Source organism: Rhinolophus ferrumequinum, chromosome 21, assembly GCF_004115265.2.
Source record: "Rhinolophus ferrumequinum isolate MPI-CBG mRhiFer1 chromosome 21, mRhiFer1_v1.p, whole genome shotgun sequence".
NCBI lineage: Eukaryota > Metazoa > Chordata > Mammalia > Chiroptera > Rhinolophidae > Rhinolophus > Rhinolophus ferrumequinum.
In genome coordinates this window covers 34,316,785-34,387,528 of record NC_046304.1, presented here as the reverse complement: position 1 = coordinate 34,387,528, position 70,744 = coordinate 34,316,785, and the positions used below count along the sequence as shown (strand labels likewise).

The window sequence follows — 70,744 nt, the reverse complement described above, 5'->3', positions numbered from 1 at the left end:
CCACAGTATATTTTCCTGACATAGAAAGTTGTCTTTTATGTCTGTCTTCATCAGGCATTTAAAAATCCAACTTTATCTTGATCCTAATGAAAAAAGAGTGAAATGACAATAAAAAATTAAAAATCACAGCTGAATATTGTGCAATGGTTATAGCAGTCTTTTATCTAAAGCAGAACAGGAAGTGACTGTAATACCAAATACTTTGAAGAGTTTTTTTCCCCCTCTCCTTCAGCATCCCATGAATTAAGCATATGTTCTGGGCAGCACACAGCGCCACACAAGATAATACCAATAAAAGTGGAAACAGAAACCAGACACCTCTCCAAGCCCTCAGGGATCCTTCTCACCACTGGGGAGAACAGTTGTCCCTGCAGCCTCCAAATCCTACTTGCTATCTTTTAAAGTGTAAAAGTAAATTACAAAATAGATCTCAAAAGAATCTTTTACTGAAAATTAAAATAATGTTTACATTATATATAAAGCACCCCACTTCTATTTCACATAAAATGTTAGATGAGTCAGCTATTTATATGTTAACTTTAACACTGTTTGCAAACCTCTTCTACCTTATTTTTATTAAATTCTATTCACTAGGAAAATTCAAAGCGTGAGTAGGACTACAGTAGAAAACCCTTTACTTAGCAACCATTAGCACTGGGGTGGGAGAGAAGGGCCAGGCTCTTTTTTTTTCCCCCTCATTACTAGCTGTCAAATATTTACTTTTGGTCTCTCTGAACCAAAGATAATACCCTAGCAAGGGGTGAACCCATCCAGTTTGGATTGGTCCCCAGCCCTTCCTCACTTCCTCCACCTATTTTCTGAATTGTTCTTTTTCTCCGTAAATGGAAGTAGAGTTGTGTGAGTGGGAGAGAAGTATTAAAATATTAAAAATAAAATGCACAAATCTTAAATGCTCAGTTTAACGAATTTTTCACATATATACATCAAAACATGGAATATTTCAAGCACCCGAAAAGGCCCTCTTTTGTTCCTTCCCAATTCCCCCTGTGAGGGGGAATTTTTAACCTAAAAAATCTGAAACATTCTATTCTAGGGAGATTCAGCTCTCATCTGCTTATCAAACACACTTAGGAGCATAACAATGTTCTCTTTCTCGCTTATGAATTATTTTTAAAAGTAAACATGGAAACAATCGAAATGACCAATAATTAGAGAAATGCTTTTCAAATTATGGCACACCTGGAGGATTGGACATTATCCAATCATTAAAATCATGCTTTAGAAGAATATTTAATGACACTGAGAGAAGTTCATAATATAATAGTTGAGTAAAAGGCAAAATACAAAAATTTCATGCAGAATCTCAATTTGAAAATTATGCACCATGCAATAAAAATAACTGAAGAAAATACAACAAAAGATTATCTTTGGTCAATTTTGTGAGGTAGACTATGGGGTGGTTTTTATTTCCCTTTTTAGAATATTTTTTTAATATTTTTGAAATTTTTGACTATGAGAACGTGCTACTTTTCTAATGGGGGGGTTCTTTTTAAATATGAGGATAGCCTAAACGACCAACATTAAAGACACGGTTTTCTAAATTATAACAACTCCTTTCATTGCATATTATGCATTTTTAAATGGCATTTAGAATACAATGACTTGGGAAATTGCTATGACACAGTAAATGTATAGTGTTTTTAAAACCAGAATGGGATGCATATACATAACTAAGATGGAGAAAGGAGAGACAAAAGTAACTAATAACAGTAGTTGCAAGTTGTAAAACATGAGTATTGGAATAAAGAATGAAAAAAAAATTTTTTAAAGGTTTGTTTGTTAAAAGTTTTTAAAGTGTGTATGTCGTTAAAGCCCAATATTCTATTTTCTGTGATCTGGATACTTTTTTTTCCATTTTGAGGGTTTTTTAAGAGCAGGAATGTTGTGGGTAATTATTTCAATGTGTTTAGTCTGAAGCTTTTGGATAGCGGTGTAGTTGTGGCCTCTTTGAATCAGATTCTGCAGAAATTGATTCGCTGCTGAATAAACACTGTAAATTCTTAACCTTCCCAAATGCCAGGACTGCAAAACTAAGTGCCAAAGACTTAAAGACCACTTCTGGGAACCTCACTCCATGAGACCTTCGCGTTTATTTTTCCAGATAAACGGCTTTGTTTCTGATCTAGTATTTCTCCTCTGCAGAGCTGAGTGGAGAAGAGGGCCGGGATGTGAGAATGGAACTACAGACTAAAACCGAAAATTCCCTCTCACAACTTCTGTCTCCTCACTCCCACCACCACCAACCCCAACACACAAAAACCCGATTGCTTTGGACCTTCCTGGTCCAGATGAGGAGGGTGGCCCCACTTGCTCTTAAAGATATGGGCCAGGTCCATGAACTTGACCCAGGCGCCACGCCTCTTTTTCCCAAAGGTCAGATAAAGGGAGAGGGGTTGGCTGGGTTCTTCCCAGGGCCCCGAAGGCTTGGGAAATCAAGGTTGGGGAGGAGGATATGATAATACACCCCTTTGGTCCAAGTCCTGCGGCAGGTGAAAGCCCAATTGGGGGGGTGGGGGTGGGAGGCGGATGGAACCTGGAGGGCATTATCCCTACGACTCCCTCAGGACTCTTTGTAGGTTTGCCCTTGAGGATCTACCTCTGGGAATTCTATCCGGCTCCAAATAAGGAGGCCGTGAGCTTTTCGTTCGTCCGCAGGGATCTGGTGCCTTAGCCGGTGGCAGAGCCGCCGGGGCTCCTGGCTGGAACAGAGGCCTCGGCGCGGAGCGGACCCTGCACGGGATCTTGGATAATTCCCGCGTTCCCCCCCCCCCCGTCCGCCCTGGAAGCCTAGTGCCCCTTAGACTGGGCTTATGGAGCCAGGAGTAGCCACGGGATTGAGTTTTTGATCTTCCCTTGCTCCAGGATCCTGGATTCTTAGAAGGAGAGGAGAAAACAAAAGCAAAAACACTAATACGGTCTGAACCGGCCGCTCTGCGCAGCCTCGCCTGGGCCCGCGGCTGGGAAGGACTCGCCGCCAGGTTCCCCCGCTCGCTGCTCCTCAGACCAGAATTTCCTGCGCCAACGGGTGGCTGGGGTAGGGCGCTCCATTTACCAATTGTAAGTTTCCAGATTCTGAGGAGACCCAGGGCTCCGCGGGGCTCGTCCGCCATCCTCTGGGATTACCCCACCGAGCGAGGAACGCTTTTAAACTACTGAGGCGACTTCCTCAGCATGACCTACCCGAATCTTCTCCAATAATCCATCTGCTTTAGCTATTATTCGTTTGCTCTTTGTGCATTTGGTTATCCTGGTTATTTAAAAAAAAATAGGAGATTGTGCTACCTAAAAGATAAGAAACATGAATAAAAATGAGTGAAAATGAAAAAGTTACATTATGTCGTTTCTGACCAAACTATTAGTCTAACTTGCCGTATGGCCTCAATAATCGGTTTTATAAGACAGACCCGGCGAGTTTTCCGGGAAAGCAAGCATCAGACGCTCATCGACACAACAATGCAGGCTTGGGTAGGAGAGGCCCTGCCTCTCGCGTTCCGGATCCTTCCACAATTCTCCTGTGCGCCTTTTCCCTCCACCCCCTCTGCGTCCCCGTCCAGTTCCCCAGTTCCCAGAAAGGTGAAGGAATGTTTACGGCCTGACTCAAGTTCAATGACAAAAACCCTGCCTGGGGGGGAGGGGCAACGAACTTCAACCAACAACCAAGCAAAGAGCCGGCTCAGGTCTCAGGCGGGGGCAACAGGCTGGGCCCACCTTGGACCGGGAGCCGAGGGTCCGCGGGAGGAGGACCGAACCCACTCTCCCAGAGCTGGCGTCTCCCGGTCACCAGCCTGAGGCCTGCGGTGTGTGACCCCTGGTGCAACGCCAACTTTCAGCGCGTGCCCGCCTGGGTGAGAATGGGACAGTCACAGTCTGAACCGGCCACAGGCTGTCTGATCACAGAGCAAGCTTCGCCCAGGGTTCAAGACCCAGTGAGAATGTTTCTGCCCTCTTTCCTGCCAGCTCTGGCCCAACCAGAGCGGGGAAGTAGTCCGCCTTCCTCCTCGACCTGCGTTTTCTTGCTCCCACTCCCGAGTTTCGCCCATATTTTCCCTCCCAGATTTGATATTCTAAGCATTTTTTTAGGTCCTTCTCCAACAGCCTCTCCTGGGAAGCCTCTCCAGCTGCCAATGGGGGGTGGGGTGGGGAGGAGATCTTTCTCACTCCCTGTTCCCCATTTGTTCCATCTCATAATATCGGTCATGGAATAGAATCCCCTGCCTTCAGGGCACATCTGAGGAAGGTGCAGACGCAAGATCTGGGTGCAGCAAGAGCCAGGACTGGGTGGTGGTATTTCCATTGTCTCTCCTCCAACCTCCCATCCCCAATGGAAGGTTTTGCATGCAAAATGAGTAGTGGATTGAATAGAATTTTCACTTGTGTTTAATCCCGTGTTTGTACTTATGTAAATCTGCCACGGGCACCCAGACCGAGCTGGGTCTAGGTAGTTTGAGTGCAACTGTGTGACATCAGGGGAGGGCTCCAGATGGAAACAGCTGTTTGTCAGTGTCTGGAGGGACCTTTTGAGAAGTACTTTGGGGCTGGGGAAGAGGTTGTGTTCCTATTCTCTTCCTATTCTTTGGTGTAGACCCAGGAGCTTAGACGTTAAGATCTTTGGGGACTGGCTCTGCCACTGCCCCCTGAGTGACACCAATCAAGTAACTCACCCTCTCTTAATCTAACTCTTAAAAAATTTTACCGGTCGGGCACGCGGCGAGGAGGGGCTGGAACTATTTTTTATAAAATGCTCTCTTAGTTGTGGGTTTTGTCAGTGTGGGGCAGTAGCTCTGAGGGAGCATGGGCAGGAGCCAGTTGCGGGGGCTGGGGGGGTGCAGTTAGGTGAGTCCTGACTATGTCTATAGATTACCTTGCCCACCCCAGGGCCAACGAACGAGTTAGCAGTGTGACTAAGGACGCGGGTGTATGGCCGCATGCTGCTTCTGTGCCAGGCTCTGAACCCCTGTGCATATCTGCCAGCAGTGGGCGTCCCCTCCAGTTGCTCCTCAGATCCTGGCCATTACCAAGTTTCTGAAGAGGCGCAGGAACGGGGAAAAGAAGGCAGCGATTTGGAGACTAAGGTGCACTAATTTATTTCTTTAAAGGGCCAGAGCCTTTCCCTTAAGTGTGAATTAGGAAATTATCATTGTTAACCATTCCAACCATACATTACAAGGAATTTGCGAAAAGTAGGCGTTTTGTAAAGTATTACTATATTTTTAAACAATAACAATATTAATTGTGTCTCTGCTAGGACTCCGTCCAGTGGGAGACAAACAAGGTCTTGTGGGGGGGCCCGTGCGGCTGGCGCTTGCTCCCTCCCACCGGCTAGCCTCTCCCCAGCGGAGGCCCCTCTTGTCCCGCGTGCTGCGAAGCGCTTTCTTTGTCCTTTCCTGCCCTAGCGGCTGCCAGGTCTCTATAGAAAACCAGGAGGGGGCCCGCTGGGCAGTCTCTACGAGAGCCTGACGCCCACCCAACCCTGCCGGCCCAGACAACGGAGCCCCCCCACCACCACTTTCCTGGGAGGACGCCTCCACAGCCCCTTGAACGGGTCCCAGAGTAAGGGAGCGGTGACGCCCTTAGCTTATGGATCAGCTATTTTACCTTATTAAGGAGAAACGCACTCTTGAAGGTAGTGAAAATGGGCCGGTCTCTGGTCAGAGAAATGGGCTCGTAACACTCTTGTTCTCTCTGCAAAGGCTAGGGCCGGCATTCAGTTTGCCTCAAAGCCGCGCTCGGCAGGGCCGGCCTGAGGGTTTCAGCCTCCCAATGGCGCAGGACTCTGCTCGTACACCTTAAGCTAGAAGAGGAACGACTGGAGCGCTTCACTGGGTACCCCCCTCCCAGGAGTCTGGGGCGGGGCTCAGGGAGAGGGCGCACAGCCGGAGGCTCCCCACCTCCAGGCTGAGAGTCGGGCGAAGGCTGGAGTGTCTCCTCCCCAGTGCAGATCAAGGCCTCCTCGCCTCTCTCCCCCTCCCTCCCGCCAACCTCGGCGTCTCCAGACTCTCCCCCAGTCGCTCCGGCCCTTCCCTGGCCGCTTGGCCTTCTCCCCCCTTCTCTTCTCTTGCTTTTCCCATAGAGCTTTTAGGAGAGTGAGGGCAGGGGCGGCGGAGACCACCAGCCTGAAAGTTCAAGTTCAATGGCAAAGTCCCTGACCCTCACCCACTCTGGGGGCCTGCTAGACGCTGCCTTTCCTTTCCTACCATTCTGGGGGCGATTCAACTTTTGCTGCCCGCCATCCCGCTCTCATTTGGGGAGGCAGTTTAGGAGAGGAGGGCCAGTGGTGGAACTCATTTTTTCTCCGTCTGCTCCGACCACTCTCACCCCACTTTCGACACAGAAGTAACTGGTAGCTGAGAGAGGCAGAATGGCTGGTGTCCCTACTGGCTGTTTCTAAATCTCCAGGCCCAGGCCAGCGCTGGGGAGCCCGGCGGGGTGTCCCACTCAATGAGAGGCCTGGGGCTGAACCAGTGCTTTCTCCCGGCTTTCCCAGAGAGGGGCTATTTAGGTGGCTGATATATATATATTTCTTCCCTAAACCACAGAACCTCCTCCTTTCGCCCGCTCTGCAGCAGTTGCCTCCGCGCTTTATTGTAAGTTAACGGTAACAGGTTCTTTTACTTCACGATTATAGACTCGGGGGCGAGAGCACAGAGTCCCACGCACCCACAGGGAACCTAATTGAAGTGCAGCACTTAGACTTTGAAAAAAACTTTAATGAAGGTAAGGAGGTGAGGGCAGTTTGCTCCGCGTTGGAGGAGGGGAGTCGGCGTCTCCCGGAGAACTTGGGGGGCTTGATCAGGGCCTTTTTCCTGCCTCAGGGACAGCTTCCGGTCCTGGACCGACTCCGAGTAGGGGGGTGACCAGGGGGCGGTGGGGAGGACACGGCGGTGCAAACACTTGGCCAGCCTCGGCCTCGCGAGTTCCAGCGCGGCCGGAAGAATTTGCCAGTATGAGGAAAGAACCCAGAACTGAAGCCTCGGGTGAGCTCTCTGAAGGGCTCCTGCGGGAACCAAGATTCGAAAAGCGCTTCCGGAGGGCGCGTCTACGCATTTCACCACTACCCCTTAATTCTCTGCAGGCCTGATAAAATCCTGGTTTGGAAGTGGAAGTGATTTGGTTCCTGAAGCCAGCATAGACGCGACTCTCGATCCTGTTTCCACGTTTGCTGAGACTCTGCTGGAGGAGCCGTTTGGCTCGGGGGAAGGGAGAGTGCAGCTCCGAGTAAAATTACGCCTCGTTGGTGAAAAAACGCGTGGTGGATTTTCCAGAGTGTATTTGTGCGCCTCTGTGTGTATTTGTCCATGAGAATGTTGTCTGAACGCAACTTGTGAGCATTGCGTTCACATGTTTCAGCCTAAGTAATTTTAGCAAAATCCACGCTCTCCCGTGGTGTAAAAGTGCCCCATTTAAAGGCGAACAGCTGTAGGCAAGTAAAGGTAGATGTATTGGTTTGTTGTAATTTAGACACAAATTAGTAAAGGTTTTTGAATGATGGTCTCTGGTAGGAGGGGGTTATAATCCGCCTCGGCAGTAAAATTAGTGTTTGGAAAGAGATTAAAAGAAAAAGGTTTAATACAAAACGATATTACATATAGCGGGGGGGGGTTTGCCAAAAATGTATGCACATGACTTGTATTCATCTTTGTTATCGGTATATATTGAGCATTACGATTTTAATACAGGTTTTTCCTTTCTTAAAATGTGTATACTTTTTTGGAACCCTCTGTGTGTGTGTGTTTGCACAGGGTTCTTACAAGTAAATCATTCCGAAAAAACGGGGGGGGGGCTGCAAATTGTCTGGCGAGAGATAAATATAATCCGTGAAACGAAGAACTGGACTGAGGGCAGATGGCGCCGCGGCCTTGCTCCCAGAGCCCTGACTGTCCTGTTCTTTCTCTATTCGAGGTGGCTCGTGCTGCCCTCCTGGGCCTCTCGGCGCCTGGACTAACACATATACTGATACCCTGACCCAATTCCAGGCGAGTCTGGGTCTGGCGCTCTCACACGCAGCCCCAAATTCTGCAACCCTGAGGCCCGAGGCCCCAGGCGCCACGAAGCCCAGAGGCTAACGCCTGCAGGTTACAGCGAAGCCCACTGGCAGGTTTCCCTGAAATGGCGGGCCTCTGCCAGAAGGGGGCGCCCTTGCCTTTTTAATAGTCCACATTGCTAGAGAAATAAACCTGTAAAATTCCCAATCTTTTGTTCCTTCTGAAATTATTGCGAGTGAATAATAGAGGAACCCCGAAACTTTAGGTCCCTGATCGCGGAGAAGTTCAGAGTTTCGAGGCATTGATTCATTCAGGCCTCTACCTAGGCCATCCGGGTTAATACAAGTGACAACCTCTCTCGTGGCCTTTTCCCTCCGCATGTGGGGACCCCGCAGCGTGGTGCTCCCGGTCATTTCTCCCACAGCCTACTCGCCCACCTTTCTGCGCTGAAATCTCGCCATTCTGAAGCGGTGAGGGAGGGTTTTGCACGCACTATCCTGAAGAAACTGATGTTAAAAGCTACTTGCTTGGATACTTCGCTTCAAGCGGAACGTGGGAGGCAGAAAGTAACCTCCTCTGAGCCAGGCGCGTTACCGAGGAGCTTAAACTGGACCACCGGGCTTGGAAGGATTTTTTTAAACCACGAAATTGACATTGACCACCCCGCAGCACACACAATCTAAGGAGACTCAGGGAGGGAGGGTGACCGCCCGCCTTCGGGGGCCTTTCCCTCAGCCCCTGTTCCCTTTTGGTAAACAGATTTAGAAGAGTCTGAGTCGTCGCTCCCAAACTCTTTCCCGTGAGAGGAGCCAGGTCTGGGATCCCACCCGACCGCAGGCTGGAAATACCTTGATCTCTGGGCCGCAGCGGCCATCCTGGAGTTTCCTGGAGAAAGGAAAAACCCCAGAAACACAAGCCGGCTCCGAGAGGGAACCACCACCGAGACTCTGGCCGCAGACCCCTACCCTCCAGTTGCTGAGTGGCTCGGAACGTGACTCCATCGGGTCCTCTCCACTTCATCCCTGTGTTCTCGATCGCGGGGAGTGTGTCTACCGGGACCCCAGCCCAGGCTGCAGGAAGATCCTGCACAAACCTGCTGGCTTTGCTGCGCGGCGAATGGAAGTCCTACCAGTCTAGGTACACGACATCAGGGAGCCGGCACAGAGGGAGAGACTCCAGGTCAGGGTCCAGGGCTCCATGAACAGCCGGTCTGCCCTAGGTCTCCGTAATTCCGCACTGTGGGTCTCTGTCTACTTGGCCCAGGACAACAGAGTTGGCGCCAACGTGCCCTCCACCCACCCAAAATTCAGGGTACGTGGACTGAACCAGCGCTAAGTGAAAAGTAAATGAAGTCTGTGGCCATTGTCGCCTGAGCCGCATGGGGCTCCCCCCGCCCCCGTAAGCCTGGATCTTTGGGCTTCCACCACCCCCGCGGTTCTTTCATCCGCATCTCATCTCGCGGGCCTGAGACTCACAAGCTCCTTTAAGTGTCACCAGGAGGCAAGCAGAGGAGCAACGGGTGGTGAAGGGGCTGTTTTCTGGGGTTTTCTCTCCTACCTGGCTATACCAGCGTGTTTCAGACACACTTGCCAGTAAGGTAGGGTTCTACTCTCTCATTCTGTAATCGTGTGTGCCTGGGAGGGGCCACGTGTAGAAGGCCACAAATATCTATTTCATGTGGCTCCCAGATGTCCAATGAACCATGACCTGCTTAGGTCGGAACCACCAGGAATGTCGGGGGACAACTTAGAAAGTTTTCGGGAGAAAGTGAGAAGTGGTGAATTAAACAGGCACTTTCTCAAATTCCATTTCTCTAGAAGGAAGGAGGACCGACCTGGAAGGGCATCTGGCTGACTTCGCTTTCACACAAGAACAGAATCTAAGAGTTAGGGGTAAGAACATCCGAGGCCAGTGGTTACACCCTTATGGGGTGGGCAGGGAGGGAGGGAGATGCATTGTCCATGCTGCCCAGCTGTCATCTTAGAAAAATGCTAAACAGACAAGTCTCTGCCTTATCTCCTCTCCTCTACTGGAGCTGGGATGAAGGATGGGCTTTGGAAACAGAAGAGGATCCAGAGGAAGCTCCCCTGCCACCGTCCATCTCCTTCCAAGTTTATTCAGGATCAGTTCATTCCATGAAAGCAGTTTCTATAGCGCTCTACGGAGCTCTAGATAGAAAATATGAGACTGATTATCATGGCGCCTAGTACTGGATATGGTGATTACCACCACTGCCGGGATGAATGATTATGACTGGGGCAAATCTTTTGGGTAGTGTCACTTTGGGGGACTGGGCTGTAACTCGGCTCTCACTGGCTCTCTGGGACATATGGGGTACTCAGGCTGTCCCTGAAGAACAACAGCACAGGAGCCATGGCCTGAAAAGAGTGTTACCTCTGGAGGCCCCTGCCTGTCCCTGGCAGGCTCCTTGTCTCCTAGGATACCCCCACATTCCCCCACCTCCCCAACCAGGGAGCTCCCTCACAGAGTAGTGCTGGTCTTGACCTTGGCAAGGACCTTCTTCTCCTTGACCCTGCGGTTCTGAAACCAGATGGTTATCTGGCGCTCTGAGAGGCTGGTGGCCGCGGAGATCTTGCGCCTCTTGTCCTTGGTGATGAACTTGTTATCTGAATACTCGCGCTCCAGCTCATGCAACTGCCCCTTGCTGTAGGGAATGCGCTTCTTGCGGCCTCGGTGGAAGGTGCAGCTGTCTGGAGGGTGCTGAGCGCTTGAGTCTTCGCAGCAGAGGAGAGAGAGAAAGATACACTCAGACCCCTGCCCAGGCCCAGACCCAGGCCCCACAAACTAAGTCATCCTGTAGCTGCACCCAGGTCACCCTACAAGCGCAGGTGTGCTCCTGCTCCCCCAAAGCACCCAGGGACACCTCAGCTTCCAGCTGGTTCTCTAATCACCGCTCAGCCTTGGAAAGACCAGGCTCCTGTAAGCCACCCGCACTCATCACTGCCCTCACACCTGCAAGTCTGCAAACACCCATCACACACAGCCAGGCCTTTGCCCACAGTCACATAGATTCACCCTCACATGCATTTTCAGACTCTTGGTCACTTATATAGATTCTACAGGTAAATTTTGTACAACAGGGAACATGTTTCTGACCCCATTCCCAACACACACTAAGTTATGGCTGCAGGAAATCCAAATTTTCCTTTGGAAACTGAAAAACTCAAGAGAAAATGAGGGGTTGTATTCTTTACAGAACATCCAACATCTCTGTTCTCACCCCCCCACCCTCCCCCCACTCACTGAATTAAGAGTTACTTAGCCTTTTTGTAGAATTAAACTGGGATTTGCTGGGTAAGAAAACCCTGAGCCCCATCGAACAGCAAAGAGAGCCAAAGATTCAGATATATTGAAGGCTGGCTGCAAGGCCTCTGAGGGAGGTGAAGGGGCCTGGTGGCCCTCTGGCTACAGACAGTACCCAGCTTCCGCCCCTCACACTGACCCTCCAGGGTCTCCACCCAGGCTCTCCAACCCTCCCTCAGAGTCCTAGTAGCCAAAGAGGAGCACCAAGCTCTTCTTCATCAGCTCGAGGTCTGCTTCCGCTTTCTCCCAGGCAAGTGCCAGCTGGGCCTGCAAGCCCACGCTTACAGCCAAGGGGACCCAGAGCAATGAGGCAGGTTACCTGCAAATGCAGCCTTCCAGAAGGGACCCGGTGGGTTCTGTTCTCCCTGGCAACACATCTGGCTGTTCCAGCCACCGGTGAGGGCCCAGGGCTGGTAATTGTCCACAGGCAGCAGGGCGTCGTGGCGAGGCTCCCCGGGGGCACCCAGACTCTGCACCACCGACACATCTAGATAACTGGCCACAGGCTGGTAAGGTCCCGGATACCCCGGATAGAAGGCAAACTCAGTGGGGCGGCTGGGGTACTCCTCCCCGGCCGCGGGAGTCTCCGTGGGGTAAGCAGCCAGGGTGGCCGCCTGGGCACAGGGTTTCAGCGAGCTCCGCGACACTCGGCAGGAGTAGTACCCGCCTCCAAAGTAGCCGTAAGGCATCGGGGCTGGGGACGCCCCCTGGGGCACCCCGGGGCATGGGTGGCACTGCTTTGGCAGTTCCGCAGAGCCTGGCAGATCCAGCCCATAGTTGACAGCGGGCAACAGCGTAGGCGCCGCCGCGGGGTGGCTGGTCATTGGGGAGTGGGCGACTAGATTCCGACCCCCTCCTGCTCCCAGCAAGCCTTCGATATCCTTGGCCCCGTCCAAGGTGGCATAATTGCCGGGCTCCATGGGGCCGAAGGTCGGCTCATGGGGTGCTGAGGATGGGGATGCCGGGGGCACTCAGCTCGTTCTCCCCACCCAGGCCCCCGGAATCCAAAGCGTTTTAAATCACTCCCAGCTCGCAAGGCGCCTGCATTCGCTCGGCCTGGCGGTTTTGACGCAAGAGACGCAGGTGCCCGGACACGCGCGCTGATTGGCTGCAGCCTGCGAGAGAGAAGCTAATAAAATGTTCATGGCAGAAAATGCGAAAATACTTTACCCCGGCGCTGCGCTCTCCCTCTTTCTCTTTCTCCCCCTGGGACCCTCCCTGTCTCTCCCTCCCTGTTGCGCGCTCTCTCTGTCTCTCTCTCCCACCCTAGCTCTCTCTCTCTCTCTCTCTCTTTCTCTCTCTCTCTCATTTGAAAACAAGAGAGAAGAGAGGAGGTGTCCTTTCTCTGCTTTCCAGTTTGAAGCGACCCAGCACAGCGTCCTGGGGCGGGGAGAAGTGGGAGGCGGAGGGAGGGAGAGGGGACACGGAACCCGCCCCCACCTCCGTCGCCTCCTCTCCCTCCCTGGCTCCGTCTCCTGTGCTTTGGCAGGTTTAACGAGAGAATAAAAAGCTCTCCCTATAAAGTGTCCATCTCGTGGGGGGAAGGGGAGTCGGGGGTGGGGCTGGGAGGCCGCTCTGGGCCTGAAAGGGGAACCTGGGAGTGAGTACGTCTGAGCCGAGAAGACAGGGAAATGGGGATTAAAGGGTATTTCTGGGACCCTTCGCTTTGGGTTCTGGGTACTAGCATCCCAGTTCACCCCAAATGCCCCTCCCATCCCGGAAGCGCTGTAATAAGCTGCTCCCAACCCAGGGAAATGCCTGGGACGCCCCTTCCCCAGGGACTCCAGGTACCACCGCCCAGGCGGAATCGGGGTGGGGCGCGGGAAGAGGGAGTGAGACAGAGCTCCAAAGAAGGAAACGTGAGACGTGGAGCCTGCGACACGCAACGCTCAGACCTGAAGGGGGAACGGAGCTTCTAGACCTGGCCTGTGAAAGGCGGTCTGGATTTCTGTTTCAGGGTGGGGAAAGAGATAGGGAACGACGACACATGTGACATATATTCAGAAAGAGGCAGAGACAGACAGAAAGACAAGACCCAGGGATGGCAGCACAAAGAGGGAAAGAGAAGCTGAAGGAGGGGATGGGAGAGGGTCTTTCTTATATGCTTAAATACCAATCAGGAAGTGGAGTCCTCCTCCCCTTTCTGGGATCTAAGGAGTTTCCAGGAAGCCAAGGCTGGCTAACTGGCCATGAACTAGTTGTGGGGGTTCTGGACCCCAAGAACATAGGAGCCTGGCCTGTGTAAAGATGCCCAGACTCTCTGCCCTGAAGTCTTTCTTCCTCCTATGTTCCAAGAGGCCCAGGAAACTCCCCTGGCACTGGCACGCTTCCACTCAAGCTGAGTGAAGAGAAAGCCCAGGACCCCTGTCTGCTTCCTTCAGGCTTTAAATTTCCTTAGAAGGAATAGGGGATGTAAGAGGGAGCCCCAACCACTGGAGAAATTTTTTGAGGCACTTCTGCTTGGGGCCTATTGTGCAGTGCAATGCAGAAGACTCAGACCGCTTTGTTTCACAAATCTGTCTTTAGAGGTTTTCTGTTTCCTTCATTACCCCTCCTAAATCAAATCCTTCTGAGTCACTTTTTGCTAGACGCCCTAGTTTTCCCAGAGAAAACAGGAACTATTTCATTCTACATCGGGGTCATGGCAATTATATAGAACAGACCACTCTGAGCTCTAGGTGGGCTCAGCCATGCCCACTCACCAACCTAACCTAACTTGAGCCAACTTTCAGGGAAAAGGCCCACGCAAATCGGAGTTGAAGGCTGTAGTGAAGATTATAGATCAACCTCAATGAACATTGCTTATAATTGAAGACACCAAGCACGAAATCCTCATTAGATTTTGCGTATTTGAAAACCATGAGAGAAAGGGAGATGTCCTCTTCGGTGGTTCCAGGTGCTTTTGCTATAGCATCTTTGCCATAACATTTTTGCTGCAAACATTTTCACAACAACTAATTGACCATAAGGCAATTTTACCATAAAGAAAGATAGAATCACAAAAATAAAAGAGGGACATTAAAAAGAACATAAGATTGAAAAGCCTTTATTGTGAAATACAAAATATTTGAATATATTTAAAATGTGTGTAGATTTATGGCAATACTGCACAAGTAACTGATTTTATTTTGTGCATTATACCCACGCGCTTGTCTTTGTTCTATGGGAAGTGTGGGGTTACAATCTCTGTGCGCTCAGCCCCTCTTTCTCCTCCCAATTTACAGGCATACCTCGGAGATATTTGGGTTTGTTCCAAACCACTGTTATAAAGCGAATATCGCAATAAAACGAGTCCACACGAATTTTTTGGTTTCCCTGTGCATATAAAAGTTGTATTTATACTATACTGTAAGTCTAGTTAAGTATAAAGGGCTATAGCAGTATGTCTAAAGAATGCACATGCCTTAATTTAAAAATTCTTTATTGATAAAAAATACTAACCATCATCTGAGCGTTCAGTGAGTTGTAATCTTTTTGCTGATGGAGGGTCTTACCTTCAATTTCTAAAAGAATGCAATTATCTGTGAAGTGCAATAGGATGAGATATGCCTGTACTGTATTTCAAATAAGAAACCAACTCCTTGGGCAAATCATCATCCTCTTAAAGAAATGCTAACTATTTTAAGACCACCATCACATCTACTTGTCACTGTATAGACCCTTATAAGGTCTACCTTGTTTCCCCAAAAATAAGACCTAGCCAGACCATCAGCTCTAATGCATCTTTTGGAGCAAAAATTAATATAAGACCTGGTCTTAATTTAGTATAAGACCGGGTCTTAATATAATATAATATAATACCAGGTCTTATGTTAATTTTTAATTAATTATATAAATTACTATAAGATCCGGTCTTATTTTACTATAAGACCCAGTCTTATAATATAATACCGGGTCTTCTATTAATTTTGCTCCAAAAGACACATTAGAACTGATGATCTGGCTAGGTAGGTCTTATTTTCGGGGAAACAGGGTAGCTAAGATTTATATATAATATAAAAATGAAAGTAACTGTGAGAACTTCATCAATGGAGAAATGAAACCAAACTAACAACTAGTTTAAATATATGAAGTCTGCGAAGGCGGTTGATTGATTTGTCAGTGGAGAAATGAAACCAAACAAAAAAATCAAATTGTCAACCGCTTATTTTATCTTTTTTACAGCAAAATTGCCTTATGGCCAATTAGTTCTGCATAAAATGTTTATGGCAAAAATGCATGTGGCAAAGGTGTCTACGGCAAAGACGCTTTCAGTGAAAATACCTGAAATGCTCTTCAATGCTTCCCAGTTTCTTAGCATAGCTTCTTGTTTGTCCAATGATGAAAGGCAGAAATACCATGATTTTTACCTAAAGACTTAAATTTTTTCACCGTTTTTTTTATTTGGTAGATGATAGTACAGGCATGACTAAATCCCTAAATTAAAAAAAGAATCATAATCAAACCCTATGATCCAGCAATTCCACTGCCTGGGCATATAACCAACAGAATGAATATTATGCCCATCAAAAGGCAGGTACTAGAATGCCCCAAAAGCAGCTTTATTCATTATAGCTCAAAAATAGAAACAACATAAAGGTCTTTCAATAGTAAAGGGGTAACTAATCATGCTATAATTCTAAAATGGAGTACTACAGCAGCAATAAAAAAACGACTGCTACACACATCATGAATGAATCACAGTGATATGTGGGTGAAAGAAGCAAACACAGAAAAGTACCTTTTGTATGACTCTATTTCTATGTAGTTCAAGAACAGGCAAAATTAATCTACGGTAAAAGGGGTCAGAAGAGATGACCCTGGGGAGGTTCTCCTGACTGGGAGGTGATGGTGAGGAACCTTCTTGGGTGCTAGAAATGTTCTCAATCTTAGTCTGCAGGCTAGTTACATGGATATGTTCACTTTGAACATGCAAGCTGTATACTTGCTATTTCTGCACTTTCCTGTACGTCAGTCTCATTCTCTATTTTAGAAGGAAAAATAATAAGTAAAAATATTTAAAGATTTATAGTAATATTGCCTGCCACTGTGCTTGTTGGATATGTGGTGTTCTTATCCATGTCCATGGAAACACGCAGCTAAGTGCACATGATGCTGCATCACTGTGGAAGGAGAAGAGGACGAATTCAAACCTGTCCTGGAAAGCTCACCAGCTGTGCTGGAGACCCCTAGGTAAACAGATACATTTCAATACAATAAATACTATGGGTGTTTGTTTTACTCCACAATTTATTTAGCATCTACTAATCCCAGGAAACCGTTCTAAAATGTCATATTTAATGACATGAGCGTGTGCTCCCATTTCCTGTACAATGTATATGTATGAGCATCGGTCTGTGACCTATGGTGGCTACCAACTGAAGTCCGATAAAGTGGGATTAAGTCTCCCTATCTGTAAAAATTATCTATCTCCTTATAGGGACAATAATTCCTACTTTACAGAAATGTAAAGATTAAATGAGATTTTGCATATGATAGTATTTTAAAAACTGAATAAATATGAGTTCTATTTATGTTTCTGCATGTGTATCTAATGAATTACAACCACCTGTTTTATTTAAAAAGAAAAGGACAGTTGCCCTAAAGAGTACTGGTCACTTCTCACTTGCCTCTCTTAGCCCTGTGTAAGCCTGAGGTTCCCACATGGAAAAACCGAGGCTCCCCAAACCTCCCTTGGGCTCTACATGAGTTCAAGGCTGAGGTCTCAGGACACCCGAGGCATCCCCACCTCCCAGCCTGCCAGGGCTGAGCCAGCCCTTCCCCAGACCCAGAGACTCCTTTGTGTCCTGCTGGGAGCCTCCAGGCAGACCCTCCCGGACCCCTTAGCCTCCCCCTACTCCCAGCCCCTTTTACTGAGCCAGCCAAATGCGCTGAAAGCCTCAGCTGCTCCTTTACATACCCGCCAGACACCTCCAGGCAGGTCAAGGCCAAGTTGAAAGTTAAGAGTCTGTTTACCTCCTGGAGCCTATTCAGCGCGGCCCCATAGACCGCCTGTGACCTTTACAGCCAGGCCTTTGAGCGCGGCCGCCTCGCCCCCGGGGGGTCCGGCCACGGGGACTTGGCAGGTGGGTGTCAACTCCAGCCCGCGCCGGGGCTCCGGCCCGCCAACGAGGGGGAGGGGGCAAGAAGTGCCCCCTCTCCCCACTGGCTGCATTTGTTAAATTACGCTTTACTTTTTCTAAAGCAAAGTGAGCGCCCGGTGACTTCGTTCTCCCACCTGGAACAAAGCGTACATCGTCGCGACGACCGCGGCCCTCAGGTTGGTAGTGATGAATAATGAGAATTTATTTGCAGGGGCAACGCTTCTTTTTCTGGAAAGGTCGGGACCCCGCTTCCCCTCCAGACTGCGCGGGCCTGACTAAACTGCTTTGAGTGGCTTCCTTCTCTGGGTTTATGAAAATGGCCTAACTGGGATGCGTTCTTTCCTTTCTTTGTCTTCTCTTCTACCCTTTCTTTCCATCTGTATGTTCTTTCATTTGTCTTCAGTCTCTTGGTAGCTTTCTTTTCTTTTTTATATTTGTATTTTTCTTTCTGCATTTCTTTCCATCAATTTTAGTTATCTTGCTTTTTGAGCATTCTTTCTTGTTTCTGTCTCTTTATCTTTATTGCTTACTTTCTCTTCCCTCCCACCATGTTTACTACCCCCCCTTTGTCCCTCTCTGTCACTTACACTATTTTTTCTTTGTTGCTTTTTCGTTCTCCTCATTTTATGTTTTCATTTTCTCTTTTTCCCTTTCTTCCTCCTTTTCTGTCTTTCCCTCTCATCTATTTCTTTAATTTCTTTCTATTTCTCTCTTATCTCTGTTTTACTTTTCCTACCTTCTTCCCCTGAAAACACACACTCTTTTTTCCTTTCTGGCCCTCTCCATTTTCCATTGTTCTTCTCCGAAGTCTGGAAAAGGCTTGCTGCTTGCCGGGTGGCAGCTGTCTGCAGTGCAGGCGGAAGCTGGCCCTTGGCAGAGGGCAGCCTTGCAGGATAGCCTGGAGTGGAGTTGCCCACCCGCAGAGCTCTGCCAGCACTAGAACTGAGAGGCCTGGTTGGGGACTAGAGGCGCCAGGGCTCTTCTCCCTAAAATGAAGTCAGACAGGGCCTCTCTTGGCCTTAGAGGGAAATCTTTTGGACAAAGTGAAGGCAGAGTCTGGGAGCTAAAGAACCAGAGAGTGGAGGCCTGACTGGTCTGGAGGAGGCCATTATCCTCTCCCCTGTCCCTCCCCACCCAGGCAGTGCTGCAACAGCCTTGGGATTAGGACTCTCAGGATAGACCCAAGCTTCAGAGGCTGACACTATGGAGCCAGCTATGAAATTAGAGCAGATTGTAGACTCCACCACAGAATGTGTGGATCTGAGGAACAATCAAAAGACGGTCTGCTAAGGGGAGAGGCTACTTCCAACCACAGAGCACTGACAGCACCTAAAAATAGGAGGAGCTCTTAGCCAAGCCCAGGAACTATGAGTGGAGTGGAATCTGGAGCTCAGTGAGGGAGCAGGGAAGGAAGGGGACAAAATTGAGGGTCGCTGAACAGAGACCAAGGGCCCCTGGTCTCTGGTCCTATAGCTCTGGGCAGGCAAATCAGTTGCTCCTTGTATGCCGTGGTGTGCGATGTGCTGAGTCGGAAGGCCCACTAGCCCCAGAGTCCACAGCCCCTTCTTTGGACCCTGGGCTTTGCTGGGGAGACTGACCTCAGTCATCCACCCTAGTACCCAACCCAGAGAAGCCCAGCCTGGATCAGGCTCCGACCATTAGGAATTCTGGGCCTAGAGGGCTGCTCTGCAGAGTGTAAGTCTTGCTGAGAGGCCTGAACCCTTCCAGTGGCCCAGAACTTGCCATCTTGTGGCCCACCTCCCTCTTCTTTGTCTCTTCCCTACCCCATAGCAAAAGCTTTTCCCTTCTCTTCCCACTGAGTTATCTATTCGAAGAAACAAAGTTGGGAGAGGAGAAAGGCAGACATCTCTCTCATTCTCTCTCTCTCTCTCTCTCTCCTCTCTCTCTCTCTCTCTCTCACACACACACACACACACACACACACACACAATGGAGCAAATAAAAATGGCCCATGATCCATGCCCACTAAGGAAGGCCTGCCCTGTTCATGGCGCTCATGGGTTCCTGTCTTTGAAGGAGCATAAGCAAGATGGTAGGGAAGGTGCTACAAAGAACTACCTCCTTAGGACTTAATAGAGACTTGAAAATAACCCATCTGCCTTTAAGAGTGTTTGGCTGTGTGTTCACGTGCACATGCACGCACACACACCAGCTGCCTCTCTGAATTTCAGCCCCAGCCTGAGATGAACATTAGGTAGTTCCTGGTTGCTACCTGGGGACTCTGACCTGGAAGAAAGTCCATCTTAGCCAGCCTCCCAAGGTTCTGGGCTAGCCACTTACCCCAGATCCCAACACCTTATGAGACTGGAGGAGTCTGGAGGATCGTCTGCAGCCTGTCTACACTGACTCTAAATGTCCAGAGCTAATATTGGACCATACACATGGAACCCCTTCAGCAAAGTGAAATTTAGGATTGAAGCAGAGCCCTGGGCTCATAATTTGTCTTGGCTCTCGACCTCTTGGGCTTAAACTAGTATTTCTTCCCCTTTTGCCACCTTCAGAGATTTTCTAAAAGTTCTGAGAGGGCAGATGAAATGGCCTTCACTTTAAATTGGAAAATCCCCACCAAAATTAAAAAATATATATATTTGGTCTCTGTAGAGTGTACAGTTTTATCCATGACTGGAGGGGATTGTAGCTGCTATTGGCCCTGGATGCAAGACATCTTTCCCCAGAGACATTAAGATCTTTGCTCTCCCCTCACGTTGCTTATATAGCCATTATATGGCCGGGGTGGGGCTTGGGAGGAGAGTCCCATCTTGGAGGCTGCTATGTAGAAACTAACAACAGAGGCTAAGGAAGTAGAAGCTTAGAAAGATAGAAAAGTTTTCACCTATGAAATAATTAGATTGCCTCTGATTGAGTGCTATGTGGGGTTCCCCAAATCTCCCCCCTTTTTTTGAAGAATAGAAAGCCCAAATTCCCTACTTTCCCAAACCAGTCAGTTGGTGTTTGGGGTTGGAAGGATCCTTAGGGATCATTCAGTTCTAGCCACTCTGTCCTCAAGTGGTTGGATGTCAAATGCGTAGAGGAAAGAAGCTGTCTTGCCCGGGTCAGAATAAATGGCCTCAGGAAACCAGTGGCCAATTCTGTGGTTTCAGGCCGCTCCCAGCTACCACAGTGAGAGCAGGAGGAGGGATTAAGAATACAGAAGGTAGATAGCTTATGGCAGCTGGATGCAATGTTAGAACTTCCAGTGATGCCCAAACTGTCTTTCTCCATGCTTGCTCCAGGGGGATCCCCAAAATCAGGCAGACTGTGACATGAATGTGTAGAAGCTTCAAGTCTACCAGGTCCCATGGAGTCAAAGCTTAGTCACAAGGGCACGCCCTTCGAGGCTGAGGGACTTGACTGCTTGTCTGGCTGTTACAACTCCACTAAGCAAGGCCAGGGTCTCCCCAGTTTCTTACCCCTAAGATCAATCTGGAAACGTTCTCTAGGAACCCGACTCAGCCCCAGAGGCCCAGATGGGAAGCAGTCCCCATAGCTCCATCCCTCCAACCCCTCAATAACCCTGGAATCTGCCATAGGCCCAGCCCAGATCTCCAGCTGCATGTGTATATGAAAGTGAGTGTGTGTGTGTGTGTGTGTGTGTGTGTGTGTGTGTGTGATGCAAACGGGATTTAGGGATGCTCTCTGGCCTCATCTGCCCACTGCTCATCCCATCTGCATGGTTTTTCTAGCCTCGAGAATCATCTGTCCCATGGGCGCAGGCCAAGCCTTGGACCAGGGGAGGCACAGATGGACGGAAGACCAGCCCTCATCCTGGGGCCTTTCGTGGCCTGAAATCTGTTCATGTTAGGCGGGCGAGGCAGCTCCCTGCAGGTAGGAGAATTCATAGGAAGCAAGGGGAACCCAGTAACTCTCCATCAAGATGAGGGGTGGCCTAAGGACATTCTCCCTTTTATCTAAAAGCCTTCCTTCCCTGTGTGTAAACACCTGGCCGGCAGATGTTTCAGTAACGCAATGGATGCCATAAGGCGTGAGGTGTACCGTTGCGGCTCTTGGATGGCAAGGAGGCCCCGTGGGCGGGTGAGGTTTCTAACCTCAGCGCAGCTGGAGAGCATGGGAGCCTCCTCCCAGACCCTCTTTCCACCCACCCAGAGATTTCCTCAAGGCCAGCAGGTGCACCCTGCCCTCCAGGGATTCCCTCACCTCAAGGCGGAGGTTCTACCTCAAGGCGGAGGTTCTACCTCAAGGCGGAAATTCCCGCTGGACCAAAACCCAGTTTCCTGCGTCTGCGGGGCGGCGCGCTCGCGTCTGTTCACCCGGGTTGAGGACGCGCGCTCTCTGGACGTCACTTTGCCCTGCAGCGAGAGCCTGCAGACCCCTGCATCCCTGTCCCTTTGTTCCTCGGGCGTTTGGGGACAGCCCCTTCAGACTCCTCATCATCGTAACCGATGTGCTGGGGACTGTAAGTGCCCTGTAGGTACCTTTCATTTCATACAGTAGAACGTGGGAGAGGGCAATTGTTACTCAGGTTTTCTAGGTAAGAAAACTGAAGTTTAGGAGATTAATTTGTCCAACTTATAGAGGCTCACGAATAAATGAATGGATCCTGGACTCCAACATGGGTCTTTAAGGCACCAAATCCAGGCTCGGGCCATTTCACTTTCTCTTCCCTATTCTAACACCAACTCTTTCCAATATTTAAAATAGAAATAAATCTCATTAAAAAGTACAAACTGATACTAAAATAAAACTAAGATAGATGGGAAGTTATTAAAGAGAAAAATAAAGGGATTTGGGGAAAATAAAATATTGACTCCAAAGTAAAGGAACCTTGTAACTCACTGAAGTGACCCCCATAATTTCTAAAACTATAAAGGTGGGAACTAAGCTCAGCCCCCTTGTCCCCACCCCACTCCCACCGCCCTGTTTCACTTCAAAGCTGAATCTATATGGGCAACAAGGGAGCTATGCCTGGAAATTTTCACCTATAGCTGAATTGACTGAGGCTCGAACTGCTCAGCGTCTGACAGCTCTGTGGCCCACACCTACAGCACTGCAGAGAGGAAAAACCTGGTGGTGCCAAAACACTTCATAATTCTGTCGTCTCCCTGGGGAAAAGTGGGTGTTTTGTAGCTTGAAATATCTGAACTTGATTCCATGGAGGTTCTCAAAGGCTCACCCGTGAAACTGACAGTGAAAATTAGTGTGGGTGTGGGTGTGTGTGGGGGGGCGGTTTCTGGGATATGGATCCACAGCTTTATTAATGTGTTTTCTAATCGCATATTTTATACATGCAGACAAATAAACAGTAGAAAGAATAAATTTCACATACACAGAAGACTATAATAACCCTTTATCCCATCATTCAGCCTCAATAATTATCAACTCATAGCCAATCTTATTTCATATTTTTTCCTGAAGTATTTTAAATCAAATCCCAGACATCATTTCATTCAATTATACTTTGGTTTGAATCTTTAACAGATAAAGATGTCTTTCTTTTTCTTTTCTTTCTTTTCTTTCATTTTTAACACAATCTCCGTATGATTATCATAAGTAACAAAATTAACAATAATTTTTAACGCTATGCATGTTTCAATTTCTTCAGTTGTCTCAAAATTGCCTTTTTACAATTAATTTGTTCAAATTATGATCTAAACGAAGTCCATACATTACATTTGGTTGATATGTCTCTTAACTTTTTATAACCTATAATAGTTCCCTCCTTTCCTTTTTTTTTCCATGTCATTTATTTATTTAAAAACCTGGGTCAACACAATTCTCAAGGGCATTGGTCCTCCTCAGAAAAGATTACTGCTGTGTTGGACAAATCAACTTATTCTTACAGGTTCCTGCCTCACTGTCCACTGCAGCCAGTTGTGGGTAGGAGAGCTGCACTGTTCCCTCTGTTCCTTCTCAAAGAAAGTGGAACTGGGCCAGGCAGGGCCCCTCCCCCCCACTACTTCCTGACTCCCTTTGGTTCCCTTGTTGCTCTTGGAATGGAGGACCTCCCTTGCTCCCTTTCCCACTCCTAGGTAGCCAAGAATGGGATCCTCTGATCCAAAGATCCAATGAGTCTTTGGGTTATTCAAGTTTCAGAGAATGTCAAAGACTGAATACAGAGCTCCAGATCTAGAGGCCAGATTGCTGCCATTGGGACAAAACTGTCTAACTCCTTCCTTGGAGATGCCCCCAGAAGCCTCCACACTTCCCAAGGGAACCAAAGATCTTGGTTTGTTTCTGAGATGGGGTAGCCAGACTAGCTTTGCCATCTCTAACTCCTTCCTGCCCCATCACTGGCATGAGGAGCTTGAACTTCTGTCCTTGCTGTGGCCCATTGTACCAGCTGTGTGTCCCTGGGTTGGCCATCTACTCTCTCTGGCATGTAGTCTCTTCATCTGTAAAATAGAAGTGATTATCTCTGTCCAACCTTCCACACAGGGCTGCGCGAAGACAAAGATGAGGGAACTGAAGACTCTGTACAGAGTATATGTATGTAACTAACAGGTTGTTTCTTTCATAGTTGGTGGTGTCTGAGAAGAAGGTGAGAATTTATGCTGGGGGAAGAGGAACCAGCCTACAACCTGTCTGGCCTCCTGTCTATGGAGAAGTCCCGCCCTGCACAACAACCCTCACCCCACCCCCCAAAAAAAAAACTGAGAAGAGACCGAGCTTGGTGGTGCTGGGGCAGAGAAATTGTGGCCTCCCATTGTGGAGAAGCATACCAGGACACTCACTCTTCTTTCCCAGGAGCTGCTAAGGAGCCTCGAACCAGGATTTTGTCTCGTTCCTAAACCCCTTGCCCCCTCCCTACTGCCCTTACCCCTTCCCTCTTTCCAGGACTCCCAGCTTTGGTGCATCAACTACCCCAAAGCCCCAGTTTGTCTCCAAGAGGAACTCCAGGAAACACTGGCCGGGCCCTGGGTACAGAAGCTGAAGGGAGTCCAATCAGGCAGCAGTAAATTAACTCTACCTTTCCAAGCTGAAGCCCCCCTCCTCCCAGGACTTTGGTCTCTGGGACCTGGTGAGAGGGAGTTTCCATGAACCAGTACAGAATGCAGTAAAGACATCATTGAAGAGTCCTCACATTTGTTATTTCCCAACTACACCTAGCTCATAAAAAGCTGGTGAATGTAATAAATTCTTCCTTGAGAACATGGTTTTAATTAATTATTGGATTATTCAAGGTGACTCATGTGTGAAATGCAATTTGCCCTTTAAACTGAATTGCAGGTAATCCATCCTGAGTAACGGGCTGTTTGTGATCCTCTCCGGGAGACTTGCACAAAACTTCAAAGGTCTTGGGGTGAAATATAAGTGTGACTTTAGCTTAAAGAAAGCTCACTCAGTCAGCTGGGGTACTAAGAGATTGAGTCTTGTTTTCTCAACTGCTGATTTGATAGGTTTTCTTTCTTAGTAAATCTGGTGTTTTATACACACACACACATACCTTTATATATTTTAGTCATTTGTTTTTCAATATCTGCAAAGGACATGTAAAGTCATCTCAATGCAGAATAGAAATTTATGCTGAATTTTGCTTCAGCTCCTTCTCCTGCTGGGGCCTCTGAAATTCAGTCTTAGAATCCAAGATTCATGTTTACCTCACATCATGAGGTCTGCTGTGCAGCATGGAATAGCTCTCGTCTGGGCTTTACACTCCTTTCTGTCTAACCAAAAACCCTTTACTCCAGGCCCCACATCCACAAAACAGGACCCGTCTCAGAAAGAGTACAGGATCCCTGCAGATCCATTAGCCCTACAGGACTGGTCCACAGCATCAGGGAGCCTTCATTTTTAAAAACCTTTTTGAGATGGTGGGGCTGGGGACCTGAAGCTGTTTGTTTAAAGAGAATCTGGAGATACAGTGGGGGGTGGGTAGGCTGGGTGCTCTGGGCAGTGACATCTGTTTGCCAGGGCTCCTTTCTTAGCCCAAGGTAGTGCAGAGTATGGGGTTGGATGGGATAGTGGGAGAGGGGCAGGGATCCAAGGCTGACTTTGAGCCCCACCCACCCAGAAGTTAACCAGAGAAGGGGTGGAACACTGAGCATGTGTCTGGGCTCCTGCTCCAAAGAGGAGTGTGGGTCTTTGGGGGAAGAAAGGAAGGGGAGAGTTAAGGAAGAATAGCAAGCAGGATAGCTTGTTTTCTCTTAGTCTTTGTCTGGCCCCTGAGTTGGATGTGGAAGGCTCTAACAAGGGGCCCTGTACTGAGCCATTTCCCAGCTAAGAAAGGCCTGCCTGCTCCAGCTTTTCCCCCTGGTTTTCTTTTCCCTTTGGTTTTCTTTAATTTCCTTCCTTGATTTGGATGCCAGAATTTATTTATTTAGTAAAAGGGAAGCTAGATTCCAAACACCCCTCAGTTCCCTTTGGACCCCAGAACTCTGTCCTAGCTGGTCCCCACCATCCTCCAGGTCCTTCCAAATGATGGGTAAAGTCTGTGTCCGCTGGAGTTTCAGCCTGGAATATCCCCCATCCCCACCCCACTCATGGCCAAGACAAGAAGACTCCAAACTGAAACAAAATAAAATCCTCTCTTCTCTCTCTGGCCTACTCGAATTTTCAGATTCAGAAGGAAAGAAATTTTAATGTCATTTCAGAGTGTGTGGGAATTTAATAAACACAGACAATAGCAGATCACCCTCCCCATGAAGACAAACTTTCCTGCTCCATAAGGCATCTGAAACACTTCCCACAAGCACTGCCTTCAAAAAGACAGGCTGACAGAACAACAGACAGCAGTTTCATCTTTACACACAGACACTCTGGCCTAGCATTTGAGCGAGCCAATTAACCAGTGACAAGTTAATTCCTTCACCAGATCTGAAGGACTGAATCCAGAGGAAACCCCCACCCCCAGAGAAAGGGATGCAGTCTGACAGAAGGACAGATGGGAGCATACATAGAGAAAAGAAGAAGGATGGAAATTGGAGTTAAAGAAATTAGGGAATTTGATGCATGCAGAGCAGAGGGAAGTCCTTGCCAGCTGGACAGGAGGGCAGCAGGGGTTGGGATCACCCAGAACCTGTGTTGACACAGATACAGATCACCCAGCTTAGCACCCGCCCAAGTTGGCTTTCTAGGATTCCAAAATAACCAGCTAGCTCAGTCAATTCCAGGAGAAATCAGCCAGAGGCACTGTTTGGCTTTCCTTTGACTAAATAATAGTGGATTGGCTGGAATCTTTACTTGCCCTGAGTTGTTGACTCTGCGAATAGTTGGTCAGGCCCCCTTTGCCCTTATCTAGGAGTAGACCCCCACTATGGGAGAAAAAATCTCTTCCTCTGCTGATTAGATATTGAGGAGAGAGTGTTCTGGTTTGGTGCTTATAAACAAAACAACCTAGAGTGATCCTGAAGTTTTATCAACTCTAACCTTTTCTCCTTGATCAGGTTACAGGCCAGAAGTAGAACCAGAAAAGAGACCTGCCCACTATTTTAAAGTCCCCAAATCCAATGCATTTTAACTTTTATTATTAGTCTTATTCTTGGACATCTCCTCTTGTTTGGTGTGACAGAACCACAACCACATTTACACAAAGAAAGCTGGAGCTTTGAGGCAAATACTCAGATTCCAAGCCACCCCCATCCCACCTCCCCCATTTTAACCACACTAGTCAAATGGGGGAAGGGGGAGGAGGAGAGGTGACAGAGGAATAAGATTCCAAGGGCCCTGCTGGGCCGACAAGGATCTTTCCTTCATTTAACAGTTTCTTTGGAGGGGACTGACAATGGGTAGCAGAATCCCCAGGAAGGAAGGGAGAGAAAGTCGGGAAGGGAGGAAATTGCTGGTTTGGGGGTAAATCCAGTCAGTTTATAATTCCTGTGGTTTGAATCATGTCAGCCTCTGAGGGGCTGCTCTTTGAGGAGGCTCCAGGAGCCTGGGACGGTGGTTGATTAGCTGACTCTCAAGTCAGAGTTCTCCTCTCCAGAGCTCCTTGAAGGGTTTCTGGAAGGTGGGATTTCCCTGTCCTCCAGCACCCCTCTCTAGCCCAGATGTTCCTCACCCCCAATTTGGGCCACCTTTACCTATCTGCACCCCTTCACACAATCCATCCTTCAGAGTTGCCAAGGATCCTGCTGAAGAAAAAGTCATCCCCAGAGCCTCCTTCTTGGCCGGATTCCAAAAAATCGCTTTAATCTTTCTTTGCCTCAGTTTCCCTATACTTTTAGCGAGAGAGACTTGGAAGATAGCTGAGGGACCGGAGAAGGCCGGAAAGAAAGGATTTGGGTAAAGCTGTGGGAAGGGGGCACGGGTTGGATTCTCGCTGGTTGCTCCATGGCCATGACAGCAAGTGCCCAGATCGCTCCAACGGAAACGGGTGGGAGCAGCAGACCCCCAGGCTCCCGGCGCTGCCGCTGCTGCTCTCACCCCACATTTTCTCCCAGGGGGCCTCCAGCTCAGTGCTGGAAGTATGAGAAGCTCAGGCTCACCGGCTGCCTCACCAAATCCTGGGACACCCAGCACAGTGGGCCGATTCGTTGGGAATAATGAGCGGGAGCCTGCGCAACCGGTTGAGATTGCCGGAGCCGGGCCCCTGAGCTCATGGAGCGTCCGGCAGCGGGGGGCTCCTGGGTCCAGGCCCTCAACTCGCTCCTAGGCGTGAGGAGGCCACACAGGGGCTCAGAGGGAGGCATTTCCCTCAAGGAGCATGTATTCCCGTGAGGGGTAGGGCGCGAGGTGTGCTACCGGTGCCGGGCTCCATCCCCAGAGCCCCCGGGTTCCTCCGGAGGCAAACCCTAGAGCAGCCCCAGCGAGTCCCAGCCAAGTGGCGGCCGGAAACAGCATCCCCCTAGGGCCGGCTCTGCGGGGTCTGGCGGAAAAGGCCAAGATCCACACAGCCAAGCCGACCCGGAGAAATGCCCGCGCGTGTCAACCTGAAAATGAACGGTTAGAGTCTGACTTAAATTTTGATCTGGATGGTGCAAATAATTTCCCCTTTTTCACTCTTCAGCCGATCTCAGCTGCATAGACCTGGATTGGAAGCTAAAAGCGTTCTTATTCTCCCCACCCCTCAATAAATCGTTTTACCCGGACTACCGACGTCGTTCTCATGGAGTTAAACTTCGCAAACTTGCTTTAGAAAAAACACTTGGTTTTTATTTTTTAAAAACGAATTAAGTCAATGGTCTGATTTTGATGAGTTCTAATTATCTGGGGAAAGTCTACATTTTCGTTGTTTAAAGGTTGTGTAGATCAGACCCGAAGAAGCAGAAATGTGGTTTTAAATTTTTGCTTTCAAAATTTTTCATAATAAGCTTATTATTGCCTATATAATAAAAATAAACACTATGAAGATAATTTACATATTTTAACCTATCTTTAAAAAATAAGTAATGTATGCTGGAGGAAGAACTCAAAAGTTACAAAAGGGCATACATTCAAAAGTACGTCCTTCCTACTGCCTCTTACCTCTATTCTCCTTCCCAGAAACGACCTCTGTGCCGAGTCCTCTGTAGCCTTACAAACACAGCCTTTGACAAAATGGCAGCCTCCCCTACCGTACACATTGTTTCGTATTTTGCCTTTTATTAAAAAAAAACACACGTTGGTGGTTTATATTGTTACTAATGCCTCCTTCTTAATGACTCCATTTTATTGTATTGCTGTGCCATAATTTATTTAACCAGACGACTCTTGAGAGATATTTAGATTGATTCCAAATTTCTCTTTGTTTTTCTGCTATTGCACAAAATATACACTACTCTATATGTACAGAAGGTGCCAAAAAATGCATACACATTTTAAGAAAGGAAAAATCTGTCTTGCAATTGTAGTGCTCAATATATATCAATAACAAAAGATGACTACAAATTATGTGTATTTTTTTGGTATTCCTGGTATATGCAAATATATCTGTACGGTATATTCTTAGAAATGGACGATACTGAAGACCTTGTGAATTTTTTTTTATTAAGAAGGGCACAATTCACAGTGGCCCATGCGGGGATCAAACTCCACAACTTTGGTATTACTATTAGCACCAGCTTAACCAACTAAGCTAACCGGGAACCTCAGCCTTGCGCATTTTTAATGTTCGTAGAGGTTGAGCCTGTTTTCATAGTGTTAAAAGCAACTTGTATGCCCCCTTTCAGAGAACTGTCTGTTTGTGTCCTCCTATTTTCTGTGTTGTTGCTGCTGTGGTTGTTGATCTAATTTCTTACTAATTTGTTTTTATAATATTTTATAAAACATGAGGTTGTGGTTTTGTTTTGTCAGTAAGGTTGTATATGTGAGGGAGGATTTAACATCTATCCATCTATATGTATTGGAATTTTCTCCACAATTTTTCCTGAAGTGGAGGACACAATGTAGGCGATGGGGTGTAGATTTCAGACTGTTGCCCACTTGGATTCTCCATGTTTATTGGAAAGTGGGGAGAGATGTGTTTTTTTCTTAATCATTTCCTCATCTTCTCTGACTCTCCTTTAGACTAGAAGACACAGAAAAATCCCACGTTGGACTGTGATGGAACCGGCTTGGGTGCTGCAGAACTGAAACCTCAGTCCCAGTGCCCCCAAGCCTTCCTAGCTCTTCTGCCTCAGCCCAGGGCAAACCCCTTCTCAGGTCAGCAGGCTCTCACCCAAGAACTTATAAAACGCAAGAGAATGGGGGTGGGGTCTAAGATAGGGCCCCTCCAGGCACCAGGCAGATGGGCTTTTGGAGATCCTGCCCTTCCACCCTGGAAGGAAACTGACGGTCTGTCCTCTCCGCCTCCAGTTCCCAGAGACCTGATAGAAAGAAAGCAGCCCCGCTGGCTACTCTTAGGACATAGTGATCGCCCCGCGCTTATTTGTGTCCTCAGAGGACGAGGGTACTTGGGAGTGGGGCCGGGGGTGGGGGGGATGAGGGCTGGAGTTGGGGCAAGGAGTCAGAAGAATCTAAGGGTCCTCAGAAGCCCCCTCTCACTCTCCCGGAGGCGCCTTTCAGGGAGGGATCCCTGAGCTCAGCCCACCGTCCTCTGTCCTGCCGCCCAAAACTCCAGGCAGGGGCTCCTTGGCCCCAGGCTTGGTGGCAAACGCAGCCCCTGTAAACCGCACGGGTTTTTCGGCTGGCGTGCAAAATAAACCATCCTTAGCTCTTAAGGAATTCTTTGGCAGACAGAAGGTTTGCGTCCATTTATCGTTCCTGAAATACCAGTCAAGATCTGGGCAAAAAATATAGGCAGACCCTTAGAGGGAAGGTCAAGAGGGAATTCTGGCCCTGCAGAGTTCCATGTTAGAATCCAGGTCCACCCAAGCGAGGAGAGGACACCGCTAACATTTACTGAGCATTTACTTCGTGTCAGGAACTTGCTAACAACTTAGAGGCGACTTCAATCTCGTCAAATGCCTCAGGGCAGTGTTTAAGGTTTGAAAAATGAGATCTATACTTTCCCCAAGGTTATTATTATTATTATTATTATTATTATTATTATTATTATTAAGTTTTATCCCCTCAGAACTATTGGAAATGAGGTCTGGATTTGGCAAATCGAATTTTAAAGGTTTTTTTTTAAATTATTCAGATAATAACTAACCTATTTCTTTTTTGTCAAAAGACCTCTCTCCCAGGAGAAGCCTGAGGAGCTTGCTTACCTGAATCCTGACTAAACAATATTTAACTTTTTGGTCCTATTATTGTTAGTTTGGATGAGTAAATGTTCCAATTTATCCGAAATATTGCTTGAATTAATGTAAACTACACATTTGGGCTTAAGACCCCAGCTCCTGTCTAGAAAGGAAGGTGGCCCCTCAACGAAGGAAGAGCTCCCCACCCCAATCCAGGGATCATTTTGCCCTCCTCGGTGCATGTCACTTCCCCAAACCCACACCCTGCCACTTTGGCCAGAGCGCGTCTCCCAAGGGTCTTCTCTAGGAACCTTCTCTTAGGAGAAAAGGTGGGGAAAACAGCACTAGGGAAGGATTTGAGGGCAGAACCCTTGTTGCTGGTGGCAGTGGGGGTGCCTGAAGAAAGCAGCTGCAATGAGAATGACCAGCTTTCTAATGTTGGGGCTCCCTCCACCCTGGACAGGTGGTCTGTGAACCTGGGGCCATGATCCACCAGGCTTTGTCCACACTCACGACATGGGGTGGGGACAGGGAAGCCTCGTCATCCCAATCTTTCCCAGGAGCGGGTTGTTTGGGGGTAGACACTGTCTCCTATCAGTCTGATCCCTTTTTTAATGTGTGCCAGCAAAGTTCTAAAAAGCAACAGGAAATAAGAAACTGAGAACATTATTTGTTTGTGCAGTCCCAGTGGACAATCTAACCCTTCTCCTTCCCCCCACATTCAAGGTTGAGCTGAGAAGGATTTTAAGCTTCAATTTCTGAAATCATTGTTGACATTCTGACACCGACTTCCCCTTTCTCTCTTAAATTTTTTTACTGTTTCCTGGAGCTCTTCTAAGGTAGAGTCTAGGTAGGCAAGGTAAGTGGTGGTGTGGTGGAGGATGAGGGAACATTATTTTAGACCAACGTGGTGTCACAGAACATTGGTTCCTGTCCAGAAGCACGGGAGGAGATGTGAGGCAAAAGGCCGAATGTGTGGTGCTCTGAGTCCAGCACCTGGGAGAAGTAGACACAGAGCCAGTCGACCCCTTCCCGGGTCGGGGAAAGGACAGACAGAGAAGTCTAGAAAGGCGAAGAAATTAACGATGTTTGGCTGTCTGAGGGCTTATCAGTGTGTTGGGGTCAGGCGGGGGCCGAAGCGACTCGCTCAAGCGGAAGTGCTGGGGTGGGGCTGCTCAGGTGAGGAGGGGCTGCCTGGGGGCTAGCCCTCCCCACTGACCCTACGTGGGACCACGTGGAGGCTGGGCTTCCGGGACGTGCCTTTTGGGAGTCTCCGGGGGAAGGAAGGGGGTAGCTGGTGAAATATTAACACCTATGGGCTCTGAAGGCGGGAGAATCATTAGGTGGAGGACGTGGAGAAGGCTGCCACCCCTTCTAACCGCATCCTGGGAGTCACTTCCAAAGCCTTTGAACCCCCAACCCATCGCCGGTGAGACAGTGCAAGTTCTTGGCGCCAGGCTCCTCCTCCCCAAGAGTGAAAAGAAGTCGCTGAGCCGGGTTTGGGGGTGGAGGGGTAGTGAGTAAAAATCTTTAGCTATTTGACAAGGGATGACGTTTCAGGTAAGTTAGGAAAGTCTTAAAGTGAATTGGGGTCGCGGTGGAGCAGATTATGGAGTCCCCCTCCCCACAGCCCTCAATATTGATCTGACAGCGACTCGGGGTGAGGCCCCTCGGAGTTTCTCCCAAGGCCTGGCCTGCGCCTTGGAGAGGAAGGGTCGGGTCGCAGGACGACTGCCGGGGAGGCGGGGGAGTCCGGAGGCAGTTATTGGCCGGATGGGGTTTCCAAGCCTGGATCTCCTCACACTCGGCTGAGCTCGGGGCCGCTGGTGGGAGTCAGGCTCGGATGCCTCCCAGCGGTGAATGAAGCTTCCGACCTCAGCGCCATCCTGGCCTCGCTCCAGAGGGTAAACAACCTCTGCTCTTTGGAAACTGGTGGGACAGGAAAGACGAGGGGGTACCAGGGAAGACGGAGGGAGGAAAGGAGGGAAGGGGAGGGGAGGTCTGAAATCCTGTCTCTCTCCTGCCAGGAATCCATGGTGGCCTTCCTTGGGGACAGCCACTCCGCATCCTCGAGCATCCTATGAGGCACTATTTCTCTCCCTCTGGATGAAGAAAGGCATCACTCGGGCCTTGGAAAAGCGGCTTTGGAAATATTTCCAGCCCTGGGGGGTGGGAGGAGCAGGAAAGAGCTGGGAGGTACCAGCCTGATTCTCATTCCCTCGGAATCACCTGGAGGACATCCCTCTGAAGGGACACTGGGCCTCTGTGAAGGGTTAAGGGCGCATGCAGGATAAGAGTGGAAACTCTTGCTCCTTAAGGAGGGAATTGGTCACTCAATTTTATTAACATGTCACTGTGGTTATCAATTTTAATGTTGAAGATGATGTGGAGTTTTGACTCCCAATTCAAAGCTATTCTTGGGCCCTGGGACTAGTAGAGAGCAGCGGTGAGGTGAAAGGGATCCAGCGTAGACCCAGATCCCACCCCCACCAGCTGCAGGCCCCAGCAAGGGTCTTCATCTCCCTGAGCGGCATCTCCTCACCTATAAAAGACCGATGCTAATAGCTACAGAGGTGATGCTGGGATCAAATCAACACAGTGACAGCAAAAGTGTCCCACTAGTCTCATCTCCTCTCAGACCTTGCTAAGGCATGTGTCCCAGAGAAATCCTTGGCCATTTGCCCTCTGCCCAGCTCCAGTCAAGTGACTAGAGCAACTGAGCGACTCTGAGAAGCGGTAGATGATAGTAAATCGTAGCTGGAAACGCTCCTAACAGCTTGCATTTTCAGCACCCCATTTACTTCAAAGATGACAATAATTCAGGTGAGCGACCTGGCTGAAAGCTTCTTCTGGTTTTAGGATATCAGAAGACCTTCCTTGGAGCTGGTGCCAGGACCAGCTATGTCCTGGACATGGCTGAGCCTCAGTTCCCTGCTCTGGAATACTAGGCTAATCGCCAGTCCCACCCTGACTTCCTTGGGGAGTCCTGATGGGAGCAGTGACAGAATGGAGGTGACCACACTGGAACGCGCGGCTGTTACCTGCCTGGCCTTACACTGTTCTCCACACTGAAAACGAATTCGGAGTGCGCAGTTCAAGTGCAAACAACCATAGTCCGGGAAGGGCCTCGTCGGAGGTCGGCCTTTGGAGTCATTACTGTGTTCAGTCTTGCTTGTCACACGTATTGGTTTACTCCGCCTCTCAGGCCTAGTTATTTCATCTGGAAATGGGAATGGCAGTCCCCTCATCGGGTAGTTTGGGGGACAATAAATCTCATAAAGCGCTTTGCCCCAGTGCTGGCACATGATAGCGCTGAATAGACAGCAGTGAAGCGTATTCTTAAATCCGTCCGGGAGGAAGCCTATTTCAGGCTCCCTGGGGAATCGACTTTATCTTCGTGGTTTTGGGGTATCCGAACGAACAGGAGCCGCTAGGGCGAAGCGGAGAGCGGAGGGAGCGGGGAGCGCCTGGTAACCGGCTGTCGTGCCCAGCCCTAAGGATTTATACAGGGAGCTCGGGTGCAACTCCTCCGATCGCTGTCCTACTTCTTCCAGCCCGGGGCAGATTCTCCTCAGACCCCGCTGGGGCGAAAGCCCGGCTTCTCTGCGGGTACCCTTTGGCTTCTCGTCGTGCCTGATCCCTAGTCCTGGCGCCGCCGGGGCGGGTGGCGCTCGGATGGGACAGCGCGTGCGAGGCGCGGTGTCCGGGAAGCAAGCCGGGAGTAGCGGTCGATCTGTGAATTTTCTTCACCAAGGAGCGCGGGGCTCAGCGCTTGGAGCCAGTCCTACTCCTCCGGTCTCTTGGTACAGCAACACGGGCCTCGTTGGTGGGGAACGAGGTTTTCTTTTCCGCTCTTCCTAATCTCCAATTCCGGGCACATTCGCCCCAGGGATGCACCTTTCCTGCTGGCACATTCTCCAACAGAACCACCAAACCAGCCTCGCAGAGGCCGCATTTTCTCTTGGGGACTACTTCGCCACTCTGCCCTCTAAGTCCTCTCTCCAGGGACGGGAAAATCACGCCCTCTGCCTCCACTTTGCCCTGGCCCCTTCTGATGAATAGCGGTTCCCAGAAGCAGAGCAAATCAAAATGCCAGAGGAAAAGGACTAGCTATAGGGTCCACAGAGTCCAGTGAAGGAGTCCTCTTTTCTTCTCCTGTCTCTTCCCCCCAGCCCCCACCCCCAACAGGGACGTTGGAGAAAAATCAGGAGATTTCAAATAACCAGGAAAACTGCTGAGGAATGGGGACCCAGGAGGGTACAGCCAATCCAACCGCTAGCTTCCTTCCCTCAGTAGCAGCCCAGTCCCTCCATCAGACATGAATATAGCTACTGTGCACCTCTTTAAATTTCCCAACCAGGCAGCAAAGGATATGAATATTCATAGGTACGTTAGGCGCTAGAGACACCAAGAGGGGCAAGTAGTAAGAGGGTCTTCTCAAGCTATGTCCAAATACTACCAAATTATAACATGAAAACGAGAGAACTTGATTCAGATTTTTCATGTTTATATAAGGGGGGCTGTTGAAATGTGCGAGTAATTGAAAATATTTGTAATCATATTCATTTCACTGGGCCTCTCTTGTGTTTGTGGATGTGACAGACAGAATCAGGGATGTCAACTAGCTATTTTTCCTAAAAACAAAAATAATCCCCCCTACCTTTGAGCCTCAGCTTCTCAGTTACGAAATGGAAATAACGCAAGATGGGTTTACTGTGGGAGTTCTGCCCATGAAGGGAATGAGAGAATTCACACGGGAGAGTTTGGGGTGGAGAGCTAGGAAGTTGGAGGGAATGAGAAGTGCAGCAGACACTGAATCAGAGGCCCTGAAACTAAGTTCTGGCTCTATGTCTTTCATGGCCCCTAGCCTCAGTTTTCTCATCTGCAAGATGGGGATAATATTGACCTCACAGGACTGCTGTGAATAAACAAAGTAATACACATGAAGTGCTTTATCATTATCAAACTTTCCTTGGCCTGTGCCAAACTGAAAGGGGACCATAGCAAGGAAGGCCGCCCAGGAAAGCGTGTGAGCATCCTCAGGGCTACTTGATGCCCTGAACATGTGGGCTCAGCTAGCTCAGTCTCAACCTGGAAGTGAGAGTCCATTGCAGTAGGCCTGCCTCAGCCCCTATTTGCTTTGGCCACGGTGTGATGGCCCTGAGTTTGCCAACAGGATTTCAGTGTTTGCTCTCCCACCTGGCATAATTGCTGAGGCAGCTGGCATTCTGCTCCAGACCATCATACCCACCAATGTTGCTCACAGCAGGAGGGGTCTGTCTCAGCGCTGCCTGCTGCAGCTTCCTGCTGCTCCCACCCCTTTCTCGGATGGGCGGGGTCCCTTTGTATTATCATTCCTAAGACTCAGGCTTGGGAAAGCAGGGTGGTGAAGGGACCCCACAGTCTTTGCCTGTAAAATGGCTGCCCATGAAGTACATTCTCAAGAATTAAGAGGAACCAGACACCAACCCTAGATTTTTAAAGGACTACTTTTACTTTCCAAAATTTCTTTCCTCATGCTTTCCGGGGACAGTAGATGTTCCAGAGTAAAGAGGAAGGGGGTCCCTTGCTGAACGTCACCCCAGATCAGTCAGAGCCCGTAGTTTGGGAGAGTCACGGCAGAAGCATGATTAGTAGGTGCCTCATGAGACGAACTCATGCTCAGAACAATCACAACCCCTCCTCCCACCCCAAGGCAGCTTCAGGAGCCCCCAGCCTACAGGGCGCTCTCAGAAGACATGAAATACCCTCCACATGATACACTGCCTGTTTGGCTTTCCCAGGCGGCTGGTTAGAATCATGGCTGGAGAATGCAAAATAATGAAAGCAATTCTTGGTAAATTGCAGTTCCAAGGTCTTCATTGCCTTCCTAGCAATTTGAAAAACCCATTTTATTGCTTTTTTAGATTCCTTGAGTTAAAACGCCACAGTGTGCTGTAATTAAACTAAGTGACATGCCAGCTGTAAAGACAAGGGTAGTGAATGATTATATTCGGTTCATGTAATCACCCAGTATGGGTGGAGGAGAACGCCTGGAACAGCTGCCAATCTGCCTGATTTACACTCCCTGCCAGGATGGAAGCAAAACTGGAATCTGAAATTACCCTTGTAAGGCTCAGGAGAGTTACCCAGCTGAGGTGGGCTGTCCAGTGTGGGTTGAACCAGATAAGTGGCTCCCAAACATGGGTATGCATCAGAACCCTCTGAGAGAGCTTTCTAAATCCAGGTCATTTCCCCGGACCCCCAATTGACTAATTTGTTCTGTAGGGGGTGGGGGCACATGTCTTTTAAGGTGCCCAGACAGTTCTGAGCTTGGAGCACCTTCCCAGTCTAAGGTGGCTATTTCTAACAACTTAGTCTTCAGGAAAATCATTTTTACATTTAGAAACTTTTCCTCTAGTGCTGCTCTTTTAAATCCATATAGGCACAGGAAGTCATCCACCTGCTTTATGAAATTCTCCAACCTCCATTGCCCCAAAAGCTTCTTCTCCCAATGTTCCTATTTTCTTTCAGGGACTCAATTCTTTTGAAGCCACCTTTTTGTTCCCTTTTCCTTTCCTCCTACATTCATTCAGCTGCTATGTCCCAGCTCTACGATGTTTTCCTGACCTGCCTTTTCTTTCCCACAGCCAGCCATTCTGATAGGGGATGTAAAGGCTTGAAACCCAGCACACCTGTCATGCAGGGTGTCATGCCGAGTCTCTGGTCCCGCTCCCCGCACAAGAACACAGGATATGGTGAGGCCAAAAAGGAACACCCACAGAGCCATAGATAGGGGAGTCATGCCACTATATTCTCGCTGGCAGCTGGGTTGGACACAGGAAGCAGGAGCCACATGATCTGCAAACTGCCATCAGCTTCTCTGCCAACCAACTAGCTGCAATCCTCCGTGCTAACTGCAATCTGTGCTTGCTAGCTTAGCCACGGCAGTTATATCAGTGGCTAATGGCTGACGTAACAGCTGATGGCCAACTAGTCACAGCTGATGGCCATCTACTATCCGAGCCAGCACCTTTCCACGTGAGCCTGGCAACTGCTCTCTAGGACTCTGTCCCCACACACCGTATGAACCTCTTGACTGCTCTCCCACCTTTGGGCTCTCTCCTTGCCAATTATCCATTCTACCATCTTTCTCACCCTAAATAAAATCCCTCTCCCATTCAAAAATCTTCAGTGGTTTTCCACAGCCTACTGAGTTAGGTAAATACTTCCCAGGATAATATTTTAGATCCTCCACAATAGTAATCCACTCAGCTAATGTTTACTGAATTCCTATTGTCTTAGGCCCTAAGCTAAAAGTAGGGTATATAAAGATAGAAGACATGGTACAGTCTAGTGGAGACAAAGCTATGCACACAAGTTTGCTCTGATGAGGAGTGCAATGATGGTGATATAAACAAAGGGCACCTAGGTCTCCATTGTGTTCTCTTAAGCCATCTTTCCATTGTCCTCTCCTAATTTTCCATTCTGATCCAGTCAAATTGGACTAGACCTTACTTCTTGATCATGATTGGCGTTGTTTTTATTTTCTTGCACGCCTCTATAGCTCAGTGCCACGCCTCATATACACTTTTTAAAATCCTGTTTGTTTTTTTCCTGCCAATTCAAATAAGTTCTCCAATGAAGCCAACGTGACCCTCCCAGCTGGACATATGGGAGCATTTCCTTCTCATCTACTAACACTCTTTCTTAGTGGCAATTTATCTGTGGACCTATCTTACTCCATTGCACACTCTACAAGAGTAAGGACTGCCACAAGCATTTTTTGTCCCCCACAAGCATTCAGCAGACAGTTGTCTTGCAGAGCCCTATGGGTGAACAGTCAGGAGGTCGGTGGGGCTAGGGAGGCAGCCTGCCATTTTGCCTTCTCATTGGATAACCCAGAGCTGTTAAAAGTTTCTAGGCAGGACTGGCCTACATAATTTGGTGGGCCCAGTGCAGAATGAAAAGGCAGGGCTCCTTGTTCAAAAATTATTCAGAATTTCAAAACAGTGACCATAGACCATTAAGCCAAGTGCAGGGCCCTTCTAAGTGTAGAGTCCTGTGCGACTGCTCAGATTGCACACCCACGAAGCTGACCCTGTCTTTAGGATCAAAGGTGCTGGCACACATTGTCCCTTAGAAAGAAATAATTCTGACTTCACCTTGTTAAGAGACTTCTTTTTTATCAGCTCAGGAACTTTGACTGGGCTGGGTCTGGTGACTAGGGAGGAAAAGGGAGGTATGTAGAACTTCCAGGAAGACCCATTTTAGCAAGTCTTACTCTTTTGCCTGGGCCTGGCTATGATCTATGGCAACCTGATGATGACAATGGGAAAACTGGCTTCGGTTCAGTCTGTTTTGAGCCTTCTGAATGTAATCAGGAGAGGGCTGGTGAAGATGATAGTTAAGCATTGACGAGTCTGCCCAGTGGTAAACAGAGCTTCCTTCTTCTGCCATCTAAGTGGGCCTTGACTTACTTACTAAAGAGAACACTATACCAGGAGTCCTTGAAAACCAGGCCTAGGTGGGAATGCAGGTGTTGTATACATATGGGTGGTTTATAGCTGGACACAAATGGCTTGAGTCTAACTTTTCTATTTAATAGCTTGGATAATTAATGTCTTTTGCCTGAGGGATACTGTAGGCTGCAGGTATCCCAGAATCCCGACATCCTTGAGGCCAGAAATTAATTCCATTGGTAATCCACAAGGCAAAGCTGAGTCAATATTGTGAAGTAGGTGTTGACTTTAGACCTCACCTTTCTTCCACCTCTGCCCCATACTCTTCCTCCAAAGCTCTCTCCAGGGATCTAACTCAGGAAGCACAAATGAGGCAAAGATCTTGGATTACATTCATGGAGATGGTAAAAAATAAACTAGCAGGCAAAGTGAGATGTTATGCCTGGAGTAAGCCAGGCCCAATGCTGGGAAGAGTCACAGCAGCCACAGTGCCCCCCAAAGGACCACCTCAGGGTCTGGGCTTCCAGCAAGGTGGCCAGGGTTCACTGTAGAATATTCATCCAAAGAAAGTCTTCAAATGCCCCGACACATTTTCAGTGGATTTGGAGCTTTCTTAATGAGGAGTGCTCAGGAGGACTCTCTCTCCCACCTCCCCTCCCCATTTTCACTCTGGACCAGGCTCCTTGTTCTGGCATCAAGTATGGCAATTTATTTTACCAATGTACACTTGAGAGAAAATTGCATCATTTCTGCATGTCGATGGAAGAAACACCTGCAGGCTGGGTACTCTTGCCTCAGCTCTGTCTTCCCTGAGAGGGCTGAGTTGGGCTGGTAAGGGCGGTAGCAGGAAGATGTTTGGGCACAGAGGTGGCTGGGATGGAAGGAGGTCTGGTCTTCACCTGGTGGTTACAACGGCCCCAATTCCCTTCCTCAGGGCTCTGAGTTCTCCACCATTCTTAGCCCTTTCTCTGCCTTTTCTCTTTGTGGTTGAAGACCAACTGACATCAGCCTAGTGGTGGACTGAGGACTTTGGATTCCTAGAACTTGTGAGTCCTTCTCTGAAACACTCCTCCCCTCGCACTGCTCTATCTGGGGGAGTGTTCTAGATGACGGTGTCATGTGAGGAACCCAGAGGAATGCCACTACTTGGGGCAACTAGGGTGTATCCTGGAGCAGCACCAGTAACTCCCAAAAGTCATGGTCCTACCACACTGGAAGCTAACTGGGAGGACACAAAAGGCAAGGCTGTCAGCCTCGTTGGTGTTAATAGGAGAAAACTATAAGATCAGGACATCTAGATGAGAAAATAAAACTTTCAGTTGATTCTATGGGCACTGTAGACATTGGAAGAAGAGTAGAAAGGGAAAAAAAGGCAGAGATCCCGTCTGATTCTGGAAAAAAAAAAAGAAAGAAATTTTCTTAGGTTTTTTCCTTTGAATGATCTCTAGAATATTCATGTCATCACCATTCCTATCTAGTGGGTCAGGAGATACTCAGGTGATTCACATTCAGACACAGAAACTTATTTTACCTACGCAACATTCATCTTCCTGCATCCCTACAGCCCCAAACATTTGATATGGGTCATTTAAGAGCAGCCAAGATGGCTGGCCAGAGATATTAAGTGGTAGTGGCTAAGAGCATAGGCTTAGGAGCTCTCATTATCTGTGTCCTCGGGGAAGTTACTTAACCTCTCTAACCTTGGTTTCCTCATTTGAAAAAAAACAAAAACAATGGTACTAACCACATAGAGTTTCCTTGAGGATTGAGATAATATATGCAAAGTTCTTGATATACCAAAAGCAAGTATGTCTTGGTCCAGTCCAAGCTGAACTCATCACCAGCAGAACAGAATCATCATCATAATCATCACCATCATCATTAAAACTCCCATTTATTCAGTAGGGAGCCAGGCACCCCACGTTAGCAAGGTTTTAAACTCCTTAAAATCCTATCATATGGACTATTTATCCCCCAAAACTCAAGTGTTGACAGATCTGAAACCTTGGGTTCATTGACTGACCCACTGTGAAAATGGATTGAAGGAAGAATGATGATATTATAGTGATTTAATAAGAAAAATGGAAGAATTTGTGAGAGCTCCATTCTTCACATGGGTCAGACTGCCCTTAAGCTCATGGCAGAGTGGTAAAGAGGAAGAAACACTGGGCTATTTGCCCAGAGCCCATCCTTTGTATGAGGTTGGGCAAGTCATTTAATGTCCGCAAACCTTGATTCTCTTCATCTGCAACTTGAGGATAAGATAATAATGTTGCCTTGCCAACCTTACAGCATTGACCTGAGAATTACATGAGATACGGTGCGTAAACATGATGTGTGGACGGTATTATTATAATATCTACCAAGAAAGCCCCTGATCCATTTGAACCTCTGCTCCACTCTTTCCTTCTTTCATTCAACCATTATTTATTATGCAGAGACTCTATTCTCACACTACTTCCTGCTCCATTTGTAAATCAGTGCATTGATAGACATTCTGCTGCATATAATTAGACCTTTGTGAGTTTGCCTTGTATGTGTCAGTCCTTTGAAGGATTAGTTGGAAATTTTAAAAGCCATTATTTGATCTGAAAGCAAAGGGCCACCTCTGATCTCTGGTGATCCTATTCTAAGAGGCCCTGCGTTGTCTTGGCCATCCCTGCTACCTGCAGAAATGTCTTCACTGAAGAGCCATTTATTATGCCCTCAGCTCTAACTGAAGACTAATATTTAAAATGCCATTCGAAAGAAAAATAGCATGGCTTTTAGAGCTTGGGAATCAGAAACATTTGACTTAGAGCCTTGCTCTGCCACGGAAAAGCTGTGGACCTCCTGAATATTAAGCTTGATGCTCTTTGAGCCTCTGTTGTTTTCTTTTCTAAAGTGCACAGTTGTGATTGGAATTAAATTAGATTAAATATATATTTAAAAGAATGTTGGCACCTATATAGTAGGTGACCAAAAAAGGGTAACTATTATCATCACTAATATTCATAAAAAAACACGTCAGTGCCTTCAGCCATCATCCACTATGGGAGTAAAAGTCTACAATAGACAAATGACCACATGACAAACTACTCTTGGAAATTAGAGCCAGGGAAAGAAGTCTCTCCAAAAGAACTATCTAACTATTTACTAGATGAGGAAACTTATCTTTACTCATTTAGGAGAAAATATCAAAACCTTCTCTGCCTACAAAATCTCAGAGCTTCTTGGGGAGTCTGAACCCCCACTGGACTTTGCTAAAGAATAACGTGAAGAAGCAGCATCTGCTATCAGAGCTACTCACCAAAGATCAACTGAGGGAAAATCTCTTTTTGTTCCCAGCTCTCTACAACCAGAAGCTGCTGCTGCGTAACCAGTCACGTGAGTGCCAGGATGTACAGCGATGAGCCAAGAGCTTAGGGGATGAAGTAACCAACAGAACCAGTCCTAATCTTTGGGGAGCACCCAGTCTGAGAGGTGAGAGGTGGGGAATAAGGCCCCTGACCTCAGCAAGACTCCAGTCTGATGATGATTGAGACATAGTCCATGTCCTTAGGGAATATCTATTCTGATTGGGGAGACAAAAAGTACCAAAACAGAATGCTGTTTGGCCTTTTCTGCTAAGAGGATTAGAGCTAAATTCAATGGTCAATGCAGGATGTACTTTATCACACCATTTTAATATAATTGCCTCTTCTCTTTCTCTGTGTGACTTCTGATCATTATAACTTCATTTTAATAGTCATATTGAATAAAAGCTTTCACTGTAATCTGCTGTCTCATCCCTCTTTTTTTAAAAAGAGTGAGAGCATAAATATCAATAAATAACCATACCTTTACTTAAAATTCTAGTACCAGAAAATGATGAACCAAAGATAGTGGGGGTGGGCTTGAGCTCACCCCCAATGTGAGGATTGGGACTCACAGGTCATGCCTGGCTGTCACAGGTTCCTCCACCTGGGCCTGGGTCTAGACGTAGGATGGTCCTCTCTACCATACCTGAGATACTTAGTCAAAAGACAAATTGCCAGGGCCTTATCCCAAACTCTTGTGTCAGAATTCCCAGAGGTGTTGCCTAGGAAACAATAGGCTTAACAATGGCCCCCATATGAGTCATATCATCAGGGAAGTTTGGGAAACACCAAGCCCAGATTTTCCTCCAAGAAAAACTGAGAGGAACATCAGAATCACTTAGAGCAGCTTCTTAAAAATGCAGATTTTGGGGCCTCCCACTAAGACCTGCTGAATCAGAATTTCTGGAAGTGGGCCCTGGAATATGCATTTTACCTGCACCCAAAGTGTTGCCTATGGGCCGATGTTCACTGAACAGTCCTTCTGCAATGTGAGCTACTGGGCACGAAGGGGCCAGATCAGATTGTCTGGTCACACAGTCTGCTTTACGAGGCATGACTAAGGGAGATGATTTAAATGTATAGCCTTCTTCTATAGGCAGCCAAGCAGCACGCACGAACCCCTCTACTATACACAACACTTTGTTGTAGAGTTCTCCTAAGTTTTTACGTACCACCTTCCTTCAGAAGCACTAAAAATCTGACAGAATGCTCTTCGCTCGCTTTGGTCCTTTCCCACAGTGGAATCAAAGCTTAAAGGTCTTTGTTTACACATATTCTCAGGATCCACTTCTACTTGTTTGGTCCCCTCAGTACACTCCATTACAGGGCCAGGTTTTGGGGCAAGTGACCTGGACCTAGGCCAAGCCGGCACAGTTGGAAGGTATAGAAATCAACCCCTCATAGGTGACATTATCCTACTTCTGAGACTGTCATGGTAACTCTCAATTTTAGCCATCAGTGAAAGACAAGGCAAAGTGCACTTAAAGCAGTGGGAACGGATCAGTCATAGCAGAAATATACATTGCGGGGGGGGGTGGGTCACATTTTTACTGATGTTAGTCTTAATTGTCTACTTACTTGTATGTCTTTATCAATCTATCATGCATCTACCTACCTACCTGACATTCCAAAAATATACACATATAGTACCTGCCAGTGCACCAGGTACATAAAGGGATTATGGGTGGGCCTACCTACTGCCTCTCACATCCTTTTTGGCCAGAGATTAGGCAGTGACTTTATGCTTCCTGATCCTGTATACACAGGTCCCTCATGGCACCTGGATAGCTTCTGCCAGGCCTCGGATCCAGTCGGGCTGGAGTGGCAACCACCAGCAGATCCCTCAGAGAAACATCATGGCTGTGAGAACTCTGCAAGTGGAGGAGGGGGGACACATCCAGTGGCCTCTTCTCACCAGAGCTTCGGCTGCTGGGCAGGGAGGAGTTTTCTGCAAAAGCAAAATCGTTGGCATGATCAATTTGTGCTGCTGAACTCAGCACAAATTCCTGGTAAAGGTCACCTCCTTCTAGGGTCCGCTAGTCTAAATCTGATCTTGAATCAGAATCAGCCATTATTCCTTCTCTCCAAAATTGTTTCTCTTCCCTGTATTTTCATATTTAATGGCCCCAACTGGTACACACTCAGCAGAATAGGTCACATCTGAATGAGAACCAGGAAATGTTGAAGAGGGTACTTAGACATAGCATTCTATTTTCATCTTTCTTGTCTTCCCAATAAGACTAGGGACTTCCTAAGAACATGGACTATGTCTCCACCATCAGGCCAGGGTCTCCCTGAGGACAGGGGATGCACCCCCCCCCCTTTCAGACTGGGTGCTCCTCAAAGATTAGGACTGGGTCTGTTGGTTATTACATCGCCTAAGCTCTTGGCACATCCCTGTAGACATTGGCACTCACGTGACTGGTTACTCAACACCAGCTTCGGGTTGCAGGTATGTGGGAATAAGGAGGACTTCTCCCTCAGTCGAATTTTGGTGACTATCTCTGATAGCAGATGCTGTCTCTTCATGTTATTCTTTAGTGAAGTCAAGCGTGGGTTCAGATTCCCCAAGAAGTGCTGGGATTTTATAGGCAGAGAAATTTTTGATATTTTCTCCTGGATGAGGTGCTGGGCATTCTGCTGCTGCTTGCATTTAGAGGAGCCAATCCTGTTCAGATCTGGGCTACTACATTCAAAGCTGGTTGTCATGGTCATGCTCAGTAGAGACTCAGGGCAGTCTGAGACCTGAGTGGTGGATTCTGGAGAGGTTTCTACTGAACTCAAGGGCTGGAAGAGAAAACAGTCCAAAATGAGACTGTGGAAAGCAAAGAACTCCTTCCTATGCCACTCTTGATTTAAACAAGCAGATTAAGAGCTGAGTTCATCAGTAGCAAGAAATATTAGGTCTGAGGTGGCCCGTTGGTTAGAGCGTGAGCTCTGAACAACAGTGAGCTCTGAACATGGGCCAGTGAGCTGCGCCCTCCACAACTAGATTGAAGACAACAAGCTGTCCCTGAGCTTCTGGAGGGGCAGCCAGATGGCTCAGCTGGTTAGAGCACGAGCTTTTAACAACAAGGTTGCCAGTTCAATTCCTGCATAGGTTGGTGGGCTGTGCCCCCTGCAACTAAAGATTGAAAACAGTGACTGGACTTGGAGCTGAGCTGCGCCCTCCACAACTAGATTGAAGGACAACGACTTGAAGCTGATGGGCCCTGGATAAACACACTGTTCCCCAATATTCCCCAATAAAATTTATTTAAAAAAGAAAAGTTAAATAAAGGTATTTTCAGATAAATAAAACCAGAAATTCATCACCAGCAGACAGATGTGCATTATAACAAATTCACCAGCAGATATCTATCTTATATTATAATATATAAGATATACATATTGCATTATAATAAATACTAAAGTGCATACTATAGTGCATTATAATAAATACTAAAGGGAGTTTTTCAGGTGAAGGAGAAATTATATCAGATAATAGATAAGTAAATAAATACATAAATAAATAAATAAAATAATCCTATAGTTTTGGCTCAAAGACCTTCTTTTCTTTTCCCTTCTTTTCTCCACTCTCTTGAGCCTCATCTCCATGAAATCCTGAGGTGGTGGCAGCAGTGGTAGTAACAGAATCAACAGCAGGGCTTAAGAAACCTAAATCTCTGAGGGAGGGAAACTTCCTCTCCAAGTGAAAGAGCTGTGGTCCCAAGAGGGTGGAGTGACCCCCTAATACTTATTCTGTCTATGACTTCCTGCCACTTGGCCCTGGGAGTAGGTATAGTCGCAAAAGTGTGTCACAAAGCAGGTAAATAAAACCTTAGCTTGCTGACCGTAAAACTGAAAAAGAGGCTCAGGGAACCAGAAAGTACCACAGAGACTATGGAGAGGAAGGAATTTGGGAACATGACTCAGTAAAGTAGATTATGAATTCCTGGGATCACCCCGAACTGCCCATGTGCAACTCTGCCCATAAACAGCTTACCAAAAACTGTCAGAACTGAAGTAAAGAATAGATCACTAATGGGAAAAGATCTACCATGCAAACACTAATCAAAAGAAAGCTGGAGTGGCTCTATGAATATACGCAAGGTAGACTTCAGAACAAAAGGAGTAGAGTAAGAGACATATGACATCACATTATGATAAAAGGGTCAATATGCCAAGACATAGCAATCCTAAATGTGTATGTACCTTATGACAAAGCTACAAACTACATGGAGAAAAAGTTGCTAGAAATAAAAGGAGAAATAGACAAATTCACAACTATGTTGGAGATTTCAACATTTCTCTCTCGGTAATTGCTAGAACCAGTACACAGAACATTAATAAGGACATAGAAGACCTGAACAGCATCATCAACCAAATAGATCTAATTGACCCACGACCCAAGAACAGCAAAATACACATTCTTTTGAAGTGTACATGGGATAGACTCTAAAAGAGACCATATCCTGGATCATAATATAAACTTGAACAAATTTAAAAAAACTGGAATCATATAAAGTATGTTCTCTGACCACAGGGAATTAAAGTAGAAATCAGTAACAGGAAAATATCCAAACAATTAGAAATTAAACAACACATTTCTAAATGTGTTACACTTAAAAAAAACAGGCAATAAAGGAACTCTCAGGTAAAATTAGAAAATACTTTGGACTGAGTGAAAATACGATTTATCAAAATTGTGGTATATAGTTAAAGCAGCACTGAGAGAAATTTACAGCATTAAATGTTTATATTAGAAAAGGTTTTAATCAGTCATGTAAGCTTCCTCCTTAAGAAACTAGAAAAAAAAATACAGTAAGTCTAAAGCAAGCAGAAGAAAGCATTAATTAATAAAGAGTAACACTCAATGAAATCCAAAACAGGAAAATAATAGAGAAAAAACAATGAAACCAAAACTCAGTTCTTTGAAAAAAAAATCAATACATTGTTAAACCGCTAGCAACACTTACAAAGGAAAAAAAAGTGAAAGTATAAACAAATTTCCAATATCAGAAATGCAAGAGAGAGTCTTACTACAGACTCTGCAGACATTCAAAGCGTAATAGGGGACTATTGTAAACAACTTTTCGTACATAAATCCAATAACTTATATAAAATTGACCAATATCTCAACCACCAAAAACCACCAAAACTCACTCAAAATAAAATACATAACTGTTAAAAAATTGAATTTATAGCTTTAAATGTTCCAAAAAAGAAATCTTCAGGTCCAGATAGTTTTACTGGAGTACTCTATGTAAATATTTAAATAAGAAATAATGACAATTCTACACAATCTCTTCCAGAAAACAAAAGAGGAGGAAACACTTCCCAATTTATTTTATAGAGTCAACGTTACCTGATAGAAAAGACAGATGAAGAAAAGAAAAAAACTATAGACCAATACCTCTTATAAACACAGACAAAAATCCTCAACAAAACATTAAGAAAACTGAATCCAGCAATGTGTAAAAAGAATAACACACCACAGCTAAGTGGCCTTTATTCCAGGAATGCAAGGCTGGCTCAATATTCAAAAAGCAATCTATGTAATCTCCTATATTAATCATCTAATGTAGAAAAACCATATGATTCTATCAACTGATACCAAAAAAGCACTTAATAAAATTTGATATACATTCATGATTTTAAAATACTCTCAGCAAATTATAAATAGAAATAAACTTATTCAAACTGATAAAGGACACATACAAAGAATCTACAGCTAACATCATACTTAATGGTAAAAGGTTGAATGTTTCCCTTCTAAGATTGGAAACAGGGCAAGTATGTCTACACTCTCCACTCCTATTCAGCATTATATTAGAAATCCTAGACAGTGCAATAAGTCAAGAAAAAGAAATAAAAGGCATAAAAAATTGGAAAGAAAGAAGTAAAACATCTTTATTTGAAGATAACATCATTGATTATGATGAAAATCCTAAATTTCACCAACAATGAAAAAACTACTAGAATTTATAAGGCACAAAAGCAATTCAATGAAAAAGGAAAGCCTTTTCAACAAATAGTTCTGGAACTAGATATATATATGGGGAAAACAAACTCAGCTTCCCATCACCTAGTATACTCAAAAATTAATTTAAAATGGATCATGGACCTATACACAAAGCTAAAGCCATTAAGTTTTTTAAAAAATCCTAGGAAAATATCTTTGTGGCCTGGGAATACATGAAAATTTCTTAGATAAAACACAGAAAGAAATAACCATAGAAGAAAAATTGATAAGCTTCATCAAAATTAAAATTTTTCACTAATCAAAGGACACTACTGAGAATAAGAATAGGCAGATTTCCAGAATATATAAAGAATTCCTGCAACTCAATAGTAAAAAAAAATCCCATTTTTCAAAGGGCAGGAGGCAAAATCTTGAATAGACTCTCAGCAAAGAAAGATATATGAATAACCAATAAGCAGTTGAAAAAGTGCTCCACATAGTTAATCATCAGGGAAATGCAAATTAAAACCACGAAATCACAACACAGCCATTAGAGTGGCAAAACTTTAAAAGTCAGATAACACCAAATGTTGACAAAGATGGAACAGCTGGACTTTCATTAATTGTTGGCTGAAATGTACAATGATACAATCACTTTAAATAAAGGTTTTGGAGTTTCTTATAAAATTGTACATAGATCTACCCTTTGACCCAGAAATTCTTCTCGTAGGTAATTATTTAGGAGAAATGAAAACATATCTCCACAAAAAGACTTATATAGGAATGTTCATAGGAGCTTTAATCCCAATAGCAATAAAAAAAATAAAAACTGGGAACAACATAAATGTCCACCAACAGGAGAATTATAAACAAACTGCAGTATATTTGCACAAGAGAATACAATTCATAAATAAATAAGAACAAACTAATGATATACCCAACAACATGAATGAATCTCACAGATGTAATACTGAGCTAAACAAGCCAGACACAACAGAATATAAACTACATTATTCCCTTTACATAAAATTCTAGAATAGGTAAAACTAATCTAAGGTTAAAACAAAAGTCAGAGTCAGGACAGTGGATGTCTCCAGGAGGGACCTATGAGGCAGGGGGACAATTGCCTGGGAAAGGACAGGAGGGAACTTTTTGGAATATCAGAAAGTTGTGTATTGTGATAGGGCTATGGGTTACACAGGGATGTTTATTTGTCAGAATTGTACAGTTAACATTTGAGCATTTCAGTGCATGTAAATTTCATTTTTTTAAAAAGTAAAGAAAAACTGGGGTTCAACAAGAAAAACTACGACATGGAATGTGATAAATAACCAAATCACACTTACATAAATTTTAAATGCATGTATTTTAAAAATCCCTACTTTGCAAGGAAAAACATACTAACAAAAGATGGTGGATAGGAGAATGGGAGGTGAGCATAGGGAAAAAGGAAAAGTAAATAAATAAAACAGGCAAAGGCTTCGAATGAACCAAGTATGATACAACATCCTGAACCAAGGATTTTCATTAAATCAACCCTCTGCACATGAAATTCAAAAAAGAAAAAAATAATAAAATGTTCCTGCTTTATTTTTTAAATCTCTTTACAGTTAAGTAGTACTGCTTTCAGTCTTAGGTTAATGAGAAAAGAACAAAGGCAGTCTTAAGAAGTAGCAGTAATATTAAAATAGCTAATGCTTACTTGCGTCCTATGTATCAGACACTACTCTATAAACATTTTCATGGATCCTTTCATTTAATCTTCACAGTAATCCACTGGTAGGTACTCCCATTTTTTTAGATAGGGAAACTGAGACTCTAGTTACTGAGATTAAAGTGACTTGATGGAAGTCATATATATATAAGAAAAGGAGACTCTAGGATCCAAACAGAGGCAGCCAGATCCCCGAAGCATACTCTTTACTTGTGTGTGTGTGTGTGTGTGTGTGTGTGTTTTAAAAAACACATAATGTAAAATTTACTATCTTAACCATTTTTCAGTGTACAGTAGTGTCAACTATATACACATACATTGATGCGCAACAGATTTCTAGAACCTTTTTAACTTGCAAAATTGAAATTCTATACTCATTAAACAACTACACTTTTTACCTCCCTGAAGACCCTAGCAACCTCCATTCTACTTTCTGTTTCTTAGAGTTTGACTACTCATATAAGTGGAATCATAGAGTATTTGTCTTTTTCTTGACTGGCTGATTTCACTTTGGAGAATTGTCTAAGTCCTTTGCTCATTTTTTAATTGTGTTATTTGGTTGTTGTAGAGTTGTAAGAGTTCTTTATATATTTTGGATACTAACCCCTTATCAGACATACGGTTTGTAAATATCTTTTCACATTCCACAGGTTGCCTTTTCACTCTGTTAAGTTTGATGTAGTCTCACTTACCTAGTTTTGCTTTTGTAGCCAGTATTTTGGTGTCGTATCCAAGAAATCGCTGCCAAATTCAATGTCATGAAGCTCGAAATCATACTCTCTTAAAGGTGTTTATCAAATTATGGGTTGTAAACCTACTAGTCAGTCATGAAATTAATTTAGCGGGTTGTAACTGATATTTCAAAAGAATAGAACAGAATAGCACAGAACAAAAAATATCAAATGAGTCACCATATTTAGTATGGCTAAGCACCGTTTTAGAAATTTTTTCCTAGTTGTGTATGTACGTGATGGACTGTGAAATAAAATGGATTTCTATTGTGGGCTATGGTTAGGAATATTAAAATCATTGCACTACTCTATACTGCACTTGATTTTCCAGTAGTGGGCCTAACTACAATGAACACTAAAGAACCTGTGCGAGAGCTGCCAGGACCACATTCACGTGGCAACTTAGTTTCTGTAAAAACAGCGCATCACTGTCACATTAAATTAATATTTTTGACTTGAATTTTACTGGTATTTGTTTGGGTTTGGTTTTGTAGGTGCTTAAGAGCTTTTTTAAGTATAGAGATTTTGTACCTGGTTTTATGCTTGTATGGATTTATAAAAATAATTTAAGTCTATAAGTTTTCTTTCCTTCAAATGGTGTCCATCCATCAGTGGAGTTTGAGAAACACTGTTTAGGTGCAGTAGCGGGTTTAATAGTGTCCCCCTCCCCAAATTCTACCCCCACAACATCAGAATGTGACCTTATTTGGAAATAGGTTACTTCCAGATATCATTAGTCAAGTTAAAAATGAGGTCATACTGGATTAGGATGAGCCCTAAATCTAATGACTGGTACCCTTAAAGAAGACCAGGTAAAGATACACAGAGGAGAAACATAAGGAAGAAATCCATGTGGTGACAGAGGCAGGGATTGGAGTTATGCTGCCATAAGCCAAGGAACCAAGGATTGCCTGCAACCACCAGAATCTAGCAAGAAGCAAGGAAGGATCTTCTCTGGAGAGCCTTCAAATGGAGCATGGCCACGCTGACAGCTTGTTTTCAAACTTCTAGCCTCCAGAACTTGAGAGAATCAATTTTTGTTTTAAGCCACGAAGTTTGTGGTAATTTGTTACGGCAGCCCTAAGAAACTAATACAATAGGTGGTACCCTGCGTAAAAAGTGGGGATGCATAAGGTGGCCTTTCTTTCTTTTTTTTTTAATTTATTGGGGTGACAATTGTTAGTGAAATTACTTAGATTTCAGGTGTACAATTCTGTAACACATCATCTATAAATCCCATTGTGTGTTCACCACCCAGAGTCAGTTCTCCTTCCATCACCATATATTTGACCTTTTTTTTTTTTTTAAGGTGGCCTTTCTAAAAGCCCTAAAAGTATAGGTCTCTACTCCTAGCAGCTATGCCATTCTGCAACTTGGCCTTCACAAGTGGGGAAATTGAGGCCCAGGGAGGTTAAGTGGCTTACTCAAAAGGCCATAGCAAGTCAGGGGCAAAGAAGGGACCAGAAAGCAAGGCCCCCACCACTGCCACCCGAGCACTACCCCCTGAGCTCGGCCCTCTGGGAGGTAGAACACTCTACTTACCAGCGTGCCAGTGAATATGTTCACTGCAGAGGCAGACGTGACTGCCTTGATTCTGGAGATGAGTTTACTGAGCTCCTGCCTGGAGCAGCAGAGAAGGCTTGAATTCCTCAGGTCGGGTACAGAGCAGTAATGCCTCGCAGATGGAAGCTTAGGCGGAGCAGGGCCATCTTCCTTGGGGATCTCCTGGTCGAGGCTGCTGTCTGTCTCATTTTTCTTTGCATCTCTGACACTCAAGAGTAAGTCAGGTGTGCGGGACACTAATGTCAATGGCTGAAGGTGCTGGGAAGGAGGAAACCAAACATACAGCCCATGGGAACCCAGCTCTGTCCACTTCCAGATTCATCTGCACTCAAGGGTAGGTGCAGTAGAGATAAAGAGAAGGAAAGCAATTGGTATCAAAGTCTCTCTAATCTGAGGCTCTTAACTTGGGGTACAGGGACTCCTAGAGAGCTCGTGGATGGTTTCATGGGGTCTTTGAGCCACATAAACTGCGGTTTTAAAATTGTATCGTTTATGGCAAGAGATTCCATTGCTTTGATTAGATTCTCAAATAGTTCATGACCCTAACAAAGTTATTAAAACAAGCAAACGGAAACACTGCTCTAATCCTGTTACTTCAGGTAAGTCTTTGAGAAAAAGGAGATGGACTAAAAAGTCAATTGAATATTTCCACTGAGCCAGAAGAGAGAACTAGGCAGAGAAGGGGGAATCCAAAGATTCAGATCACAGGACAACTGGACAGCTGGCCCACAGCCGGACCTGGTCCACACATTGAGCAGAGAGCAGGCTGGGAGGACCCAGCTGTGGTCAGTCACCCTGTGTAATGTTCTGAGGGTCCTGCCTCCCAGCAGCTCTTCCCTGTGGCCTTCTCTCTCAGCTGTGCCCCTGGCCTGCTGGAAGGGAGCGTTCCAATCCAAACCGGAGGTGGGCACAATGAGTACATGCAGTCCGGGAGCCCACTCCCTTGTGTTCAGCCTCCCAGCTGCTAACTCCTACTGGAGGAGGCAAGAAGGACAGAAAAATGAGCGTCCTCTCTGCCTGAATGGAGGGATCCTCTGAAGGACGCTGGGCTCCTTGGGACTTCTGGGCTGCCCCTCCTGTGGCCCAGCCCTCCAGGCAGCCCCCTTCCTTCAGTGTGTCTGGGCTCTGAGTAGTGGTCTCCTCAGCATCCCCCCACGGATTGGCCCCAGCCGGGGAAGGGTGCTGGGTACATACACTCCCCTCCCTTCCCAGTTTACTTGTTTGGAGGCGTGGGTGGTAGCTGCCTTGTATTTCTGCCGTTGTGTCTGTTGCCAGCTCTTCGAGCTCTTGCCTCTTGCTTGCTCGCCTGCCGATTCCCCCTGCATCTCTACCTTCTTCTCTTTAGTTTGGAAGGATTTTTTCTCCTGTTTTAGTCTCAGCTCCTGGATCAGTTGCCTGCCCATCGAGGAACAGTGAGTGTCACGTAGGATAGGGATGGGCTGCCTAACCCATCCCTAAATGTGGGCATTCTTCTTGAGGGGTGGGCAAGACTGAGCAAAGAGCGGAGTGCTCCACCTTCCTTCCCCCAGCAGGTCCAGTCTGCACAAGGGACTGAAGGTCACAGAGCAGGAGGTGGAGGAGAGTCATCCCTCCAACCCTACCACTCCCAGTCTGGAGAATAATATCCAAGGAGAGATGCACAAGAAGGGGACTCCACTCCACTCCCCACAACCCAATCTCTCGCCTCACCTCCTAGTAGGCCAGATGGCATACACGGCAGGTGCTTAGAAGAGGGTCTCACAGGAGGCCAAAGTCAGGGGCTCCCACATTGACCCACTTCATATCCTGGGCCTCTGGCCAGTGACGTAGTGAAAATAACGTAGTCACATGAGTCAGGAGACAGGGGCTCTGGTCCCTGTCTTGTCACTATCTGCTGCATGATGTCTACTCTGCCTTCTCCTTCCATAAAATGAGGTGGTGGGTCGGGATTGGATTGGGTGGGATGAGTCCCTTATAGCTCCTAGTTTTCATACCTGCATGAATCCAGGAGGCAGCTCTGAGGGACTTGGCATTCTGTAGTGGGGGTCGGGGAGCCTGTCTCAGGGGTGAGCTGCTTCACATCCACACCCATGCCAGGGAATCTTATGATTCCTGGTCCTTGTGAGACTAAAGCAATGTTCCCCTGGCAACTTCAAGGTTGGGGAATGAAGCTCAGAGACCTTCCTCGCGGTCCCAGGCCACTTACCCAGCAAGTCAAGCACAATCCTCCCAACACCCTGCCCACCACGAGGGTGTCTGCCTACCGGGCATACGTCTCCCGGGCCCTGGAGGTAACTGTATTCTGGAAGAGGGAATTGTTGTCCTGGAAAAACTTCTCATACTTTTCCAAATTCAGATTGGGATAAATCAGGTGGAACCCTCCACAATTTTCCTTCTCATACTTCTCAGTTTTCTCTAGACGCATGGCCTGAAAACCCTTGACTTCCTCCATCCTGTTGGGAAGCAGAACACAGGGCTGCATTGGGACATGACTTAATTCATGGAAAGGACATGGCCAAGCTGGAAGACATCTAGGGCCAGGTAATGACCTTGCACAAAACAGTGATCAATCAGCATTTCCTAAGTGTTTCCCTGAGAGGAAATTCTAGCCCTTCCGGGATGGCCAGTGTCACAATGCACTATGAGCTGGTTAGAATAGTCTTCCGACAGCTCACCAAATTCTCTCCTGTTACAAGTGAAAACCTTTTCCCTTGTGGCTTAGTTTTGATGAGAAAGACTGTTGCCACCTTCCCAATCACAGCCCCTATTAGCCTTCTCTGGAGAATGACAGCTTGTGTTTTGCTAAATGTGAGGGCTTTTTGGATGAGCTTGATGAGCTTTTATGAGCTGTGATGATCTCATTCTTCCTCACAGCCCCCTCAGGAGACAGAATTCAGAGAGAGAGAAATGATAAGCCACTTTTATAGCAGGGAAACCAAGAGCCACTGAGCTATCAGTGGCTAAGTCATGATAAGGAGAATGATTCAGAGGTCTCTGGCCTCTCCCTGACTGATGCTGCCTCCTCCTCCAGGAGCTTAGAGAAAGCTGGCACAGTGGACGGCACCCTAGAATCCCACCGCACAGCCCCTGGGCTGTGGGTCCAGACCTGCCACTTAACAGTCCAGAGTCTTGGTCTCCTTAGCTCCAAAAATGGGACCATACAACACCCCACACTACCTGCCTACCAGGCTCCTTACAGGGAAGATAGTACACGTGAAAGTGCTCTGAGAAACACAGTGCCATCTAAACATAGATGCTATTGCCCCAGTTCCAGAAGTTTAATCTGGAAGGACCAGGCTGGCTCCACTCATGAGGAGGGCAGCGGCCACAGTGGGACCTGAAAAGCAACACAGGCATCTCCTTGACCAGGTTCCGGGTCTTCTGATACTAGACTCACTCTGCAGAAGGCCTCTGGTAAAAGGCAAATGTTGTCCAGGAGAGAGCAGAAACACATTAGCTCCCGCCAACAAAGAAACCTGGGATAGGACAGGCACATCTTTCTTTTTGTAAAAATAAAGGAATGGTATTGGTAATTCCGGAATATTCATTGATAGTAATAAGCTCATATCCATTGTATATAGTTACATCTATAATTTAAATCTTCTGTTTTTAGGAACAAAGGAATATTCACAGTAAAACTGCTCAAACTGCCACATTCTGCAAATACAAACTAACTTTCCAAGTAGGATTATCATTTGTAAGAATGGACCCCTCTCCCCACCAACTGCAGGCAAAATTCTTAATAGTCTCTAACACAAATTATAGTGCCAGGCCTTTTAGATACATTACCGCATTTAACCTCCCCAATCAACCTTACGTATCATTAGCTCCATTTCACAGAAAGAACACTGAGGCTCAGAAAGGTGACATAAAGGTCACATAACTAGTCGGCTGTCGCGTAGTAATTTGGACCAGGACAGACCAGTCTTATTGGGAGCAGAGACGTCATAAAGAATGGGGTCTCTAGGGAGGGCAGGAGACCCTATTGTACCTGGTCTCCCGAGAATGACATTGCTGCAGGAACCGCCCCCGTTGCCTCTCCTCCTCCAAGACTTTCTTCTTGTCACAGCTTCCCAGGTTGATCAGAACCAAGGTATCATACAGCAGACTGTCCTTCACCTCTTTATCTAACCAGAAGTCGGTGGCGAAGCTGGGAGAGTGGTTGACCTGTGAGGGCAAAACAGCAGCTGGGGGCTGGACTGTCCAGAGTGAAAGCAGGGAGTGAGACCAAAAGCTCCACCTCCAGGGAGCTACCTGAGCCCACCTTGGGGCCCTGGCTACCAAGATGAGAGGAAGGGAGAGGGAGAGAAGGTCTGTACTGGAGCCACAGTGAGGAAAGGAGGAAGTGGAACCCCTTCTAGTTTAACTAGCTTTTATTTTAGTCCATTCTTCTTGAGAAGCATCAGGAAGTGCTCTATCTTTGTTTAGCCCTCCATCTGGTGTGTGTGTTCTCTCACGTGCACTGTGCATTCCATAGAGCAAATGGAAGGGGGCAGTCCGAAGGGCCAGTCGGGAAGGTAGGGAGTAGAAAGAAGTGATGCATTCAGGATCCTGCCTGGGGTTTGGGGGGAAGGCAAATGGGAGGAGAGAGAGGATTCATTCCTGCTTACAGAAAAGTCCATATTGTTCAGAGGCACTATGTGGCATGTGAAACCTTCTAGCAGTTTCTAAAGGCTTGCTTCTGGTGGCTAATTCGGCTCTTTGGTAAGAGCTCCAAACAGTGGGTGAGGGGGAAGCACCCACACACAGGAATAGGACTGGGAACGGAGGAAAGGCAAGGTCCCAGGAATCTGATCTATAATTCTGGGTTCTTCATTCTGAAGGCTGACTGTGTCATTGGCAGCTGGCACTAGTACTTCTGACGTACATCCCACCCACACCCACACCCCCGTTCCCTGTGTGCATACTAAATGGCCGCTTGAAAGCGCTGCTGGGCACAAGTTCAATCCAGAAGACAGACAGCTACCCAGAAGCTTCTCTTCCTCCTCTTCCCACCATCCATGGGTCTGGGGGAGGCAGGAAAGTCACTGAGTGTCTCCCTACCCATTCCTGTGGCCATAGACAGCAGGCCATTCTCTGTTGGTGCTTGGAACTGAGTGGCCCAGGCTCCTGAGAGCCAGGCCTGGCAGCTCCCATCTGACCTCGAACATCGTCAACCCAGCTTTGATGAAGAATACCCCCTTCATGGGAGATGACTCTGTTACAAAAAGGTAGACCTGTCTTTAGAATCACTCTGTGCCTGAGATCAGAGTTTCCAAGTCTGGGTGGACCTCAGAAAGGCACCAGGGATTCTCTAATTCCCGGACGTCTACCCCCCTCTGGTGGCCACTTTTTAGCTAAGGGAGAAGCCCCAGGCAGCAAGCACCAGAGAGGGATGGGCGCAGGAAGTTGATTAAACTGATCTAGCTGAGGGGGGAGAGATGAGCCTGAAGCCGGCTGGCCGTAATGGGGCCAGCTTTCACCCCCCCCCCCACCCCAACCTTCCTACCTCCAACAGCCAGGGCTTGAGTTTGTGGTCCAACAAAATGTCAAAGCCCAGGATTTCAAAGCAGGCACTGTTGAGCGTGTGGCTGGGGAAGCAGGTGTGGTAGTTGTGCTTGACGATGGGATGGGCCGAGATGATGGTCTTGATGATGACATCCTCGATATCTCTCCATATCTGCTCCACATTGTAGCCATGGCTCTCCATGTACATGTTGAAGGTGGAGAGCTTCCTGGAGGGGAATCACAGGTCATAAGTCAGGGCGGCCCACCTCTGGTCACCTAAGCCTATGGCATACTGTGAACCAGAAACTTCTGGAGGAGATAAAGCCCCTGAGCCAGTAGGGATGGACCTACGGGAGCCAGGGTGACATCAGGGCTGTGTCAGCTCAGGAGGGGCTTGTGGGAGCCATGCATGGGGCCACAGTCCTCAAGCCTCCACAACCCTGGAGTGGGCACAAACATAATGACATGCTAAGACCTGCCTGGGCACTTTCACTGTGACCCAGAAAACACTCGTGGGCTGTGGCTGGGACTGAATATCCTGAGTAGAAAGTTTAATGGATGAACTTAAAAAATAAAAAACCAACATCCTACATCATGGTTTTGCTTTGGTGGCAATTTCTCAGCCTTTGGTGTTTATCAGAAGTATTTAGGGAGCCTTTGAAGAACACCACTACCTGAGTTCCACCTCAGCCATCTCAGAGGATTCTGGGGACACTAAAGACACAGAAATTTTGTTTTAGGACTACCCACAGGGAAAAGGCAGCCCCAGGGCACTTCCACAGACAGGGTTGCAATCTGCCTCAGGCAAACCAGGATAGTCCAGATTTTAGAACTGAAAGTCCAACATCCCAGGAAACCCCTCACTTGCAGGCCAGTTGAGATGGCTGGTAACCCTGTCACAGAGATCAGAGGATGTCTACCCCATGGGGAGAGGTTCATGAGGAAACACCTGAAGGGATGCCCCAGGCAGCTCCACACTGGCAGGACAGAGAGAGGGAGAATCCAACAGGTCCAAAGACTATGATGGGACAGACAACTACCCCTTCTCATGCAGACGTGTGTGCACAGAGAGTTGAAGTGGGAAGTAGAAAAATGGGAGGAGCAGAGGTAGGGAGTGAAGAGCAGAGGGAAATGAGAAGACAAGAGACATGGCTCACTGCGTTCAAAGAATTCACTGGACCCCAGCCAATATAGTCAAAAAAGTGGGATGTGGGGTAGGTTAGCCAACGCACATTTCAAGGGCCTGCTGTGCATGCAAAGCTCAGTCAGGGAGGGGATCCCAAGAAAATACCACCTTTGTCATGGGAAGCCTAAGGACCATTTGGGAAGTCAACACACATCTGAAACAACCAAGGATGCATTTGTATAAAGACAGTTAATATCGAGGCCCATATCCTCTACCTGCCATCAGCAGGGAATAGAGTGTTGCACATAAATGAATTTTCCAGATTGCTTGAAGCCAATCCTTTTAAGTGCAAAAAAAAAAAAAATGTATTTAAACTGTCAAACTGGGAAATAAAATTTCCCAAAGTAGATTATATACTTCCTTGCCTTCTTATAACAGACATTGTGAATCATAACATAACCTCTTTGTGATAACTCAGGGATATCACAATGAGTATATATTGTGTAAATTATTTCATAATGTCCAGTGGTTAGTCAATTCAATTTACTACAGTAAGTGCCAGACACCCTGAGAGATAAAGAGGACCTGGTCTCTGCCCCAGAGGCCTTCCAGGTGTCCAGGTTTTTTGTCTTCTCCGCTACTCCTCCTGAGTTTGCAGCCTGGTGGGGGATTGACCAGGGGCACAGCTGGCCTCAGGCTGGGGAGGGGGGAGTTGGGGGCAAGTGAAGCAGTCAGTATGAGAAGCAGATTGTCTCAAAAGATGGGGAAGAGAAAGAAGAAAAATGGTGAAAGGAAAAGGGAGAGAGAGAAAGAAAGGAGGACTCCGCCTGGCAACATAGGAAGTACCCAGAAGGCCAGAGTACCATTCTAACCCTTAAGGGGCTTAGGTACAACAGGGGACACAAGACAAACATGTGCACTAAGCAAAGAGCAAGTTATGGGCTCTGGCTGATGTTGACCAGAAGGGTGGTGGGAGTCCAGAGATGGAAAGGTCACAGTGCGTGGTTAGACTCAGATTCCACAGGCTTGTCCTTAGAGGTGGAACCCAATGCTCTCATCTGATAAGGGAGGAAACAGAGGCCCACAGAGAAGATGGGTTTCGCCCATACTACAGTGGTTATTTGGCTGGACCAGAATCCAGAACCAGGTCAGAGAAGGCACGTGGAAGCTCAATAAGACAGAAGGGCCCTCACGGATGCTCTCCCATGTTTTCGGTTGGAGCTGAACAAAGGCCAAGAGGCGGGAATGAGCAAGGCCTGTCTGTCAAGTATGAGCAAGAGTGTCCTGGTAGAAGAATACCATGGAGCGAATAGAACAGGCAGTGTTTGCTAGTGGTTAAGGGCCTGGCCTCGGGAGTTTTCATTCCAGCTCTACCACTTCCTAGCTGCACAACCTTGGGGAACCTTAACCTTTTTACACCTGTTTCCTAATATGCAAAATCGGGGTGCTCATAATATACTGTAGTTCTAAGGATTAACTGGGTTGAGTGAGGTACGTAAATTTCTTAGAGCAGTGCCTGGTGTACAACATGTGTTCAACAAATGAAATGTTGGGGTGGCCGGTTAGCTCAGCTGGTTAGAGGGTGGTGCTAATAACACCGAGGTTGCCGGTTCAATCCCTGCGTGGGCCACTGTGAGCTGCGCCCTCTTTAATAAATAAATAAATAAATAAATAAATAAATAAATAAATAAATAAATGACTTTAAAAAAAAAGAGAGAAAGAAATGTTGACTACTAGCGTAGTAGTAATAATAGTGGAAAGTGCGATCTGGTCAATCAAATTATACTCGGTTGAGCAAAGGAGTTTGAACCGGATGCTCTAGGCACCCGGGAGCCACACGGTTCTGAGAGTGGAAGCCATGAGTGTATGGGATGCCTAATAATAACAGCCGCCACTTGCATGGGGACTATTGTTTTTGAAGCCCATTCAAACCCATCATCTCAGTCGGTCCTTAAGACATCTCTGTGAGGCTGGCCAGCCGGATTCCTATTTTATTATGTCATTTTGGAGATGAAAAAAAGGGGTACAGAGAGGGTAAGCAGAGGTGTCTGGAGCCAGGGAGAAGAGCGAGGAAGCCGATGGAGCCATCAGGTCTGAGGCTGAAGTGAGGTCTGGGCCTCGTGGCAAGGGATGCAGGGACATTTGAAGGAGGAATGTTCAGGATTCAATGACTCGATGGAAAAGGAAACATCCAAGATGACACCGAAGTCTAATCCTACCAATTGGAAAGGAGAAACGGGGGAGTTGGGCAGGGGAACCAGTTTGGAACGCTGAGGTGGAAGCGAGGAGAGTTCCCAACAGAACACAGCCATGTTGGGAAAAGCTAAGTGGGAGGCAACAGGTGAAGTCGTGGAGAGACGGGCCTGGAGCTCAGGGGACACAGGCTGAGACGAGCAAGGGCAGGGTGGCGGCCAGGGGAGCAGATGACTGCTCCAGCAGAGAGGGTGCACGGAGAGGAACAGAAGGGTGAGGAACAGAGGGGTGAGGCCAGACCTGCGGTGAGAGAGGGATGAGGAGAAGGAAGAGGCCAGAAGGAGGGGGAATGGAGGGCGGCAGAGCAGTACTGCACACCCTCACCTTAGTCCTCCATGATACCCTCTCCCTCAAAGCCTGAGGGCCGTAAGCTTGTTGTTGGAGTGTCAGTTCTCCTAAGAAGAAGAAAATGAGGGCCCTTCGATCACACACCCTTAGACTAAGGAAAAATAACATGAATCATAAGAACTGTCCACGCTGCTATCAGGGGTCACTCGAGTCTCACAGTAACTGGGACGTGAGGAGGGTACGGCAGGGCAGGGTAGGGTGTCCTATCACCCTCATTTTACAGACCAAGAAGAAATGGAGGCTTGGAGAGATGAAGGCACTTGCCCAAGGTGACTCAGCTACCAAAAGTCAGAGCGGGACTGGAAGTCAGGCCTCACTGAGCACTGAAGCTCCACATGCAACAGCACAGGAGTTTCTGCTGGTGCCCTCAGTGCAGGTGGGGAGACAAGGTGGAAGAGCTTCAGGCAAGATGGGCGGCTGGTGCTTTCTGAAAGGCGAGATAGCTTCCACCCAGCCCAACATGTCCCCTTCAAGTAGGTTTAATCTACTTTTCCATTTGTTTTTTGGAGCTCTGCCACTGAAGGAGTTCGTGAAATTTCCCGTGCCTCTCTGATGCTCTGAAGCCAAACAGATTGCCTGTTTATCAGTCCTTTGAAGCCTGGCGCAGAAGGAGCATGTGTCTTGGAGTCTGACAGATCTACCTTCTCCTCTGCTCTAGCATTTATAGCTGTGTGACCTTGGGCAACTTACTTAACCTCTCTGAGACTCAGTTTCCTCATCTGTAAAATGGAGATGGCACCTAATTCATAATTCTCCGCCTACAAAGGTAGATTATAATGCTTCTGCCATAGTGTTCTGAAAATTCAATTTAAAAAAAATGCACACAAATCATCCAGCTTGGGCCCCAACACACAAGAGGCCTCCATAAATATTTCCTTTTTCTTTCCCCTTTGCCTGGTCATGTTCACATTTTTAAGCCCTCCTTTTTCATAAAACTCAGATGAGACAGGATTAGACGATAACATGCATGTAAAAGATGCTTGGGAAGATACTCATGCATTCCTCTCATTTTTCCTCCTCCTTCTGGAGAATCTTAAAGCCAGCTAGCCACATGGCATGTCACACCAGGCATCATGACACATCATTTGAGAATCTCTGTTGGAGCAAACCCCAGGGAAACACAAGCTTAGGAACAATTGCCTGGCATATCCTTTTCCCAAGGCAGACCAGCAATCAATAAATATCTGTTGGTTTGGAAATGTCAGAAGGGCCAACTGTAACAAGAACGTTTTGGTCCGTGTGTGTGTATCCTGCCAGGGAAATAGTTCATGTTTATCTGTCCTCCTCCCATCCTCCTAGGGTTTACGATGTGGCCCTCTTTTAATGATTAACAGCCTGAGGGCAGAGACTAAGGAGTCTGTTCTGGGTTTAGAGGCAAAGAAACGTTTTCTGAGACCATGTGATCCAAGATGGAAACACGGATGGGGACTGGCAGGGTTTCGGTAGAATCCCAGAGAGCAGCTCTGAGACTGGCAGGGAAAGAGAAGAGAAGTAAAGCCACTTCCTTACCTCTTGCTGCCAGAGTGAGCATCTCGAATGAAATTGGAACTGTGCTTATTAATGGAATAATTAGTCAGGTGCATGCAGATATCATCCTGGGGAAGAGACACAAGTGTGTGGGGTCAGGAGGAAGGGCAGGCCTCCCACTTCCTCTCTGTGCCTTCCCACGGTCCCTGGGACTTAGAGATGGAGAAGAAAGGGGAAGCTTTCAGCCTTATTTAAACTGGCAAGACAGAGGAAATAAGAATAATGATCCTACAGCTTGGAGTATAAGAAACTCCAATTCCTCCTGAGAGTGGGTCGTGCCCTGCCTGAGGGACACCTCAGAAGACTGGGGGTGTGGGAGGAGGGAGGGTTCGCCCAAGGCCTCCCCTCCTACCATGGAACTGTGGCACTGGCTTTGCAGTCAGGCAGAAGTAGCCACGAGTCCCAGCCTGATCTCTTCCTAGTTCTGCGACCTTGGACAAGTCTTACACTCTCTGGGTTTTCATTAACTCTCCGTAAAAGGGAAGTGATAATCCCTATTTCTGAGGGCTCCTGGGAAGGCACATAGTAGGTGTTCAGCAAATGATAGCCACATCCACAATCCACAATGTTTGAGAATGTGGATTTAACTAGGGTTGATTTTTTTTTTTTTTTTTAATCATGCTAAGGGAAGATGGGGAGGCGGCATGTCCCCTGAGCTTACCAGGTTGTCTGTGCAAGGGTGGGAGTAAGAGGTTGTGGCAAAGCGGACCAGTCCTTCCTTGTATGCAAAAATCCTGAGAGGGTCACAGGATGTCATCAGCACATAAACCCGTAGGTCAAACTTGAACCCATCGATGATAAAGGGCTGGGAGGAAAGAACAGAAGTCACACAAGCATTGGAGGAGAAATTCAGACTTGTAGGTCATTAGCGCCCCACCTGGGTTTCCTGGCGTGATTTCCAACATTGCCTAGTGTTACACAGTGTTAGACTTGGCCAGGGCTGGGGAGGAGAAGGGGTTTTGGGCTCCGTGACCTGCCATGTGACCTTGTGGAAGTCATTAACCCACACTGTGCCCCAGTTTCCTGATCTGTCAAATGGCATGAGTAACCACCTCCAAGAGATCTCCTGGCAATTATACAAGACAACATTAACAAATCCTGTGATGAAGAATATGCTGTCACCATCCAGGGCTATGTTATTGGTGCAGTTCTGTAAGAGTTCTCTCTGCAATGCTGATCTGCAGTGCTGGCTGATGCTTCCCTTCCACACATACTTCTAGAGGGCTCCCTTCCGGCAATGGGCTCTACTGTGACCTCTGACCTCCAGTCATGGAATAAAGCTCGTTACCATTATCTCTCCAGGACTACTCCCCTGTCCCAAATGAGCTGGGGCCTCCCAACTGTCGTGTTAAGAGGCAAGAGAGCAGCCTGGTAGGGCCAGACCAACTGACAAAGGTGCAGGGGCGAGGGACACTGTGGCCCAGGCATATGTCACATCCCTGGTCAGAAGGCTTGGGCTGACAAATCCAAGGCAGAAGACAGGACTCGGCTTCACCCCAACCCTTGCCCTCCATTCCCTCATTTCACATTTGGTCCAGTGGGGCTTGAGACTGAGGTCGCTGTGGGGACAAATAGATAATCACAATGAGGAAGTACCTTTGAAATATAGAGCTGACAGATCATGTCCTCCCCTGGTTTGATTTCTTTCACCGTCCGGGTGATGAATATACCTCTCCCTTGGCAGCCCGAATCCGGCTTACAAATGTATGTCTTATTTTTTCTTGACCTGCTGTAGTTTTGCAAATCTCCCCAGCTACCAGAACAAGGAGGGAATGATACACACCTTTAGTTGGGGAGCAGTGAAAAGGAAGGCTAGTTCTTTATAAAACACAACAACAACAAAAACGATCTCATGTGACAAAAGTCCTGGAGTTGAAAGACACCCACAGGTCGGATCATAGAAGAGACAGCAGAGCACACACAGTGGAGAGAGGGTAGGCTTTGGAGGGAATTCAGGCCTGGATTGGAACCCAGGCTATCCCACTTACCAGTTGCGTAGCCCTTTGCAAAGACCTGACCTCTGTAAGCCTCAATTCTATCGTCTATACTGTGAGGATAATAACACCTATCTCATACATAACATAATGCAGGCAAGGTGCTGATACGTGCTGCACACCCCATAAAGTTAGCCATGACCAAGGAGTTTGACTTCCTGAGTTTGTACATAGATTTGGAGTTCTGAATCTGGCTCAAGCCCCAAGCGATGTGGCCTTGAATCAATCTGTTTCTTCCCCGGCCCTGGGCTCAGCTTTTCCTCTGTAACATCTCCACTTCGGCCAGAATGTGAGAGGGCAAAGACTATCTTTGAACAAACTTTGAAGAAAGTATAATCAGAAGAAATAAAGAAACCAACTTAATGGATTATAAATCTCAGTCTTGCTATATTTCTTGTTTTGCATTTTAACTCAAAGGAGCTTTGTGACCACTGCAGGTCGCTTAACTGCAATGTTCTTCAGTGGCTATGAAATCTGGAGGCGCCTGCTGACCTGATGGCAAAGACATTTCCTTCTAAGTTGCTGCTAAGCCCTGAAAGTTGCTCCAGACAGCTAGGAAAGGCTGGGAACCCTGGAGCTCTTGGTTCGGGAAAGCATTGGGCAAAGAGGGGAAAGTGGGAGTTCTCTGAGGCCCTTGCCATGTGAGTATAATTCTGATGGCAACATTTCTCTGTCCCCTTCACCTCATCTCAAACATCAGCTTGTACCCAAGTCATGTTCATGTCATCTCACATGTCTCCTGTTTCTTGGAGGTGTGGTCCAGAGTATTTTATGTACTAGGAATGGATGTCCAGTTTTAAGATGGAAAAAGTGAGACCAGAGATGGGGAAAGGCTGACTGCCATCCATGGCACTACCATCGGACAGAGGTCAGGCATTCCTCCCTGCTCCTCACCTGGGCATTAACCATTACCCCATTCCCTGCTAAAGTACTCATGGTCCTTAACAATTCAGAAACTGCAGTTAAAAGGTTGGAACAAGTTCAAAACCAACAGCTTTCAGGGTGAGAACAAATTCTCACTCTAACTGCAGGCACAGGTTGCAAAGCACCCAGCCCCTCAATGTCATCTAATTTTATAGGCAGAGCTTTGTATTTCCTCAACATTGGCCATGCCCTTTCTCCCTTCTCTTCCTGACTAGGAAAGATGGGAGATCCTGTGGAAAGGGAAAGAAGCAGCCGGGAATCAGGAGCAGAAAGGAGCACAGGTAGGCACTCACTCAGCAGGAAGACACCAGGTCCTAGGGAAGAAGTGGAAATCTTTAGGGAACATCTTTAACATGCGGTTCATATTCCTGGCCAGCAAGTCCTTGCGGCAGATTTCACTCATCCCTGGGAAGTGATTGATTTTCTACGAAGGAAACCAGAATTCATGAACAATGGGGACGTGCGATTACCCACAAGATCCCCTCAGGGGACAGTGGGGACCCCACGGGGTCGATGCCACACGTGCTGAGGACCAGCTCTGACTCAGATACCTGGTAGCTTTTCATTTCCATCACCCGCTCCAGTGACACCGAGTAGTCAGTCCAATAGAGCGTCCAGTCGTCGTTTTCCCCTCCCTCTCGAAGGCCGTACTGTTGGGCAGCCCTACGCACTGGCGCGGAGTTGGAGAAAGAGAGGCTGGTTAGCCCGGGAAGTGAGGGAGCTTACCCTTCTACGTACTCCCAGACCAAGCACTGAAGCAAGACACATTGGCTCCTTGGAACTAGAAGCCGTCCTTTCCTGCCTAGACACACCATTGCCCAGAAAGGAACACAGAGAATTGAAAGCTATTGAACAATAAAGAATATGCCCAAAAATCCCCACAGAAGTTTATCTGGGATGAATGTTTTAACTGCCCTGGCCTCCCCTTGCCAGGAAGTTGGCTTTTGGCTTTCCTCCAAACACTAAGCACTAAATATTCAGGGAATATAAACTGAAATCCTTAACATCAGCGACAGCCAAGCTTAATCAGTAAGGTAAATTGACAGGGAAAAATGTATACAATGTATTTCAAAATTACATACATGCTATCACATCCTTCTTCTCCTGTCCCTGATAATATCGACAACTGGGAGCTAATTCCAACACAAACTCAATTGCCTTCAGGGGCCTGGAAAGTGCCTGTAGCAACCAGGAGAGTCAGGACCAGCCTAAAGCTTCCAAATTCAAAATTAAAATAACGGCAACAACTTTCTGCTCTGTAGCACAGAGTAGGTCTGTAAGTCACCTTCAGCCCATGAACTGCCAGTTTGGAGCTTGTACTCTAACAAAGAAGCATGGATTGCAGCAACAGCTGCCTTCTCTACAGTCAGATTCCCTAACAACCATGTATAAGAACTACAGATAGCTGAAGTACACACCATTATGGTCAAACCCAAATTTCCTTGGAATGAGCTTCCCAACTTAGTCAAATAGTTAAATGCGCTGGGAGAAGCAAAGACTAGGATTTGGAGACACCCCTTTTCATCCTCAAAAATATATGAGTGACCCTTCCCGACCCTTTGGGGGGATCCAGTGGGTCCCCATCATCGATCCCTTAAATGCAGGTGCTCACCACTCTCATATCGGCAGTTGGCTAGATTGATCACCAATCATCTGGAAAACAGAAAAAGGAAAGCAGCAAGACAGAGACAGACACACTTGCCAGAAAAAGAGACTGCCCACATCCTGTCCCAGGTGGGGCTGCATGAAACCTAACCCACATATACTACAATTAAAAAAATAAAAAGGCATTCTAAACAAATAGAATGAAGATTAGGGTAAAGTATGGTTTTAGATTACACTACAATTTGATTCTATAAAACCGATCATCAAAAGCGGCGTGCTTTTTGACAGTCTCCTCAGTTTCTCCTTTCCCCCACTCATCAGCAGCCAAGGCCCCCATCCTCCCAGGTCCCTCCTGCTCCTCCCAACATAGATCCCCATTCCCCATCTTTCAATCCTAACCTCTTTTTCTTCCTCTTCTTCTTGCCTTGCTGCGGGGCATTCTGAAGCCCCTCCTGCACCTCCGAGTTCCCAGTGTTCACTAAAGCCAGGGTGACGATTTCTTTCTGATCTTCTGAGGGACTGTTCTCCCTCTTTTCTGACTCTGTTCCTTCCTCACCTTCCAAAGGCAGGCACTGGAGCATCTCCGGGGGCTGGGAGGCGACTCTGGGGAAATAAGGGCCCAAATTGGAGAGAAGGCAGAGTAAGCAGCAGTTACTTGGATCCACTGCAGGGGAACCCCCTCCCTTTCTCATGGGGGTGGTCGACAGGTGCTCTGAGACCAGGCAACAGACTGCGATTCAAAAATGCCACCCTATTTACACTGATTATAAAATGCCACCCTATTTCCACCATTGCTGCAGGCTCTGGGAGGGAGCTGATTCCACCTTTTGCCACTGACAATGACCTTGGGGACTCACTTAGCCAACCCTGGCCTTGGTTTTTTCCCTCTTGGGGTTTTCAGGAGCTGGCTGAGGTGCTATGCATGGCACCACCTGGTAAACAATCTTATTATTACAGTGAGTGAGTGTCTGGAGACAGCCTCAGAACCACGCCCTAAGCCTTCCTAGCTGAGGGAGTTAGTCCCAGTGGGTGCAGATGAGGTGCTTTGCGGAGGTCTGTTAACCGTCTCAGAACTGCACTGAACTTCCTGCAGGCAATTTGCTGGCCTGAGAGTGAAAGCAACTGGTGCTCACGGAGTGCAGGACTGACTTGCAGCTGATTGAACAAGATTCAAGCCCAGGGCCTGATGCAGACCTGCAGAGACCCCCACCACAGAAAACGCTCTGGTGTCTTCCCGACCCTTCAATTCCAAAAAACAACAACAACAAAAAATGACCAAATGCAAAATACCTGTAAGAAGTCAAGCAAAGTTCTCATCCCTCCACCCCCATGATGACTTCTTTGATGTTTGCTTGAAATTTGAAATATCAAATCATTTTTTAAATGGTTGTTAATGCCCCTGCTTCAGTGATCCTTAGGAATGTGCTCCATTGGCCTCTGGATAATCCAGAACTGCCCAGGTCCAATCAACTGCCTCCTATTCACTTCACATCCAAGGCTTCTACAGCCATAAAGCCAATTTTCTGGTGCTGACCCCTCCTCTCTTCACCTCCCAAACCCTGCCAACCTCCTCACTATTTCAGTCTCTCTCTTTTGATGCCTGTAGTCCTCTTGATACTTATTACCTGTCCTTCCCTTTGGCTTTTAAAAAAGATATTCATAATATCTTTATTACAATTTATTTTAATTTGTTAGTATGACTGAAATGCTACTGTAACATTAAAGGAAGCATAGGAAAGGGTAGGGTGGGAAATCATCTTTAGCTTCTCTACCCTACTTTGGCCCTTTTGTGTATTCTCTTTTATTCTTAATTTCTAAACATTGTTTCATATCATTGTAACCACAATAAATAAGTTTGTATCTGCTTTTTGCTCACTTAAGATCACATCATAAATATCCTTTTGGTCATGGCAAAGTTTACATAGTTCTAGTTTTTAATGGTTGTGTAATAACACCCCACTGAAGGAATGTGTCTGAATTTAATGAACCATTGCCCTATTGTTGACAATGTAAGCTGCTTCCAATTTTTCTATTATGTAAATAGCTCTAAAATGCACACTTTCATGTATAGAAGGCCTTTTACCTCTTTGGGATTTCTTAAGATCTTTATCCAGAACCAAGATGACTAGGTTAATGAATATGAAAACTTTGTATCTTCTGATTTTCTTTCTTTCTCTCTCCTCTGTCTCTCTCTCTCTCTCTTTTTCTTTCTTTCTTTCACCACATTGTTTCCCAGTGGAATTCCAACAATTTGGACTACCACCAGCAATATGCAATTACAGCACGCTCACCGGAGTCACAGTCTCTTGGGAATCACCTCCCCTTTGCAACCAAACGTGTTCATTCTAGACAACTTTTATAGCTTATGGCCATGTTTTTAATATTACCACACCCTGCCACTTCTCTCTGCCCCTTTTCCAAACCAAAATTGGGGGAACCCTCTAACTTGGAGGTTACCTATGAATCATTTCATAACAAGCCCTTACGAGGGTATAGTTCTTTAGGCTTTTCAAAGAATTGTCATATACACCATCTCACTGAATGCTCATAATCGCCCACAAGAGGGAGGCACACTTATTAAGTCGGCTAAGGATTACCATTTGTCTCCCTCTTGCTGAGGAGGGCTGCCACTTACACCCAAGTCCCTTTATGGCGACACCTGAGCAGGGGGAGAAAGAGTAGTGCTCAGTGCAACTAACCGATGAAACCTGGGCCTTGAGAGTCAGTTTTTCCCAGGGAACAGGCACATTCTTGGCAAAGTTCAAGAGGACTAAGGTACATGAAATCTTGACCTTGGGCTGCTCCCTTCCTTCCAGGTAAACAGCCAGCTCCACTCCCCT

The 70,744-nt window shown here is 46.9% G+C and overlaps 2 protein-coding genes across 3 annotated transcripts; both read right to left on the bottom strand.

The window, feature by feature from the left end:
- Positions 1-10,404: 10,404 nt before the first annotated feature.
- HOXB13 (homeobox B13) lies at positions 10,405-12,371 on the bottom strand. The gene is made up of 2 exons (XM_033091321.1): positions 11,647-12,371; positions 10,405-10,738 (listed from the first exon to the last, which is right to left on the bottom strand). Exons 1-2 carry the CDS (start codon positions 12,245-12,247, stop codon positions 10,485-10,487), a joined length of 855 nt encoding a protein of 284 aa, XP_032947212.1. The 5' UTR covers positions 12,248-12,371; the 3' UTR covers positions 10,405-10,484.
- A 27,530-nt stretch (positions 12,372-39,901) lies between these two features.
- Positions 39,902-68,189, bottom strand: TTLL6 (tubulin tyrosine ligase like 6). 2 transcript variants are annotated; one of them, XM_033090826.1, is made up of 14 exons: positions 67,912-68,189; positions 66,851-66,969; positions 66,593-66,723; positions 64,978-65,134; positions 64,043-64,186; positions 63,364-63,449; positions 58,129-58,354; positions 56,632-56,807; positions 54,905-55,093; positions 53,879-54,056; positions 52,641-52,919; positions 45,127-45,496; positions 44,404-44,657; positions 39,902-40,762 (listed from the first exon to the last, which is right to left on the bottom strand). In XM_033090826.1, exons 2-13 carry the CDS (start codon positions 66,869-66,871, stop codon positions 44,449-44,451), a joined length of 2,166 nt encoding a protein of 721 aa, XP_032946717.1. In that variant the 5' UTR covers positions 66,872-66,969; positions 67,912-68,189; the 3' UTR covers positions 39,902-40,762; positions 44,404-44,448. The 2 variants fall into 2 exon arrangements, with proteins under 2 accessions (XP_032946717.1, XP_032946718.1); XM_033090827.1 differs by lacking the exons at positions 63,364-63,449; positions 64,978-65,134; positions 66,593-66,723; positions 66,851-66,969; positions 67,912-68,189 and having other exon boundaries at positions 64,043-64,090.
- Positions 68,190-70,744: the final 2,555 nt, after the last annotated feature.

Excerpts from the sequence above, each read along its gene's own strand:
- HOXB13 (XM_033091321.1), bottom strand. The coding sequence starts at position 12,247 with ATGGAGCCCGGCAATTATGCCACCTTGGACGGGGCCAAGGATATCGAA. Across the intron at positions 10,739-11,646 it reads CTGGAAGGCTGCATTTGCAG|ACTCAAGCGCTCAGCACCCT; the intron begins GTAACCTGCCTC and ends TCTGCTGCGAAG.
- TTLL6 (XM_033090826.1), bottom strand. The coding sequence starts at position 66,871 with ATGGAAATGAAAAGCTACCAG. Across the intron at positions 45,497-52,640 it reads ACATATTCACTGGCACGCTG|CCCTTGAGTTCAGTAGAAAC; the intron begins GTAAGTAGAGTG and ends TTTCTCTTCCAG. Across the intron at positions 44,658-45,126 it reads GGTGTTGAGTAACCAGTCAC|AAAACTCCTCCCTGCCCAGC; the intron begins GTGAGTGCCAAT and ends TTGCTTTTGCAG.